Source organism: Myodes glareolus, chromosome 21 (assembly GCF_982192425.1).
Source record: "Myodes glareolus chromosome 21, mMyoGla1.1, whole genome shotgun sequence".
Taxonomy (NCBI): Eukaryota; Metazoa; Chordata; class Mammalia; order Rodentia; family Cricetidae; genus Myodes; species Myodes glareolus.
In genome coordinates, this window is record NC_142046.1 from 3,976,344 (window position 1) to 4,047,788 (window position 71,445).

Genomic DNA, 71,445 nt, shown 5'->3' on the forward strand with positions numbered 1-71,445 from the left:
TTCAAAGGAAAGTGATTTTCTCTGAAAGGACAGCATTTAGAAAGTGAAGCAACACTCCATTCACTTCGCACAGAGAATTGAAGTGTTGGAACAGACTGCTTCTCTTTCAGAGAAACACATGTGAGTTTCTGTTGAAAGCTTGTAAGTAGCTTAAGGCACATTCAAGGGAAAGGGATTTTCTATAAAAGGACAGCATTTAGAAAGTGAAGCAACACTCCATTCACTTCGCACAGTGAATTGAAGTGTTGGAACAGACTGCTTCTCTTTCAGAGAAACGCATGTGAGTTTTTTGTGAATGCTTGAAAGTAGTTTAAGGCACTTTCAATGGAAAGTGATTTTCTTTGAAAGGACAGCATTTAGAAAGTGAGGCAACACTCCATTCACTTCGCACAGTGAATTGAAGTGTTGGAACAGACTGCTTCTCTTTCAGAGAAACGCATGTGAGTTTCTTCCTAATGCTTGCAAGTAGCTTAAGGCACTTTCAAAGGAAAGTGATTTTCTCTGAAAGGACAGCATTTAGAAAGTGAAGCAACACTCCATTCACTTCGCACAGTGAATTGAAGTGTTGGAACAGACTGCTTCTCTTTCAGAGAAACGCATTAGTGTTTCTTGTGAATGCTTTCAAGTAGCTTAAGGCACTTTCAAAGGAAAGTGATTTTCTCTGAAAGGACAGCATTTAGAAAGTGAGGCAACACTCCATTCACTTCGCACATTGAATTGAAGTGTTGGAACAGACTGCTTCTCTTTCAGAGAAACGCATGTGAGTTTCTGTTGAATGCTTCTAAGTAGCTTAAGGCACTTTCAAAGGAAAGTGATTTTCTCTGAAAGGACAGCATTTAGAAAGTGAGGCAACACTCCATTCACTTCGCACAGTGAATTGAAGTGTTGGAACAGACTGCTTCTCTTTCAGAGAAACGCATGTGAGTTTCTTCCTAATGCTTGCAAGTAGCTTAAGGTACTTTCAAAGGAAAGTGATTTTCTCTGAAAGAACAGCATTTAGAAAGTGAAGCAACACTCCATTCACTTCGCAAGAGAATTGAAGTGTTGGAACAGATTGCTTCTCTTTCAGAGAAACGCATGTGAGTTTCTTCCTAATGCATGCAAGTAGCATAAGGCACTTTCAAAGGAAAGTGATTTTCTCTGAAAGGACAGCATTTAGAAAGTGAAGCAACACTCCATTCACTTCGCACAGTGAATTGAAGTGTTGGAACAGACTGCTTCTCTTTCAGAGAAACGCATGTGAGTTTCTTCCTAATGCTTGCAAGTAGCTTAAGGCACTTTCAAAGGAAAGTGATTTTCTCTGAAAGAACAGCATTTAGAAAGTGAAGCAACACTCCATTCACTTCGCAAGAGAATTGAAGTGTTGGAACAGATTGCTTCTCTTTCAGAGAAATGCATGTGAGTTTCTGTTGAATGCTTGTAAGTAGCTTAAGGCACATTCAAAGGAAAGGGATTTTCTCTGAAAGGACAGCATTTAGAAAGTGAAGCAACACTCCATTCACTTCGCACAGTGAATTGAAGTGTTGGAACAGACTGCTTCTCTTTCAGAGAAACGCATGTGTGTTTCCTATGAATGCTAGAAAGTAGCTTAAGGCACTTTCAAAGGAAAGTGATTTTCTCTGAAAGGACAGCATTTAGAAAGTGAAGCAACACTCCATTCACTTCGCACAGTGAATTGAAGTGTTGGAACAGATTGCTTCTCTTTCAGAGAAATGCATGTGAGTTTCTGTTGAATGCTTGTAAGTAGCTCAAGGCTCTTTCAAAGGAAAGTGATGTTCTCTGAAAGGACAGCATTTAGAAAGTAAAGCAACACTCCATTCCCTTCGCGCAATGAATTGAAGTGTTGGAACAGACTGCTTCTCTTTCATAGAAACGCATTAGTGTTTCTTGTGAATGCTTGCAAGTAGCTTAAGACACTTTCAAAGGAAAGTGATTTTCTCTGAAAGGACAGCATTTAGAAAGTGAAGCAACACTCCATTCACTTCGCAAGAGAATTGAAGTGTTGGAACAGATTGCTTCTCTTTCAGAGAAATGCATGTGAGTTTCTTCCTAATGCTTGCAAGTAGCTGAAGGCACTTTCAAAGGAAAGTGATATTTTCTGAAAGGACAGCATTTAGAAAGTGAAGCAACACTCCATTCACTTCGCAAGAGAATTGAAGTGTTGGAACAGATTGCTTCACTTTCAGAGAAATGCATGTGAGTTTCTGTTGAATGCTTGTAAGTAGCTTAAGGCACATTCAAAGGAAAGGGATTTTCTCTGAAAGGACAGCATTTAGAAAGTATAGCAACACTCCATTCCCTTCGCGCAATGAATTGAAGTGTTGGAACAGACTGCTTCTCTTTCATAGAAACGCATGTGAGTTTCTTGTGAATGCTTGTAAGTAGCTTAGGGCACTTTCAAACGAAAGTGATTTTCTCTGAAAGGACAGCATTTAGAAAGTGAAGCAACACTCCATTCACTTCGCACAGAGAATTGAAGTGTTGGAACAGACTGCTTCTCTTTCAGAGAAACGCATGTGAGTTTTTTGTGAATGCTTGAAAGTAGTTTAAGGCACTTTCAATGGAAAGTGATTTTCTTTGAAAGGACAGCATTTAGAAAGTGAGGCAACACTCCATTCACTTCGCACAGTGAATTGAAGTGTTGGAACAGACTGCTTCTCTTTCAGAGAAACGCATGTGAGTTTCTTCCTAATGCTTGCAAGTAGCTTAAGGCACTTTCAAAGGAAAGTGATTTTCTCTGAAAGGACAGCATTTAGAAAGTGAAGCAACACTCCATTCACTTCGCACAGTGAATTGAAGTGTTGGAACAGACTGCTTCTCTTTCAGAGAAACGCATTAGTGTTTCTTGTGAATGCTTTCAAGTAGCTTAAGGCACTTTCAAAGGAAAGTGATTTTCTCTGAAAGGACAGCATTTAGAAAGTGAGGCAACACTCCATTCACTTCGCACATTGAATTGAAGTGTTGGAACAGACTGCTTCTCTTTCAGAGAAACGCATGTGAGTTTCTGTTGAATGCTTGTAAGTAGCTTAAGGCACTTTCAAAGGAAAGTGATTTTCTCTGAAAGGACAGCATTTAGAAAGTGAGGCAACACTCCATTCACTTCGCACAGTGAATTGAAGTGTTGGAACAGACTGCTTCTCTTTCAGAGAAACGCATGTGAGTTTCTTCCTAATGCTTGCAAGTAGCTTAAGGTACTTTCAAAGGAAAGTGATTTTCTCTGAAAGAACAGCATTTAGAAAGTGAAGCAACACTCCATTCACTTCGCAAGAGAATTGAAGTGTTGGAACAGATTGCTTCTCTTTCAGAGAAACGCATGTGAGTTTCTTCCTAATGCATGCAAGTAGCATAAGGCACTTTCAAAGGAAAGTGATTTTCTCTGAAAGGACAGCATTTAGAAAGTGAAGCAACACTCCATTCACTTCGCACAGTGAATTGAAGTGTTGGAACAGACTGCTTCTCTTTCAGAGAAACGCATGTGAGTTTCTTCCTAATGCTTGCAAGTAGCTTAAGGCACTTTCAAAGGAAAGTGATTTTCTCTGAAAGAACAGCATTTAGAAAGTGAAGCAACACTCCATTCACTTCGCAAGAGAATTGAAGTGTTGGAACAGATTGCTTCTCTTTCAGAGAAATGCATGTGAGTTTCTGTTGAATGCTTGTAAGTAGCTTAAGGCACATTCAAAGGAAAGGGATTTTCTCTGAAAGGACAGCATTTAGAAAGTGAAGCAACACTCCATTCACTTCGCACAGTGAATTGAAGTGTTGGAACAGACTGCTTCTCTTTCAGAGAAACGCATGTGTGTTTCCTATGAATGCTAGAAAGTAGCTTAAGGCACTTTCAAAGGAAAGTGATTTTCTCTGAAAGGACAGCATTTAGAAAGTGAAGCAACACTCCATTCACTTCGCACAGTGAATTGAAGTGTTGGAACAGATTGCTTCTCTTTCAGAGAAATGCATGTGAGTTTCTGTTGAATGCTTGTAAGTAGCTCAAGGCTCTTTCAAAGGAAAGTGATGTTCTCTGAAAGGACAGCATTTAGAAAGTAAAGCAACACTCCATTCCCTTCGCGCAATGAATTGAAGTGTTGGAACAGACTGCTTCTCTTTCATAGAAACGCATTAGTGTTTCTTGTGAATGCTTGCAAGTAGCTTAAGGCACTTTCAAAGGAAAGTGATTTTCTCTGAAAGGACAGCATTTAGAAAGTGAAGCAACACTCCATTCACTTCGCAAGAGAATTGAAGTGTTGGAACAGATTGCTTCTCTTTCAGAGAAATGCATGTGAGTTTCTTCCTAATGCTTGCAAGTAGCTTAAGGCACTTTCAAAGGAAAGTGATATTTTCTGAAAGGACAGCATTTAGAAAGTGAAGCAACACTCCATTCACTTCGCAAGAGAATTGAAGTGTTGGAACAGATTGCTTCACTTTCAGAGAAATGCATGTGAGTTTCTGTTGAATGCTTGTAAGTAGCTTAAGGCACATTCAAAGGAAAGGGATTTTCTCTGAAAGGACAGCATTTAGAAAGTATAGCAACACTCCATTCCCTTCGCGCAATGAATTGAAGTGTTGGAACAGACTGCTTCTCTTTCATAGAAACGCATGTGAGTTTCTTGTGAATGCTTGTAAGTAGCTTAGGGCACTTTCAAACGAAAGTGATTTTCTCTGAAAGGACAGCATTTAGAAAGTGAAGCAACACTCCATTCACTTCGCACATTGAATTGAAGTGTTGGAACAGACTGCTTCTCTTTCAGAGAAACGCATGTGAGTTTCTGTTGAATGCTTGTAAGTAGCTCAAGGCACTTTCAAAGAAAAGTGATTTTCTCTGAAAGGACAGCATTTAGAAAGTGAGGCAACACTCCATTCACTTCACACAGTGAATTGAAGTGTTGGAACAGATTGCTTCTCTTTCAGAGAAACGCATGTGAGTTTCTTCCTAATGCTTGCAAGTAGCTTAAGGCACTTTCAAAAAAAGTGATTTTCTTTGAAAGGACAGCATTTAGAAAGTGAAGCAACACTCCATTCACTTCGCACAGTGAATTGAAGTGTTGGAACAGACTACTTCTCTTTCAGAGAAACGCATATGAGTTTCTTCCTAATGCTTGCAAGTAGCTTAAGGCACTTTCAAGGGAAAGTGATTTTCTCTGAAAGGACAGCATTTAGAAAGTGAAGCAACACTCCCTTCATTTCGAACAGTGAATTGAAGTGTTGGAGCAGATTGCTTCTCTTTCAGAGAAACGCATGTGAGTTTCTGGTGAATGCTTGTAAGTAGCTTAAGGCACTTTCAAAGGAAAGTGATTTTCTCTGAAAGGACAGCATTTAGAAAGTGAAGCAACACTCCATTCACTTCGCACAGTGAATTGAAGTGTTGGAACAGACTGCTTCTCTTTCAGAGAAATGCATGTGAGTTTCTGTTGAATGCTTGTAAGTAGCTTAAGGCATTTTCAAAGGAAAGTGATTTTCTCTGAAAGGACAGCATTTAGAAAGTGAAGCAACACTCCATTCACTTCGCAAGTGAATTGAAGTGTTGGAACAGACTGCTTCTCTTTAAGAGAAACGCGTGTGAGTTTTTTGTGAATGATTGCAAGTTGCTCAAGGCACTTTCAAAGGAAAGTGATGTTCTCTGATAGGACAGCATTTAGAAAGTGAAGAAACACTCCATTCACTTCGCACAGTGAATTGAAGTGTTGGAACAGACTGCTTCTCCTTCATAGAAATGCATTAGTGTTTCTTGTGAATGCTTGCAAGTTGCTTAAGGCACTTTCAAAGGAAAGTGATTTTCTCTGAAAGGACAGCATTTAGAAAGTGAAGCAACACTCCTTTCCCTTCGTGCAGTGAATTGAAGTGTTGGAACAGAGTGCTTCTCTTTCAGAGAAACGCATGTGAGTTTTTTTGAATGCTTAAAAGTAGTTTAAGGCACTTTCAATGGAAAGTGATTTTCTCTGAAAGGACAGAATTTAGAAAGTCAAGCAACACTCCATTCACTTCGCACAGTGAATTGAAGTGTTGGAACAGACTGCTTCTCTTTCAGATAAACGCATGTGTGTTTCTGGTGAATGCTTGTAAGTAGCTTAAGGCACTTTCAAAGGAAAGTGATTTTCTCTGAAAAGACAGCATTTAGAAAGTGAAGCAACACTCCATTCACTTCGCACAGAGAATTGAAGTGTTGGAACAGATTGCTTCTCCTTCAGAGAAATGCATGTGAGTTTCTGTTGAATGCTTGTAAGTAGCTTAAGGCACATTCAAAGGAAAGGGATTTTCTCTAAAAGGACAGCATTTAGAAAGTGAAGCAACACTCCATTCACTTCGCACAGTGAATTGAAGTGTTGGAACAGACTGCTTCTCTTTCAGAGAAACGCATGTGAGTTTTTTGTGAATGCTTGAAAGTAGTTTAAGGCACTTTCAATGGACAGTGATTTTCTCTGAAAGGACAGCATTTAGAAAGTGAGGCAACACTCCATTCACTTCGCACAGTGAATTGAAGTGTTGGAACAGACTGCTTCTCTTTCAGAGAAACGCATGTGAGTTTCTGGTGAATGCTTGTAAGTAGCTTAAGGCACATTCAAAGGAAAGGGATTTTCTCTGAAAGGACAGCATTTAGAAAGTGAAGCAACACTCCATTCACTTCACACAGTGAATTGAAGTGTAGGAACAGAGTGCTTCTCTTTCATATAAACGCATTAGTGTTTCTTGTGAATGTTTGCAAGTTGCTTAAGGCACTTTCAAAGTAAAGTGATTTTCTCTGAAAGGACATAATGTAGAAACTGAAGCAACACTCCATTCACTTCGCACAGTGAATTGAAGTGTTGGAACAGACTGCTTCTCTTTCAGAGTAATGCATGTGAGTTTCTGTTGAATGCTTGTAAGTAGCTTAAGGCACTTTCAAAGGAAAGTGATTTTCTCTGAGAGGACAGCATTTAGAAAGTGAAGCAACACTCCATTCACTTCGCAAATTGAATTGAAGTGTTGGAACAGACTGCTTCTCTTTCAGAGAAACGCATGTGAGTTTCTGTTGAATTCTTGTAAGTAGCTTAAGGCACTTTCAAAGGAAAGTGATTTTCTCTGAAAGGACAACATTTAGAAAGTGAGGCAACACTCCATTCACTTCACACAGTGAATTGATGTGTTGGAACAGATTGCTTCTCGTTCAGAGAAACACATGTGAGTTTCTTCCTAATGCTTGCAAGTAGCTTAAGGCACTTTCAAAGGAAAGTGATTTTCTCTGAAAGGACAGCATTTAAAAAGTGAAGCAACACTCCATTCACTTTGCACAGTGAATTGAAGTGTTGGAACAGACTGCTTCTCTTCCAGAGAAACGCATATGAGTTTCTTCCTAATGCTTGCTAGTAGCTTAAGGCACTTTCAAAGGAAAGTGTTTTTCTCTGAAAGGACAGCATTTAGAAAGTGAAGCAACACTCCATTCATTTCGAACAGTGAATTGAAGTGTTGGAACAGACTGCTTCTCTTTCAGAGAAACGCATGTGAGTTTCTGGTGAATGCTTGTAAGTAGCTTAAGGCACTTTCAAAGGAAAGTGATTTTCTCTGAAAGGACAGCATTTAGAAAGTGAAGCAACACTCCATTCACTTCGCACAGTGAATTGAAGTGTTGGAACAGACTGCTTCTCTTTCAGAGAAACGCATGTGAGTTTCTTGTGAATGCTTGCAAGTTGCTTAAGGTACTTTCAAAGGAAAGTGATTTTCTCTGAAAGGACAGCATTTAGAAACTGAAGCAACACTCCATTCACTTCACACAGTGAATTGAAGTGTAGGAACAGAGTGCTTCTCTTTCATATAAACGCATTAGTGTTTCTTGTGAATGTTTGCAAGTTGCTTAAGGCACTTTCAAAGTAAAGTGATTTTCTCTGAAAGGACATAATGTAGAAAGTGAAGCAACACTCCATTCACTTCGCACAGTGAATTGAAGTGTTGGAACAGACTGCTTCTCTTTCAGAGTAATGCATGTGAGTTTCTGTTGAATGCTTGTAAGTAGCTTAAGGCACTTTCAAAGGAAAGTGATTTTCTCTGAGAGGACAGCATTTAGAAAGTGAAGCAACACTCCATTCACTTCGCAAATTGAATTGAAGTGTTGGAACAGACTGCTTCTCTTTCAGAGAAACGCATGTGAGTTTCTGTTGAATTCTTGTAAGTAGCTTAAGTCACTTTCAAAGGAAAGTGATTTTCTCTGAAAGGACAACATTTAGAAAGTGAGGCAACACTCCATTCACTTCACACAGTGAATTGATGTGTTGGAACAGATTGCTTCTCGTTCAGAGAAACACATGTGAGTTTCTTCCTAATGCTTGCAAGTAGCTTAAGGCACTTTCAAAGGAAAGTGATTTTCTCTGAAAGGACAGCATTTAAAAAGTGAAGCAACACTCCATTCACTTCGCACAGTGAATTGAAGTGTTGGAACAGACTGCTTCTCTTCCAGAGAAACGCATATGAGTTTCTTCCTAATGCTTGCTAGTAGCTTAAGGCACTTTCAAAGGAAAGTGTTTTTCTCTGAAAGGACAGCATTTAGAAAGTGAAGCAACACTCCATTCATTTCGAACAGTGAATTGAAGTGTTGGAACAGACTGCTTCTCTTTCAGAGAAACGCATGTGAGTTTCTGGTGAATGCTTGTAAGTAGCTTAAGGCACTTTCAAAGGAAAGTGATTTTCTCTGAAAGGATAGCATTTAGAAAGTGAAGCAACACTCCATTCACTTCGCACAGTGAATTGAAGTGTTGGAACAGACTGCTTCTCTTTCACAGAAACGCATGTGAGTTTCTTGTGAATGCTTGCAAGTTGCTTAAGGCACTTTCAAAGGAAAGTGATTTTCTATGAAAGGACAGCATTTAGAAACTGAAGCAACACTCCATTCACTTCGCACAGTGAATTGAAGTGTTGGAACAGACTGCTTCTCTTTTATAGAAACGCATGTGAGTTTTTTGTGAATGCTTGAAAGTAGTTTAAGGCACTTTCAAAGGAAAGTGATTTTCTCTGAAAGGACAGCATTTAGAAAGTGAAGCAACACTCCATTCACTTCACACAGTGAATTGAAGTGTTGGAACAGAGTGCTTCTCTTTCATATAAACGCATTAGTGTTTCTTGTGAATGTTTGCAAGTTGCTTAAGGCACTTTCAAAGTAAAGTGATTTTCTCTGTAAGGACATAATGTAGAAAGTGAAGCAACACTCCAATCACTTCGCACAGTGAATTGAAATGTTGGAACAGACTGCTTCTCTTTCAGAGTAATGCATGTGAGTTTCTGTTGAATGCTTGTAAGTAGCTTAAGGCACTTTCAAAGGAAAGTGATTTTCTCTGAGAGGACAGCATTTAGAAAGTGAAGCAACACTCCATTCACTTCGCAAATTGAATTGAAGTGTTGGAACAGACTGCTTCTCTTTCAGAGAAACGCATGTGAGTTTCTGTTGAATTCTTGTAAGTAGCTTAAGGCACTTTCAAAGGAAAGTGATTTTCTCTGAAAGGACAACATTTAGAAAGTGAGGCAACACTCCATTCACTTCACACAGTGAATTGATGTGTTGGAACAGATTGCTTCTCGTTCAGAGAAACACATGTGAGTTTCTTCCTAATGCTTGCAAGTAGCTTAAGGCACTTTCAAAGGAAAGTGTTTTTCTCTGAAAGGACAGCATTTAGAAAGTGAAGCAACACTCCATTCATTTCGAACAGTGAATTGAAGTGTTGGAACAGACTGCTTCTCTTTCAGAGAAACGCATGTGAGTTTCTGGTGAATGCTTGTAAGTAGCTTAAGGCACTTTCAAAGGAAAGTGATTTTCTCTGAAAGGACAGCATTTAGAAAGTGAAGCAACACTCCATTCACTTCGCACAGTGAATTGAAGTGTTGGAACAGACTGCTTCTCTTTCAGAGAAACGCATGTGAGTTTCTTGTGAATGCTTGCAAGTTGCTTAAGGCACTTTCAAAGGAAAGTGATTTTCTCTGAAAGGACAGCATTTAGAAACTGAAGCAACACTCCGTTCACTTCGCACAGTGAATTGAAGTGTTGGAACAGACTGCTTCTCTTTAAGAGAAATGCATGTGAGTTTTTTGTGAATGCTTGAAAGTAGTTTAAGGCACTTTCAAAGGAAAGTGATTTTCTCTGAAAGGACTGCATTTAGAAAGTGAAGCAACACTCCATTCACTTCGCACAGTGAATTGAAGTGTTGGAACAGACTGCTTCTCTTTCAGAGAAACGCATTAGTGTTTCTTGTGAATGCTTGCAAGTTGCTTAAGGCACTTTCAAAGGAAAGTGATTTTCTCTGAAAGGACAGCATTTAGAAAGTGAAGCAACACTCCATTCCCTTCGTGCAGTGAATTGAAGTGTTGGAACAGAATGCTTCTCTTTCATAGAAACGCATTAGTGTTTCTTGTGAATGCTTGCAAGTTGCTTAAGGCACTTTCAAAGGAAAGTGATTTTCTCTGAAAGGACAGCATTTAGAAAGTGAAGCAACACTCCATTCACTTCGCACAGTGAGTTGAAATGTTGGAACAGACTGCTTCTCTTTCAGAGAAACGCATGTGTGTTTCCTGTGAATGCTAGAAAGTAGCTTCAGGCACTTTCAAAGGAAAGTGATTTTTCTGAAAGGACAGCATTTAGAAAGTGAAGTAACATTCCATTCACTTCGCACAGTGAATTGAAGTGTTGGAACCGAATGCTTCTCTTTCAGAGAAATGCATGTGAGTTTCTGTTGAATGCTTGTAAGTAGCTCAAGGCTCTTTCAAAGGAAAGTGATTTTCTCTGAACGGACAGCATTTAGAAAGTAAAGCAACACTCCATTCCCTTCGCGCAATGAATTGAAGTGTTGGAACAGACTGCTTCTCTTTCATAGAAACGCATTAGTGTTTCTTGTGAATGCTTGCAAGTAGCTTAAGGCACTTTCAAAGGAAAGTGATTTTCTCTGAAAGGACAGCATTTAGAAAGTGAAGCAACACTCCATTCACTTCGCACAGAGAATTGAAGTGTTGGAACAGATTGCTTCTCTTTCAGAGAAATGCATGTGAGTTTCTGTTGAATGCTTGTAAGTAGCTTAAGGCACATTCAAAGGAAAGGGATTTTCTCTAAAAGGACAGCATTTAGAAAGTGAAGCAACACTCCATTCACTTCGCACAGTGAATTGAAGTGTTGGAACAGACTGCTTCTCTTTCAGAGAAACGCATGTGAGTTTTTTGTGAATGCTTGAAAGTAGTTTAAGGCACTTTCAATGGAAAGTGATTTTCTCTGAAAGGACAGCATTTACAAAGTGAGGCAACACTCCATTCACTTCGCACAGTGAACTGAAGTGTTGGAACAGACTGCTTCTCCTTCAGAGAAACGCATGTGAGTTTCTTCCAAATGCTTGCTAGGAGCTTAAGGCACTTTCAAAGGAAAGTGATTTTCTCTGAAATGACAGCATTTAGAAAGTGAGGCAACACTCCATTCACTTCGCACAGTGAATTGAAGTGTTGGAACAGATTGCTCCTCTTTCAGAGAAATGCATGTGAGTTTCTGTTGAATGCTTGTAAGTAGCTTAAGGCACATTCAAAGGAAAGGGATTTTCTCAGAAAGGACAGCATTTAGAAAGTGAAGCAACACTCCATTCACTTCACACAGTGAATTGAAGTGTTGGAACAGACTGCTTCTCTTTCAGAGAAACGCATGTGAGTTTCTGGTGAATGCTTGTAAGTAGCTTAAGGAACTTTCAAAGGAAAGTGATTTTCTCTGAAAGGACAGCATTTAGAAAGTGAAGCAACACTCCATTCCCTTCGCGCAATTAATTGAAGTGTTGGAACAGACTGCTTCTCTTTCAGAGAAACGCATTAGTGTTTCTTGTGAATGCTTGCAAGTAGCTTAAGGCACTTTCAAAGGAAAGTGATTTTCTCTGAAAGGACAGCATTTAGAAAGTGAAGCAACACTCGATTCACTTCGCACATTGAATTGAAGTGTTTGAACAGACTGCTTCTCTTTCAGAGAAACGCATGTGAATTTCTGTTGAATGCTTGTAAGTAGCTTAAGGCATTTTCAAAGGAAAGTGATTTTCTCCGAAAGGACTGCATTTAGAAAGTGAAGCAACACTCCATTCACTTCGCACAGTGAATTGAAGTGTTGGAACAGACTGCTTCTCTTTCAGAGAAACGCATGTGAGTTTCTGTTGAATGCTTGTAAGTAGCTTAAGGCACTTTCAAAGGAAAGTGATTTTCTCTGAAAGGACTGCATTTAGAAAGTGAGGCAACACTCCATTCACTTCACACAGTGAATTGAAGTGTTGGAACAGATTGCTTCCCTTTCAGAGAAACGCATGTGAGTTTCTTCCTAATGCTTGCAAGTAGCTTAAGGCACTTTCTAAGGAAAGTGATTTTCTCTGAAAGGACAGCATTTAGAAAGTGAAGCAACACTCCATTCACTTCGCACAGTGAATTGAAGTATTGGAACAGACTGCTTCTCTTTCAGAGAAACGCATGTGAGTTTCTGGTGAATGCTTGTAAGTTGCTTAAGGCACTTTCAAAGGAAAGTGATTTTCTCTGAAAGGACAGCATTCAGAAAAGGAAGCAACACTCCATTCATTTCGAACAGTGAATTGAAGTGTTGGAACAAACTGCTTCTCTTTCAGAGAAACACATGTGAGTTTCTGGTGAATGCTTGTAAGTAGCTTAAGGCACTTTCAAAGGAAAGTGATTTTCTCTGAAAGTAGAGCATTTAGAAAGTGAAGCAACACTCCATTCACTTCGCACAGTGAATTGAAGTGTTGGAACAGACTGCTTCGCTTTCAGAGAAACGCATGTGAGTTTCTGTTGAATGCTTGTAAGTAGCTTAAGGCACTTTCAAAGGAAAGTGATTTTCTCTGAAAGGACAGCATTTAGAAAGTGAAGCAACACTCCATTCACTTCGCACAGTGAATTGAAGTGTTGGAACAGACTGCTTCTCTTTAAGAGAAACGCATGTGAGTTTTTTGTGAATGCTTGAAAGTAGTTTAAGGCACTTTCAAAGGAAAGTGATTTTCTCTGAAAGGACAGAATTTAGAAAGTGAAGCAACACTCCATTCACTTCGCACAGTGAATTGAAGTGTTGGAACAGACTGCTTCTCTTTCAGAGAAACGCATGTGAGTTTCTGGTGAATGCTTGTAAGTAGCTTAAGGCACTTTCAATGTGAAGTGATTTTCTCTGAAAGGACAGCATTTAGAAAGTGAAGCAACACTCCATTCCCTTCGTGCAGTGAATTGAAGTGTTGGAACAGAATGCTTCTCTTTCATAGAAACGCATTAGTGTTTCTTGTGAATGCTTGCATGTTGCTTAAGGCACTTTCAAATGAAAGTGATTTTCTCTGAAAGGACAGCATTTAGAAAGTGAAGCAACACTCCATTCACTTCGCACAGTGAGTTGAAGTGTTGGAACAGACTGCTTCTCTTTCAGAGAAACGCATGTGTGTTTCCTGTGAATGCTAGAAAGTAGCTTCAGGCACTTTCAAAGGAAAGTGATTTTTCTGAAAGGACAGCATTTAGAAAGTGAAGTAACACTCCATTCACTTCGCACAGTGAATTGAAGTGTTGGAACCGACTGCTTCTCTTTCAGAGAAATGCATGTGAGTTTCTGTTGAATGCTTGTAAGTAGCTCAAGGCTCTTTCAAAGGAAAGTGATTTTCTCTGAACGGACAGCATTTAGAAAGTAAAACAACACTCCATTCCCTTCGCGCAATGAATTGAAGTGTTGGAACAGACTGCTTCTCTTTCATAGAAACGCATTAGTGTTTCTTGTGAATGCTTGCAAGTAGCTTAAGGCACTTTCAAAGGAAAGTGATTTTCTCTGAAAGGACAGCATTTAGAAAGTGAAGCAACACTCCATTCACTTCGCACAGAGAATTGAAGTGTTGGAACAGATTGCTTCCCTTTCAGAGAAATGCATGTGAGTTTCTGTTGAATGCTTGTAAGTAGCTTAAGGCACATTCAAAGGAAAGGGATTTTCTCTAAAAGGACAGCATTTAGAAAGTGAAGCAACACTCCATTCACTTCGCACAGTGAATTGAAGTGTTGGAACAGACTGCTTCTCTTTCAGAGAAACGCATGTGAGTTTTTTGTGAATGCTTGAAAGTAGTTTAAGGCACTTTCAATGGAAAGTGATTTTCTCTGAAAGGACAGCATTTAGAAAGTGAGGCAACACTCCATTCACTTCGCACAGTGAACTGAAGTGTTGGAACAGACTGCTTCTCTTTCAGAGAAACGCATGTGAGTTTCTTCCAAATGCTTACTAGTAGCTTAAGGCACTTTCAAAGGAAAGTGATTTTCTCTGAAAGGACAGCATTTAGAAAGTGAGGCAACACTCCATTCACTTCGCAAAGTGAATTGAAGTGTTGGAACAGATTGCTCCTCTTTCAGAGAAATGCATGTGAGTTTCTGTTGAATGCTTGTAAGTAGCTTAAGGCACATTCAAAGGAAAGGGATTTTCTCTGAAAGGACAGCATTTAGAAAGTGAAGCAACACTCCATTCACTTCACACAGTGAATTGAAGTGTTGGAACTGACTGCTTCTCTTTCAGAGAAACGCATTTGAGTTTCTGGTGAATGCTTGTAAGTAGCTTAAGGCACTTTCAAAGAAAGTGATTTTCTCTGAAAGGACAGCATTTAGAAAGTGAAGCAACACTCCATTCCCTTCGCGCAATTAATTGAAGTGTTGGAACAGACTGCTTCTCTTTCATAGAAACGCATTAGTGTTTCTTGTGAATGCTTGCAAGTAGCTTAAGGCACTTTCAAAGGAAAGTGATTTTCTCTGAAAGGACAGCATTTAGAAAGTGAAGCAACACTCCATTCACTTCGCAGAGTGAATTGAAGTGTTGGAACAGACTGCTTCTCTTTCAGAGAAACGCATGTGAGTTTCTGTTGAATGCTTGTAAGTAGCTTAAGGCACTTTCAAAGGAAAGTGATTTTCTCTGAAAGGACTGCATTTAGAAAGTGAGGCAACACTCCATTCACTTCACACAGTGAATTGAAGTGTTGGAACAGATTGCTTCCCTTTCAGAGAAACGCATGTGAGTTTCTTCCTAATGCTTGCAAGTAGCTTAAGGCACTTTCTAAGGAAAGTGATTTTCTCTGAAAGGACAGCATTTAGAAAGTGAAGCAACACTCCATTCACTTCGCACAGTGAATTGAAGTATTGGAACAGACTGCTTCTCTTTCAGAGAAACGCATGTGAGTTTCTGGTGAATGCTTGTAAGTTGCTTAAGGCACTTTCAAAGGAAAGTGATTTTCTCTGAAAGGACAGCATTCAGAAAAGGAGGCAACACTCCATTCATTTCGAACAGTGAATTGAAGTGTTGGAACAAACTGCTTCTCTTTCAGAGAAACACATGTGAGTTTCTGGTGAATGCTTGTAAGTAGCTTAAGGCACTTTCAAAGGAAAGTGATTTTCTCTGAAAGTAGAGCATTTAGAAAGTGAAGCAACACTCCATTCACTTCGCACAGTGAATTGAAGTGTTGGAACAGACTGCTTCGCTTTCAGAGAAACGCATGTGAGTTTCTGTTGAATGCTTGTAAGTAGCTTAAGGCACTTTCAAAGGAAAGTGATTTTCTCTGAAAGGACAGCATTTAGAAAGTGAAGCAACACTCCATTCACTTCGCACAGTGAATTGAAGTGTTGGAACAGACTGCTTCTCTTTAAGAGAAACGCATGTGAGTTTTTTGTGAATGCTTGAAAGTAGTTTAAGGCACTTTCAAAGGAAAGTGATTTTCTCTGAAAGGACAGAATTTAGAAAGTGAAGCAACACTCCATTCACTTCGCACAGTGAATTGAAGTGTTGGAACAGACTGCTTCTCTTTCAGAGAAACGCATGTGAGTTTCTGGTGAATGCTTGTAAGTAGCTTAAGGCACTTTCAATGTGAAGTGATTTTCTCTGAAAGGACAGCATTTAGAAAGTGAAGCAACACTCCATTCCCTTCGTGCAGTGAATTGAAGTGTTGGAACAGAATGCTTCTCTTTCATAGAAACGCATTAGTGTTTCTTGTGAATGCTTGCATGTTGCTTAAGGCACTTTCAAATGAAAGTGATTTTCTCTGAAAGGACAGCATTTAGAAAGTGAAGCAACACTCCATTCACTTCGCACAGTGAGTTGAAGTGTTGGAACAGACTGCTTCTCTTTCAGAGAAACGCATGTGTGTTTCCTGTGAATGCTAGAAAGTAGCTTCAGGCACTTTCAAAGGAAAGTGATTTTCTCTGAAAGGACAGCATTTAGAAAGTGAAGCAACACTCCATTCACTTCGCACAGTGAATTGAAGTGTTGGAACCGACTGCTTCTCTTTCAGAGAAATGCATGTGAGTTTCTGTTGAATGCTTGTAAGTAGCTCAAGGCTCTTTCAAAGGAAAGTGATTTTCTCTGAACGGACAGCATTTAGAAAGTAAAACAACACTCCATTCCCTTCGCGCAATGAATTGAAGTGTTGGAACAGACTGCTTCTCTTTCATAGAAACGCATTAGTGTTTCTTGTGAATGCTTGCAAGTAGCTTAAGGCACTTTCAAAGGAAAGTGATTTTCTCTGAAAGGACAGCATTTAGAAAGTGAAGCAACACTCCATTCACTTCGCACAGAGAATTGAAGTGTTGGAACAGATTGCTTCCCTTTCAGAGAAATGCATGTGAGTTTCTGTTGAATGCTTGTAAGTAGCTTAAGGCACATTCAAAGGAAAGGGATTTTCTCTAAAAGGACAGCATTTAGAAAGTGAAGCAACACTCCATTCACTTCGCACAGTGAATTGAAGTGTTGGAACAGACTGCTTCTCTTTCAGAGAAACGCATGTGAGTTTTTTGTGAATGCTTGAAAGTAGTTTAAGGCACTTTCAATGGAAAGTGATTTTCTCTGAAAGGACAGCATTTAGAAAGTGAGGCAACACTCCATTCACTTCGCACAGTGAACTGAAGTGTTGGAACAGACTGCTTCTCTTTCAGAGAAACGCATGTGAGTTTCTTCCAAATGCTTACTAGTAGCTTAAGGCACTTTCAAAGGAAAGTGATTTTCTCTGAAAGGACAGCATTTAGAAAGTGAGGCAACACTCCATTCACTTCGCAAAGTGAATTGAAGTGTTGGAACAGATTGCTCCTCTTTCAGAGAAATGCATGTGAGTTTCTGTTGAATGCTTGTAAGTAGCTTAAGGCACATTCAAAGGAAAGGGATTTTCTCTGAAAGGACAGCATTTAGAAAGTGAAGCAACACTCCATTCACTTCACACAGTGAATTGAAGTGTTGGAACTGACTGCTTCTCTTTCAGAGAAACGCATTTGAGTTTCTGGTGAATGCTTGTAAGTAGCTTAAGGCACTTTCAAAGAAAGTGATTTTCTCTGAAAGGACAGCATTTAGAAAGTGAAGCAACACTCCATTCCCTTCGCGCAATTAATTGAAGTGTTGGAACAGACTGCTTCTCTTTCATAGAAACGCATTAGTGTTTCTTGTGAATGCTTGCAAGTAGCTTAAGGCACTTTCAAAGGAAAGTGATTTTCTCTGAAAGGACAGCATTTAGAAAGTGAAGCAACACTCCATTCACTTCGCACAGTGAATTGAAGTGTTGGAACAGACTGCTTCTCTTTCAGAGAAACGCATGTGAGTTTCTGTTGAATGCTTGTAAGTAGCTTAAGGCACTTTCAAAGGAAAGTGATTTTCTCTGAAAGGACTGCATTTAGAAAGTGAGGCAACACTCCATTCACTTCACACAGTGAATTGAAGTGTTGGAACAGATTGCTTCCCTTTCAGAGAAACGCATGTGAGTTTCTTCCTAATGCTTGCAAGTAGCTTAAGGCACTTTCTAAGGAAAGTGATTTTCTCTGAAAGGACAGCATTTAGAAAGTGAAGCAACACTCCATTCACTTCGCACAGTGAATTGAAGTGTTGGAACAGACTGCTTCTCTTTCAGAGAAACGCATGTGAGTTTCTTCCTAATGCTTGCAAGTAGCTTAAGGCACTTTCAAAGGAAAGTGATTTTCTCTGAAAGGACAGCATTCAGAAAAGGAAGCAACACTCCATTCATTTCGAACAGTGAATTGAAGTATTGGAACAAACTGCTTCTCTTTCAGAGAAACGCATGTGAGTTTCTGGTGAATGCTTGTAAGTAGCTTAAGGCACTTTCAAAGGAAAGTGATTTTCTCTGAAAGTAGAGCATTAAGAAAGTGAAGCAACACTCCATTCACTTCGCACAGTGAATTGAAGTGTTGGAACAGACTGCTTCCCTTTCAGAGAAACGCATGTGAGTTTCTGTTGAATGCTTGTAAGTAGCTTAAGGCACTTTCAAAGGAAAGTGATTTTCTCTGAAAGGACAGCATTTAGAAACTGAAGCAACACTCCATTCACTTCACAGAGTGAATTGAAGTATTGGAACAGACTGCTTCTCTTTCAGAGAAACGCATGTGAATTTCTGGTGAATGCTTGTAAGTAGCTTAAGGCACTTTCAAAGGAAAGTGATTTTCTCTGAAAGGACAGCATTTAGAAAGTGAAGCAACACTCCATTCACTTCACACAGTGAATTGAAGTGTTGGAACAGACTGCTTCTCTTTCAGAGAAACGCATGTGAGTTTCTTGTGAATGCTTGCATGTTGCTTAAGGCACTTTCAAAGGAAAGTGATTTTCTCTGAAAGGACAGCATTTAGAAACTGAAGCAACACTCCATTCACTTCGCACAGTGAATTGAAGTGCTGGAACAGACTGCTTCTCTTTCAGAGAAACGCATGTGAGTTTCTGGTGAATGCTTGTAAGTAGCTTAAGGCACTTTTAAAGGAAAGTGATTTTCTCTGAAAGGACAGCATTTAGAAAGTGAAGCAACACTCCATTCCCTTCGTGCAGTCAATTGAAGTGTTGGAACCGAGTGCTTCTCTTTCATAGAAACTCATTAGTGTTTCTTGTGAATGCTTGCAAGTTGCTTAAGGCACTTTCAAAGGAAAGTGATTTTCTCTGAAAGGACAGCATTTAAAAAGTGAAGCAACACTCCATTCACTTCGCACAGTGAATTGAAGTGTTGGAACAGACTGCTTCTCTTTCAGAGAAACGCATATGAGTTTCTTCCTAATGCTTGCAAGTAGCTTAAGGCACTTTCAAAGGAAAGTGATTTTCTCTGAAAGGACAGCATTTAGAAAGTGAAGTAACATTCCATTCACTTCGCACAGTGAATTGAAGTGTTGGAACAGACTGCTTCTCTTTCAGAGAAATGCATGTGAGTTTCTGTTGAATGCTTGTAAGTAGCTCAAGGCTCTTTCAAAGGAAAGTGATTTTCTCTGAACGGACAGCATTTAGAAAGTAAAGCAACACTCCATTCCCTTCGCGCAATGAATTGAAGTGTTGGAACAGACTGCTTCTCTTTCATAGAAACGCATTAGTGTTTCTTGTGAATGCTTGCAAGTAGCTTAAGGCACTTTCAAAGGAAAGTGATTTTCTCTGAAAGGACAGCATTTAGAAAGTGAAGCAACACTCCATTCACTTCACAGAGTGAATTGAAGTATTGGAACAGACTGCTTCTCTTTCAGAGAAACGCATGTGAATTTCTGAGAATGCTTGTAAGTAGCTTAAGGCACTTTCAAAGGAAAGTGATTTTCTCTGAAAGGACAGCATTTAGAAAGTGAAGCAACACTCCATTCACTTCGCTCAGTGAATTGAAGTGTTGGAACACACTGCTTCTCTTTCAGAGAAACGCATGTGAGTTTCTTGTGAATGCTTGCATGTTGCTTAAGGCACTTTCAAAGGAAAGTGATTTTCTCTGAAAGGACAGCATTTAGAAACTGAAGCAACACTCCATTCACTTCGCACAGTGAATTGAAGTGCTGGAACAGACTGCTTCTCTTTAAGAGAAACGCATGTGAGTTTTTTGTGAATGCTTGAAAGTAGTTTAAGGCCCTTTAAAGGAAAGTGATTTTCTGTGAAAGGACAGAATTTAGAAAGTGAAGCAACACTCCATTCACTTCGCAAAGTGAATTGAAGTGTTGGAACAGAGTGCTTCTCTTTCATAGAAACTCATTAGTGTTTCTTGTGAATGCTTGCAAGTTGCTTAAGGCACTTTCAAAGGAAAGTGATTTTCTCTGAAAGGACAGCATTTAAAAACTGAAGCAACACTCCATTCACTTCGCACAGTGAATTGAAGTGTTGGAACAGACTGCTTCTCTTTCAGAGAAACGCATATGAGTTTCTTCCTAATGCTTGCAAGTAGCTTAAGGCACTTTCTAAGGAAAGTGATTTTCTCTGAAAGGACAGCATTTAGAAAGTGAAGCAACACTCCATTCACTTCGCACAGTGAATTGAAGTATTGGAACAGACTGCTTCTCTTTCAGAGAAAGGCATGTGAGTTTCTGGTGAATGCTTGTAAGTAGCTTAAGGCACTTTCAAAGGAAAGTGATTTTCTCTGAAAGGACAGCATTCAGAAAAGGAAGCAACACTCCATTCATTTCGAACAGTGAATTGAAGTGTTGGAACAAACTGCTTCTCTTTCAGAGAAACACATGTGAGTTTCTGGTGAATGCTTGTAAGTAGCTTAAGGCACTTTCAAAGGAAAGTGATTTTCTCTGAAAGTAGAGCATTTAGAAAGTGAAGCAACACTCCATTCACTTCGCACAGTGAATTGAAGTGTTGGAACAGACTGCTTCTCTTTCAGAGAAACGCATGTGAGTTTCTGTTGAATGCTTGTAAGTAGCTTAAGGCACTTTCAAAGGAAAGTGATTTTCTCTGAAAGGACAGCATTTAGAAAGTGAAGCAACACTCCATTCACTTCGCACAGTGAGTTGAAGTGTTGGAACAGACTGCTTCTCTTTCAGAGAAACGCATGTGTGTTTCCTGTGAATGCTAGAAAGTAGCTTCAGGCACTTTCAAAGGAAAGTGATTTTTCTGAAAGGACAGCATTTAGAAAGTGAAGTAACACTCCATTCACTTCGCACAGTGAATTGAAGTGTTGGAACCGACTGCTTCTCTTTCAGAGAAATGCATGTGAGTTTCTGTTGAATGCTTGTAAGTAGCTCAAGGCTCTTTCAAAGGAAAGTGATTTTCTCTGAACGGACAGCATTTAGAAAGTAAAACAACACTCCATTCCCTTCGCGCAATGAATTGAAGTGTTGGAACAGACTGCTTCTCTTTCATAGAAACGCATTAGTGTTTCTTGTGAATGCTTGCAAGTAGCTTAAGGCACTTTCAAAGGAAAGTGATTTTCTCTGAAAGGACAGCATTTAGAAAGTGAAGCAACACTCCATTCACTTCGCACAGAGAATTGAAGTGTTGGAACAGATTGCTTCCCTTTCAGAGAAATGCATGTGAGTTTCTGTTGAATGCTTGTAAGTAGCTTAAGGCACATTCAAAGGAAAGGGATTTTCTCTAAAAGGACAGCATTTAGAAAGTGAAGCAACACTCCATTCACTTCGCACAGTGAATTGAAGTGTTGGAACAGACTGCTTCTCTTTCAGAGAAACGCATGTGAGTTTTTTGTGAATGCTTGAAAGTAGTTTAAGGCACTTTCAATGGAAAGTGATTTTCTCTGAAAGGACAGCATTTAGAAAGTGAGGCAACACTCCATTCACTTCGCACAGTGAACTGAAGTGTTGGAACAGACTGCTTCTCTTTCAGAGAAACGCATGTGAGTTTCTTCCAAATGCTTACTAGTAGCTTAAGGGACTTTCAAAGGAAAGTGATTTTCTCTGAAAGGACAGCATTTAGAAAGTGAGGCAACACTCCATTCACTTCGCAAAGTGAATTGAAGTGTTGGAACAGATTGCTCCTCTTTCAGAGAAATGCATGTGAGTTTCTGTTGAATGCTTGTAAGTAGCTTAAGGCACATTCAAAGGAAAGGGATTTTCTCTGAAAGGACAGCATTTAGAAAGTGAAGCAACACTCCATTCACTTCACACAGTGAATTGAAGTGTTGGAACTGACTGCTTCTCTTTCAGAGAAACGCATTTGAGTTTCTGGTGAATGCTTGTAAGTAGCTTAAGGCACTTTCAAAGAAAGTGATTTTCTCTGAAAGGACAGCATTTAGAAAGTGAAGCAACACTCCATTCCCTTCGCGCAATTAATTGAAGTGTTGGAACAGACTGCTTCTCTTTCATAGAAATGCATTAGTGTTTCTTGTGAATGCTTGCAAGTAGCTTAAGGCACTTTCAAAGGAAAGTGATTTTCTCTGAAAGGACAGCATTTAGAAAGTGAAGCAACACTCCATTCACTTCGCACAGTGAATTGAAGTGTTGGAACAGACTGCTTCTCTTTCAGAGAAACGCATGTGAGTTTCTGTTGAATGCTTGTAAGTAGCTTAAGGCACTTTCAAAGGAAAGTGATTTTCTCTGAAAGGACTGCATTTAGAAAGTGAGGCAACACTCCATTCACTTCACACAGTGAATTGAAGTGTTGGAACAGATTGCTTCCATTTCAGAGAAACGCATGTGAGTTTCTTCCTAATGCTTGCAAGTAGCTTAAGGCACTTTCTAAGGAAAGTGATTTTCTCTGAAAGGACAGCATTTAGAAAGTGAAGCAACACTCCATTCACTTCGCACAGTGAATTGAAGTGTTGGAACAAACTGCTTCTCTTTCAGAGAAACGCATGTGAGTTTCTTCCTAATGCTTGCAAGTAGCTTAAGGCACTTTCAAAGGAAAGTGATTTTCTCTGAAAGGACAGCATTCAGAAAAGGAAGCAACACTCCATTCATTTCGAACAGTGAATTGAAGTGTTGGAACAAACTGCTTCTCTTTCAGAGAAACGCATGTCAGTTTCTGGTGAATGCTTGTAAATAGCTTAAGGCACTTTCAAAGGAAAGTGATTTTCTCTGAAAGTAGAGCATTAAGAAAGTGAAGCAACACTCCATTCACTTCGCACAGTGAATTGAAGTGTTGGAACAGACTGCTTCCCTTTCAGAGAAACGCATGTGAGTTTCTGTTGAATGCTTGTAAGTAGCTTAAGGCACTTTCAAAGGAAAGTGATTTTCTCTGAAAGGACAGCATTTAGAAACTGAAGCAACACTCCATTCACTTCACAGAGTGAATTGAAGTATTGGAACAGACTGCTTCTCTTTCAGAGAAACGCATGTGAATTTCTGGTGAATGCTTGTAAGTAGCTTAAGGCACTTTCAAAGGAAAGTGATTTTCTCTGAAAGGACAGCATTTAGAAAGTGAGGCAACACTCCATTTACTTCGCACAGTGAATTGAAGTGTTGGAACAGACTGCTTCTCTTTCAGAGAAACACATGTGAGTTTCTTCCTAATGCTTGCAAGTAGCTTAAGGCACTTTCAAAGGAAAGTGATTTTCTCTGAAAGAACAGCATTTAGAAAGTGAAGCAACACTCCATTCACTTCGCAAGAGAATTGAAGTGTTGGAACAGATTGCTTCTCTTTCAGAGAAATGCATGTGAGTTTCTGTTGAATGCTTGTAAGTAGCTTAAGGCACATTCAAAGGAAAGGGATTTTCTCTGAAAGGACAGCATTTAGAAAGTGAAGCAACACTCCATTCACTTCACACAGTGAATTGAAGTGTTGGAACAGACTGCTTCTCTTTCAGAGAAATGCATGTGAGTTTCTGTTGAATGCTTGTAAGTAGCTTAAGGCACTTTCAAAGGAAAGTGATTTTCTCTGAAAGGACAGCATTTAGAATGTGAAGCAACACTCCATTCACTTCGCACAGTGAATTGAAGTGTTGGAACAGACTGCTTCTCTTTCAGAGAAACGCATGTGAGTTTCTGGTGAATGCTTGCAAGTAGCTTAAGGCACTTTCAAAGGAAAGTGATTTTATCTGAAAGGACAGCATTTAGAAAGTGAAGCAACACTCCATTCACTTCGCACAGTGAATTGAAGTGTTGGAACAGACTGCTTCTCTTTCAGAGAAACGCATGTGAATTTCTTGTGAATGCTTGCAAGTTGCTTAAGGCACTTTCAAAGGAAAGTGATTTTCTCTGAAAGTAGAGCATTTAGAAAGTGAAGCAACACTCGATTCACTTTGCACAGTGAATTGAAGTGTTGGAATCGACTGCTTCTCTTTCAGAGAAACGCATGTGAGTTTTTTTGAATGCTTGAAAGTAGTTTAAGGCACTTTCAATGGAAAGTGATTTTCTCTGAAAGGACAGCATTTAGAAAGTAAAGCAACACTCCATTCCCTTCGCGCAATGAATTGAAGTGTTGGAACAGACTGCTTCTCTTTCAGAGAAACGCATTAGTGTTTCTTGTGAATGCTTGCAAGTAGCTTAAGGCACTTTCAAAGAAAGTGATTTTCTCTGAAAGGACAGCATTTAGAAAGTGAAGCAACACTCCATTCACTTCGCACAGAGAATTGAAGTGTTGGAACAGATTGCTTCTCTTTCAGAGAAATGCATGTGAGTTTCTGTTGAATGCTTGTAAGTAGCTTAAGGCACATTCAAAGGAAAGGGATTTTCTCTAAAAGGACAGCATTTAGAACTTGAAGCAACACTCCATTCACTTCGCACAGTGAATTGAAGTGTTGGAACAGATTGCTTCTCTTTCAGAGAAATGCATGTGAGTTTCTGTTGAATGCTTGTAAGTAGCTTAAGGCAATTTCAAAGGAAAGTGATTTTCTCTGAAAGGACAGCATTTAGAAAGTGAAGCAACACTCCATTCACTTCGCACAGTGAATTGAAATGTTGGAACAGACTGCTTCTCTTTAAGAGAAACGCATGTGAGTTTCTGTTGAATGCTTGTAAGTAGCTTAAGGCACTTTCAAAGGAAAGTGATTTTCTCTGAAAGGACAGCATTTAGAAAGTGAAGCAACACTCCATTCCCTTCCTGCAGTGAATTGAAGTGTTGGAACAGAGTGCTTCTCTTCCATATCAACGCATTAGTGTTTCTTGTGAATGCTTGCAAGTTGCTTAAGGCACTTTCAAAGGAAAGTGATTTTCTCTGAAAGGACAGCATTTAGAAAGTGAAGCAACACTCCATTCACTTCGCACAGAGAATTGAAGTGTTGGAACAGACTGCTTCTCTTACAGAGAAACACATGTGAGTTTCTGTTGAAAGCTTGTAAGTAGCTTAAGGCACATTCAAAGGAAAGGGTTTTTCTCTAATAGGACAGCATTTAGAAAGTGAAGCAACACTCCATTCACTTCGCACAGTGAATTGAAGTGTTGGAACAGACTGCTTCTCTTTCAGAGAAACGCATGTGAGTTTTTTGTGAATGCTTGAAAGTAGTTTAAGGCACTTTCAATGGAAAGTGATTTTCTCTGAAAGGACAGCATTTAGAAAGTGAGGCAACACTCCATTCACTTCGCACAGTGAATTGAAGTGTTGGAACAGACTGCTTCTCTTTCAGAGAAATGCATGTGAGTTTCTGTTGAATGCTTGTAAGTAGCTTAAGGCACTTTCAAAGGAAAGTGATTTTCTCTGAAAGGACAGCATTTAGAAAGTGAAGCAACACTCCATTCGCTTCGCCCAGTTAATTGAAGTGTTGGAACAGACTGCTTCTCTTTCAGAGAAATGCATGTGAGTTTCTGTTGAATGCTTGTAAGTAGCTTAAGGCACTTTCAAAGGAAAGTGATTTTCTCTGAAAGGACAGCATTTAGAAAGTGAAGCAACACTCCATTCACTTCGCAGAGTGAATTGAAGTATTGGAACAGACTGCTTCTCTTTCAGAGAAACGCATGTGAGTTTCTGGTGAATGCTTGTAAGTAGCTTAAGGCACTTTCAAAGGAAAGTGATTTTCTCTGAAAGGACAGCATTTAGAAAGCAAAGCAACACTCCATTCACTTCGCAAGAGAATTGAAGTGTTGGAACAGATTGCTTCTCTTTCAGAGAAATGCATGTGAGTTTCTGTTGAATGCTTGTAAGTAGCTTAAGGCACATTCAAAGGAAAGGGATTTTCTCTGAAAGGACAGCATTTAGAAAGTGAAGCAACACTCCATTCACTTCACACAGTGAATTGAAGTGTTGGAACAGACTGCTTCTCTTTCAGAGAAATGCATGTGAGTTTCTGTTGAATGCTTGTAAGTAGCTTAAGGCACTTTCAAAGGAAAGTGATTTTCTCTGAAAGGACAGCATTTAGAAAGTGAAGCAACACTCCATTCACTTCGCACAGTGAATTGAAGTGTTGGAACAGACTGCTTCTCTTTCAGAGAAACGCATGTGAGTTTCTGGTGAATGCTTGCAAGTAGCTTAAGGCACTTTCAAAGGAAAGTGATTTTATCTGAAAGGACAGCATTTAGAAAGTGAAGCAACACTCCATTCACTTCGCACAGTGAATTGAAGTGTTGGAACAGACTGCTTCTCTTTCAGAGAAACGCATGTGAATTTCTTGTGAATGCTTGCAAGTTGCTTAAGGCACTTTCAAAGGAAAGTGATTTTCTCTGAAAGTAGAGCATTTAGAAAGTGAAGCAACACTCGATTCACTTTGCACAGTGAATTGAAGTGTTGGAATCGACTGCTTCTCTTTCAGAGAAACGCATGTGAGTTTTTTTGAATGCTTGAAAGTAGTTTAAGGCACTTTCAATGGAAAGTGATTTTCTCTGAAAGGACAGCATTTAGAAAGTAAAGCAACACTCCATTCCCTTCGCGCAATGAATTGAAGTGTTGGAACAGACTGCTTCTCTTTCATAGAAACGCATTAGTGTTTCTTGTGAATGCTTGCAAGTAGCTTAAGGCACTTTCAAAGAAAGTGATTTTCTCTGAAAGGACAGCATTTAGAAAGTGAAGCAACACTCCATTCACTTCGCACAGAGAATTGAAGTGTTGGAACAGATTGCTTCTCTTTCAGAGAAATGCATGTGAGTTTCTGTTGAATGCTTGTAAGTAGCTTAAGGCACATTCAAAGGAAAGGGATTTTCTCTAAAAGGACAGCATTTAGAACTTGAAGCAACACTCCATTCACTTCGCACAGTGAATTGAAGTGTTGGAACAGACTGCTTCTCTTTCAGAGAAACGCATGTGAGTTTTTTGTGAATGCTTGAAAGTAGTTTAAGGCACTTTCAAAGGAAAGTGATTTTCTCTGAAAGGACAGCATTTAGAAAGTGAGGCAACACTCCATTCACTTCGCACAGTGAATTGAAGTGTTGGAACAGACTGCTTCTCTTTCAGAGAAATGCATGTGAGTTTCTGTTGAATGCTTGTAAGTAGCTTAAGGCAATTTCAAAGGAAAGTGATTTTCTCTGAAAGGACAGCATTTAGAAAGTGAAGCAACACTCCATTCACTTCGCACAGTGAATTGAAATGTTGGAACAGACTGCTTCTCTTTAAGAGAAACGCATGTGAGTTTCTGTTGAATGCTTGTAAGTAGCTTAAGGCACTTTCAAAGGAAAGTGATTTTCTCTGAAAGGACAGCATTTAGAAAGTGAAGCAACACTCCATTCCCTTCGTGCAGTGAATTGAAGTGTTGGAACAGAGTGCTTCTCTTCCATATCAACGCATTAGTGTTTCTTGTGAATGCTTGCAAGTTGCTTAAGGCACTTTCAAAGGAAAGTGATTTTCTCTGAAAGGACAGCATTTAGAAAGTGAAGCAACACTCCATTCACTTCGCACAGAGAATTGAAGTGTTGGAACAGACTGCTTCTCTTACAGAGAAACACATGTGAGTTTCTGTTGATAGCTTGTAAGTAGCTTAAGGCACATTCAAAGGAAAGGGTTTTTCTCTAAAAGGACAGCATTTAGAAAGTGAAGCAACACTCCATTCACTTCGCACAGTGAATTGAAGTGTTGGAACAGACTGCTTCTCTTTCAGAGAAACGCATGTGAGTTTTTTGTGAATGCTTGAAAGTAGTTTAAGGCACTTTCAATGGAAAGTGATTTTCTCTGAAAGGACAGCATTTAGAAAGTGAGGCAACACTCCATTCACTTCGCACAGTGAATTGAAGTGTTGGAACAGACTGCTTCTCTTTCAGAGAAATGCATGTGAGTTTCTGTTGAATGCTTGTAAGTAGCTTAAGGCACTTTCAAAGGAAAGTGATTTTCTCTGAAAGGACAGCATTTAGAAAGTGAAGCAACACTCCATTCGCTTCGCCCAGTTAATTGAAGTGTTGGAACAGACTGCTTCTCTTTCAGAGAAATGCATGTGAGTTTCTGTTGAATGCTTGTAAGTAGCTTAAGGCACTTTCAAAGGAAAGTGATTTTCTCTGAAAGGACAGCATTTAGAAAGTGAAGCAACACTCCATTCACTTCGCAGAGTGAATTGAAGTATTGGAACAGACTGCTTCTCTTTCAGAGAAACGCATGTGAGTTTCTGGTGAATGCTTGTAAGTAGCTTAAGGCACTTTCAAAGGAAAGTGATTTTCTCTGAAAGGACAGCATTTAGAAAGCAAAGCAAAACTCCATTCACTTCGCACAGTGAATTGAAGTGTTGGAACAGACTGCTTCTCTTTCAGAGAAACGCATGTGAGTTTCTTGTGAATGCTTGCAAGTTGCTTAAGGCACTTTCAAAGGAAAGTGATTTTCTCTGAAAGGACAGCATTTAGAAAGTGAAGCAACACTCCATTCACTTCGCACAGTGAATTGAAGTGTTGGAACAGACTGCTTCTCTTTCAGAGAAATGCATGTGAGTTTCTGTTGAATGCTTGTAAGTAGCTTAAGGCATTTTCAAAGGAAAGTGATTTTCTCTGAAAGGACAGCATTTAGAAAGTGAAGCAACACTCCATTCACTTCGCACAGTGAATTGAAGTGTTGGAACAGACTGCTTCTCTTTCAGAGAAACGCATGTGAGTTTCTGGTGAATGCTTGTAAGTAGCTTAAGGCACTTTCAAAGGAAAGTGATTTTCTCTGAAAGGACAGCATTTAGAAAGTGAAGGAACACTCCATTCCCTTCGTGCAGTGAATTGAAGTGTTGGAACAGAGTGCTTCTCTTCCATAGAAACGCATTAGTGTTTCTTGTGAATGCTTGCAAGTTGCTTAAGGCACTTTCAAAGGAAAGTGATTTTCTCTGAAAAGACAGCATTTAGAAAGTGAAGCAACACTCCATTCACTTGGAACAGAGAATTGAAGTGTTGGAACAGACTTCTTCTCTTTCAGAGAAACACATGTGAGTTTCTGATGAAAGCTTGTAAGTAGCTTAAGGCACATTCAAAGGAAAGGGTTTTTCTCTAAAAGGACAGCATTTAGAAAGTGAAGCAACACTCCATTCACTTCGCACAGTGAATTGAAGTGTTGGAACAGACTGCTTCTCTTTCAGAGAAACGCATGTGAGTTTTTTGTGAATGCTTGAAAGTAGTTTAAGGCACTTTCAATGGAAAGTGATTTTCTCTGAAAGGACAGCATTTAGAAAGTGAGGCAAGACTCCATTCACTTCACACAGTGAATTGAAGTGTTGGAACAGACTGCTTCTCTTTCAGAGAAACGCATGTGAGTTTCTTCCTAATGCTTGCAAGTAGCTTAAGGCACTTTCAAAGGAAAGTGATTTTCTCTGAAAGGACAGCATTTAGAAAGTGAAGCAACACTCCATTCACTTCGCACAGTGAATTGAAGTGTTGGAACAGACTGCTTCTCTTTCAGAGAAACGCATGTGAGTTTCTTCCTAATGCTTGCAAGTAGCTTAAGGCACTTTCAAAGGAAAGTGATTTTCTCTGAAAGAACAGCATTTAGAAAGTGAAGCAACACTCCATTCACTTCGCAAGAGAATTGAAATGTTGGAACAGATTGCTTCTCTTTCAGAGAAATGCATGTGAGTTTCTGTTGAATGCTTGTAAGTAGCTTAAGGCACATTCAAAGGAAAGGGATTTTCTCTGAATGGACAGCATTTAGAAAGTGAAGCAACACTCCATTCACTTCGCACAGTGAATTGAAGTGTTGGAACAGACTGCTTCTCTTTCAGAGAAACGCATGTGTGTTTCCTATGAATGCTAGAAAGTAGCTTAAGGCACTTTCAAAGGAAAGTGATTTTCTCTGAAAGGACAGCATTTAGAAAGTGAAGCAACACTCCATTCACTTCGCACATTGAATTGAAGTGTTGGAACAGACTGCTTCTCTTTCAGAGAAACGCATGTGAGTTTCTATTGAATGCTTGTAAGTAGCTTAAGGCACTTTCAAAGGAAAGTGATTTTCTCTGAAAGGACTGCATTTAGAAAGTGAGGCAACACTCCATTCACTTCACACAGTGAATTGAAGTGTTGGAACAGATTGCTTCTCTTTCAGAGAAACGCATGTGAGTTTCGTCCTAATGCTTGCAAGTAGCTTAAGGCACTTTCAAAGGAAAGTGATTTTCTCTGAAAGGACAGCATTTAGAAAGTGAAGCAACACTCCATTGACTTCGCACAGTGAATTGAAGTGTTGGAACAGACTGCTTCTCTTTCAGAGAAACGCATGTTAGTTTCCTCCTAATGCTTGCAAGTAGCTTTAGGCACTTTCAAAGGAAAGTGATTTTCTCTGAAAGGACAGCATTTAGAAAGTGAAGCAACACTCCATTCACTTAGCACAGAGAATTGAAGTGTTGGAACAGATTGCTTCTCTTTCAGAGAAATGCATGTGAGTTTCTGTTGAATGCTTGTAAGTAGCTTAAGGCACATTCAAAGGAAAGGGATTTTCTCTAAAAGGACAGCATTTAGAAAGTGAAGCAACACTCCATTCACTTCGCACAGTGAATTGAAGTGTTGGAACAGACTGCTTCTCTTTCAGAAAAACGCATGTGAGTTTTTTGTGAGCTTGAAAGTAGTTAAAGGCACTTTCAGTAGAAAGTGATTTTCTCTGAAAGGACAGCATTTAGAAAGTGAGGCAACACTCCATTTACTTCGCACAGTGAATTGAAGTGTTGGAACAGACTGCTTCTCTTTCAGAGAAACACATGTGAGTTTCTTCCTAATGCTTGCAAGTAGCTTAAGGCACTTTCAAAGGAAAGTGATTTTCTCTGAAAGAACAGCATTTAGAAAGTGAAGCAACACTCCATTCACTTCGCAAGAGAATTGAAGTGTTGGAACAGATTGCTTCTCTTTCAGAGAAATGCATGTGAGTTTCTGTTGAATGCTTGTAAGTAGCTTAAGGCACATTCAAAGGAAAGGGATTTTCTCTGAAAGGACAGCATTTAGAAAGTGAAGCAACACTCCATTCACTTCACACAGTGAATTGAAGTGTTGGAACAGACTGCTTCTCTTTCAGAGAAATGCATGTGAGTTTCTGTTGAATGCTTGTAAGTAGCTTAAGGCACTTTCAAAGGAAAGTGATTTTCTCTGAAAGGACAGCATTTAGAAAGTGAAGCAACACTCCATTCACTTCGCACAGTGAATTGAAGTGTTGGAACAGACTGCTTCTCTTTCAGAGAAACGCATGTGAGTTTCTGGTGAATGCTTGTAAGTAGCTTAAGGCACTTTCAAAGGAAAGTGATTTTCTCTGAAAGGACAGCATTTAGAAAGTGAAGCAACACTCCATTCACTTCGCACAGTGAATTGAAGTGTTGGAACAGACTGCTTCTCTTTCAGAGAAATGCATGTGAGTTTCTGTTGAATGCTTGTAAGTAGCTTAAGGCATTTTCAAAGGAAAGTGATTTTCTCTGAAAGGACAGCATTTAGAAAGTGAAGCAACACTCCATTCACTTCGCACAGTGAATTGAAGTGTTGGAACAGACTGCTTCTCTTTCAGAGAAACGCATGTGAGTTTCTGGTGAATGCTTGCAAGTAGCTTAAGGCACTTTCAAAGGAAAGTGATTTTATCTGAAAGGACAGCATTTAGAAAGTGAAGCAACACTCCATTCACTTCGCACAGTGAATTGAAGTGTTGGAACAGACTGCTTCTCTTTCAGAGAAACGCATGTGAATTTCTTGTGAATGCTTGCAAGTTGCTTAAGGCACTTTCAAAGGAAAGTGATTTTCTCTGAAAGTAGAGCATTTAGAAAGTGAAGCAACACTCGATTCACTTTGCACAGTGAATTGAAGTGTTGGAATCGACTGCTTCTCTTTCAGAGAAACGCATGTGAGTTTTTTTGAATGCTTGAAAGTAGTTTAAGGCACTTTCAATGGAAAGTGATTTTCTCTGAAAGGACAGCATTTAGAAAGTAAAGCAACACTCCATTCCCTTCGCGCAATGAATTGAAGTGTTGGAACAGACTGCTTCTCTTTCAGAGAAACGCATTAGTGTTTCTTGTGAATGCTTGCAAGTAGCTTAAGGCACTTTCAAAGAAAGTGATTTTCTCTGAAAGGACAGCATTTAGAAAGTGAAGCAACACTCCATTCACTTCGCACAGAGAATTGAAGTGTTGGAACAGATTGCTTCTCTTTCAGAGAAATGCATGTGAGTTTCTGTTGAATGCTTGTAAGTAGCTTAAGGCACATTCAAAGGAAAGGGATTTTCTCTAAAAGGACAGCATTTAGAACTTGAAGCAACACTCCATTCACTTCGCACAGTGAATTGAAGTGTTGGAACAGACTGCTTCTCTTTCAGAGAAACGCATGTGAGTTTTTTGTGAATGCTTGAAAGTAGTTTAAGGCACTTTCAAAGGAAAGTGATTTTCTCTGAAAGGACAGCATTTAGAAAGTGAGGCAACACTCCATTCACTTCGCACAGTGAATTGAAGTGTTGGAACAGACTGCTTCTCTTTCAGAGAAATGCATGTGAGTTTCTGTTGAATGCTTGTAAGTAGCTTAAGGCAATTTCAAAGGAAAGTGATTTTCTCTGAAAGGACAGCATTTAGAAAGTGAAGCAACACTCCATTCACTTCGCACAGTGAATTGAAATGTTGGAACAGACTGCTTCTCTTTAAGAGAAACGCATGTGAGTTTCTGTTGAATGCTTGTAAGTAGCTTAAGGCACTTTCAAAGGAAAGTGATTTTCTCTGAAAGGACAGCATTTAGAAAGTGAAGCAACACTCCATTCCCTTCCTGCAGTGAATTGAAGTGTTGGAACAGAGTGCTTCTCTTCCATATCAACGCATTAGTGTTTCTTGTGAATGCTTGCAAGTTGCTTAAGGCACTTTCAAAGGAAAGTGATTTTCTCTGAAAGGACAGCATTTAGAAAGTGAAGCAACACTCCATTCACTTCGCACAGAGAATTGAAGTGTTGGAACAGACTGCTTCTCTTACAGAGAAACACATGTGAGTTTCTGTTGAAAGCTTGTAAGTAGCTTAAGGCACATTCAAAGGAAAGGGTTTTTCTCTAATAGGACAGCATTTAGAAAGTGAAGCAACACTCCATTCACTTCGCACAGTGAATTGAAGTGTTGGAACAGACTGCTTCTCTTTCAGAGAAACGCATGTGAGTTTTTTGTGAATGCTTGAAAGTAGTTTAAGGCACTTTCAATGGAAAGTGATTTTCTCTGAAAGGACAGCATTTAGAAAGTGAGGCAACACTCCATTCACTTCGCACAGTGAATTGAAGTGTTGGAACAGACTGCTTCTCTTTCAGAGAAATGCATGTGAGTTTCTGTTGAATGCTTGTAAGTAGCTTAAGGCACTTTCAAAGGAAAGTGATTTTCTCTGAAAGGACAGCATTTAGAAAGTGAAGCAACACTCCATTCGCTTCGCCCAGTTAATTGAAGTGTTGGAACAGACTGCTTCTCTTTCAGAGAAATGCATGTGAGTTTCTGTTGAATGCTTGTAAGTAGCTTAAGGCACTTTCAAAGGAAAGTGATTTTCTCTGAAAGGACAGCATTTAGAAAGTGAAGCAACACTCCATTCACTTCGCAGAGTGAATTGAAGTATTGGAACAGACTGCTTCTCTTTCAGAGAAACGCATGTGAGTTTCTGGTGAATGCTTGTAAGTAGCTTAAGGCACTTTCAAAGGAAAGTGATTTTCTCTGAAAGGACAGCATTTAGAAAGCAAAGCAACACTCCATTCACTTCGCAAGAGAATTGAAGTGTTGGAACAGATTGCTTCTCTTTCAGAGAAATGCATGTGAGTTTCTGTTGAATGCTTGTAAGTAGCTTAAGGCACATTCAAAGGAAAGGGATTTTCTCTGAAAGGACAGCATTTAGAAAGTGAAGCAACACTCCATTCACTTCACACAGTGAATTGAAGTGTTGGAACAGACTGCTTCTCTTTCAGAGAAATGCATGTGAGTTTCTGTTGAATGCTTGTAAGTAGCTTAAGGCACGTTCAAAGGAAAGTGATTTTCTCTGAAAGGACAGCATTTAGAAAGTGAAGCAACACTCCATTCACTTCGCACAGTGAATTGAAGTGTTGGAACAGACTGCTTCTCTTTCAGAGAAACGCATGTGAGTTTCTGGTGAATGCTTGCAAGTAGCTTAAGGCACTTTCAAAGGAAAGTGATTTTATCTGAAAGGACAGCATTTAGAAAGTGAAGCAACACTCCATTCACTTCGCACAGTGAATTGAAGTGTTGGAACAGACTGCTTCTCTTTCAGAGAAAGGCATGTGAATTTCTTGTGAATGCTTGCAAGTTGCTTAAGGCACTTTCAAAGGAAAGTGATTTTCTCTGAAAGGACAGCATTTAGAAAGTGAAGCAACACTCCATTCACTTCGCACAGAGAATTGAAGTGTTGGAACAGACTGCTTCTCTTACAGAGAAACACATGTGAGTTTCTGTTGAAAGCTTGTAAGTAGCTTAAGGCACATTCAAAGGAAAGGGTTTTTCTCTAAAAGGACAGCATTTAGAAAGTGAAGCAACACTCCATTCACTTCGCACAGTGAATTGAAGTGTTGGAACAGACTGCTTCTCTTTCAGAGAAACGCATGTGAGTTTTTTGTGAATGCTTGAAAGTAGTTTAAGGCACTTTCAATGGAAAGTGATTTTCTCTGAAAGGACAGCATTTAGAAAGTGAGGCAACACTCCATTCACTTCGCACAGTGAATTGAAGTGTTGGAACAGACTGCTTCTCTTTCAGAGAAATGCATGTGAGTTTCTGTTGAATGCTTGTAAGTAGCTTAAGGCACTTTCAAAGGAAAGTGATTTTCGCTGAAAGGACAGCATTTAGAAAGTGAAGCAACACTCCATTCGCTTCGCCCAGTTAATTGAAGTGTTGGAACAGACTGCTTCTCTTTCAGAGAAATGCATGTGAGTTTCTGTTGAATGCTTGTAAGTAGCTTAAGGCACTTTCAAAGGAAAGTGATTTTCTCTGAAAGGACAGCATTTAGAAAGTGAAGCAACACTCCATTCACTTCGCAGAGTGAATTGAAGTATTGGAACAGACTGCTTCTCTTTCAGAGAAACGCATGTGAGTTTCTGGTGAATGCTTGTAAGTAGCTTAAGGCACTTTCAAAGGAAAGTGATTTTCTCTGAAAGGACAGCATTTAGAAAGCAAAGCAACACTCCATTCACTTCGCACAGTGAATTGAAGTGTTGGAACAGACTGCTTCTCTTTCAGAGAAACGCATGTGAGTTTCTTGTGAATGCTTGCAAGTTGCTTAAGGCACTTTCAAAGGAAAGTGATTTTCTCTGAAAGGACAGCATTTAGAAAGTGAAGCAACACTCCATTCACTTCGCACAGTGAATTGAAGTGTTGGAACAGACTGCTTCTCTTTCAGAGAAATGCATGTGAGTTTCTGTTGAATGCTTGTAAGTAGCTTAAGGCATTTTCAAAGGAAAGTGATTTTCTCTGAAAGGACAGCATTTAGAAAGTGAAGCAACACTCCATTCACTTCGCACAGTGAATTGAAGTGTTGGAACAGACTGCTTCTCTTTCAGAGAAACGCATGTGAGTTTCTGGTGAATGCTTGTAAGTAGCTTAAGGCACTTTCAAAGGAAAGTGATTTTCTCTGAAAGGACAGCATTTAGAAAGTGAAGCAACACTCCATTCCCTTCGTGCAGTGAATTGAAGTGTTGGAACAGAGTGCTTCTCTTCCATAGAAACGCATTAGTGTTTCTTGTGAATGCTTGCAAGTTGCTTAAGGCACTTTCAAAGGAAAGTGATTTTCTCTGAAAAGACAGCATTTAGAAAGTGAAGCAACACTCCATTCACTTGGAACAGAGAATTGAAGTGTTGGAACAGACTTCTTCTCTTTCAGAGAAACACATGTGAGTTTCTGATGAAAGCTTGTAAGTAGCTTAAGGCACATTCAAAGGAAAGGGTTTTTCTCTAAAAGGACAGCATTTAGAAAGTGAAGCAACACTCCATTCACTTCGCACAGTGAATTGAAGTGTTGGAACAGACTGCTTCTCTTTCAGAGAAACGCATGTGAGTTTTTTGTGAATGCTTGAAAGTAGTTTAAGGCACTTTCAATGGAAAGTGATTTTCTCTGAAAGGACAGCATTTAGAAAGTGAGGCAAGACTCCATTCACTTCACACAGTGAATTGAAGTGTTGGAACAGACTGCTTCTCTTTCAGAGAAACACATGTGAGTTTCTTCCTAATGCTTGCAAGTAGCTTAAGGCACTTTCAAAGGAAAGTGATTTTCTCTGAAAGGACAGCATTTAGAAAGTGAAGCAACACTCCATTCACTTCGCACAGTGAATTGAAGTGTTGGAACAGACTGCTTCTCTTTCAGAGAAACGCATGTGAGTTTCTTCCTAATGCTTGCAAGTAGCTTAAGGCACTTTCAAAGGAAAGTGATTTTCTCTGAAAGAACAGCATTTAGAAAGTGAAGCAACACTCCATTCACTTCGCAAGAGAATTGAAATGTTGGAACAGATTGCTTCTCTTTCAGAGAAATGCATGTGAGTTTCTGTTGAATGCTTGTAAGTAGCTTAAGGCACATTCAAAGGAAAGGGATTTTCTCTGAAAGGACAGCATTTAGAAAGTGAAGCAACACTCCATTCACTTCGCACAGTGAATTGAAGTGTTGGAACAGACTGCTTCTCTTTCAGAGAAACGCATGTGTGTTTCCTATGAATGCTAGAAAGTAGCTTAAGGCACTTTCAAAGGAAAGTGATTTTCTCTGAAAGGACAGCATTTAGAAAGTGAAGTAACATTCCATTCACTTCGCACAGTGAATTGAAGTGTTGGAACCGACTGCTTCTCTTTCAGAGAAATGCATGTGAGTTTCTGTTGAATGCTTGTAAGTAGCTCAAGGCTCTTTCAAAGGAAAGTGATTTTCTCTGAAAGGAAAGCATTTAGAAAGTAAAGCAACACTTCATTCCCTTTGCGCAATGAATTGAAGTGTTGGAACAGACTGCTTCTCTTTCAGAGAAACACATGTGAGTTTCTTCCTAATGCTTGCAAGTAGCTTAAGGCACTTTCAAGGGAAAGTGATTTTCTCTGAAAGGACAGCATTTAGAAAGTGAGGCAACACTCCATTCACTTCGCACAGTGAATTGAAGTGTTGGAACAGATTGCTTCTCTTTCAGAGAAATGCATGTGAGTTTCTGTTGAATGCTTGTAAGTAGCTTAAGGCACATTCAAAGGAAAGGGGTTTTCTCTGAAAGGACAGCATTTAGAAAGTGAAGCAACACTCCATTCACTTCACACAGTGAATTGAAGTGTTGGAACTGACTGCTTCTCTTTCAGAGAAATGCATGTGAGTTTCCGTTGAATGCTTGTAAGTAGCTCAAGGCTCTTTCAAAGGAAAGTGATGTTCTCTGAAAGGACAACATTTAGAAAGTAACGTAACACTCCATTCCCTTCGCGCAATGAATTGAAGTGTTGGAACAGACTGCTTCTCTTTCATAGAAACGCATTAGTGTTTCTTGTGAATGCTTGCAAGTTGCTTAAGGCACTTTCAAAGGAAAGTGATTTTCTCTGAAAGGACAGCATTTAGAAAGTGAAGCAACACTCCATTCACTTCGCACATTGAATTGAAGTGTTGGAACAGACTGCTTCTCTTTCAGAGAAACGCATGTGAGTTTCTATTGAATGCTTGTAAGTAGCTTAAGGCACTTTCAAAGGAAAGTGATTTTCTCTGAAAGGACTGCATTTAGAAAGTGAGGCAACACTCCATTCACTTCACACAGTGAATTGAAGTGTTGGAACAGATTGCTTCTCTTTCAGAGAAACGCATGTGAGTTTCGTCCTAATGCTTGCAAGTAGCTTAAGGCACTTTCAAAGGAAAGTGATTTTCTCTGAAAGGACAGCATTTAGAAAGTGAAGCAACACTCCATTGACTTCGCACAGTGAATTGAAGTGTTGGAACAGACTGCTTCTCTTTCAGAGAAACGCATGTTAGTTTCCTCCTAATGCTTGCAAGTAGCTTAAGGCACTTTCAAAGGAAAGTGATTTTCTCTGAAAGGACAGCATTTAGAAAGTGAAGCAACACTCCATTCACTTAGCACAGAGAATTGAAGTGTTGGAACAGATTGCTTCTCTTTCAGAGAAATGCATGTGAGTTTCTGTTGAATGCTTGTAAGTAGCTTAAGGCACATTCAAAGGAAAGGGATTTTCTCTAAAAGGACAGCATTTAGAAAGTGAAGCAACACTCCATTCACTTCGCACAGTGAATTGAAGTGTTGGAACAGACTGCTTCTCTTTCAGAAAAACGCATGTGAGTTTTTTGTGAGCTTGAAAGTAGTTAAAGGCACTTTCAGTAGAAAGTGATTTTCTCTGAAAGGACAGCATTTAGAAAGTGAGGCAACACTCCATTTACTTCGCACAGTGAATTGAAGTGTTGGAACAGACTGCTTCTCTTTCAGAGAAACACATGTGAGTTTCTTCCTAATGCTTGCAAGTAGCTTAAGGCACTTTCAAAGGTAAGTGATTTTCTCTGAAAGAACAGCATTTAGAAAGTGAAGCAACACTCCATTCACTTCGCAAGAGAATTGAAGTGTTGGAACAGATTGCTTCTCTTTCAGAGAAATGCATGTGAGTTTCTGTTGAATGCTTGTAAGTAGCTTAAGGCACATTCAAAGGAAAGGGATTTTCTCTGAAAGGACAGCATTTAGAAAGTGAAGCAACACTCCATTCACTTCACACAGTGAATTGAAGTGTTGGAACAGACTGCTTCTCTTTCAGAGAAATGCATGTGAGTTTCTGTTGAATGCTTGTAAGTAGCTTAAGGCACTTTCAAAGGAAAGTGATTTTCTCTGAAAGGACAGCATTTAGAAAGTGAAGCAACACTCCATTCACTTCGCACAGTGAATTGAAGTGTTGGAACAGACTGCTTCTCTTTCAGAGAAACGCATGTGAGTTTCTGGTGAATGCTTGTAAGTAGCTTAAGGCACTTTCAAAGGAAAGTGATTTTCTCTGAAAGGACAGCATTTAGAAAGTGAAGCAACACTCCATTCACTTCGCACAGTGAATTGAAGTGTTGGAACAGACTGCTTCTCTTTCAGAGAAATGCATGTGAGTTTCTGTTGAATGCTTGTAAGTAGCTTAAGGCATTTTCAAAGGAAAGTGATTTTCTCTGAAAGGACAGCATTTAGAAAGTGAAGCAACACTCCATTCACTTCGCACAGTGAATTGAAGTATTGGAACAGACTGCTTCTCTTTCAGAGAAACGAATGTGAGTTTCTGGTGAATGCTTGTAAGTAGCTTAAGGCACTTTCAAAGGAAAGTGATTTTCTCTGAAAGGACAGCATTTAGAAAGTGAAGCAACACTCCATTCACTTCGCACAGTGAATTGAAGTGTTGGAACAGACTGCTTCTCTTTCAGAGAAACGCATGTGAGTTTCTTGTGAATGCTTGCAAGTTGCTTAAGGCACTTTCAAAGGAAAGTGATTTTCTCTGAAAGGACAGCATTTAGAAAGTGAAGCAACACTCGATTCACTTTGCACAGTGAATTGAAGTGTTGGAATCGACTGCTTCTCTTTCAGAGAAACGCATGTGAGTTTTTTTGAATGCTTGAAAGTAGTTTAAGGCACTTTCAATGGAAAGTGATTTTCTCTGAAAGGACAGCATTTAGAAAGTAAAGCAACACTCCATTCCCTTCGCGCAATGAATTGAAGTGTTGGAACAGACTGCTTCTCTTTCATAGAAACGCATTAGTGTTTCTTGTGAATGCTTGCAAGTAGCTTAAGGCACTTTCAAAGAAAGTGATTTTCTCTGAAAGGACAGCATTTAGAAAGTGAAGCAACACTCCATTCACTTCGCACAGAGAATTGAAGTGTTGGAACAGATTGCTTCTCTTTCAGAGAAATGCATGTGAGTTTCTGTTGAATGCTTGTAAGTAGCTTAAGGCACATTCAAAGGAAAGGGATTTTCTCTAAAAGGACAGCATTTAGAACTTGAAGCAACACTCCATTCACTTCGCACAGTGAATTGAAGTGTTGGAACAGACTGCTTCTCTTTCAGAGAAACGCATGTGAGTTTTTTGTGAATGCTTGAAAGTAGTTTAAGGCACTTTCAAAGGAAAGTGATTTTCTCTGAAAGGACAGCATTTAGAAATTGAGGCAACACTCCATTCACTTCGCACAGTGAATTGAAGTGTTGGAACAGACTGCTTCTCTTTCAGAGAAATGCATGTGAGTTTCTGTTGAATGCTTGTAAGTAGCTTAAGGCAATTTCAAAGGAAAGTGATTTTCTCTGAAAGGACAGCATTTAGAAAGTGAAGCAACACTCCATTCACTTCGCACAGTGAATTGAAATGTTGGAACAGACTGCTTCTCTTTAAGAGAAACGCATGTGAGTTTCTGTTGAATGCTTGTAAGTAGCTTAAGGCACTTTCAAAGGAAAGTGATTTTCTCTGAAAGGACAGCATTTAGAAAGTGAAGCAACACTCCATTCCCTTCGTGCAGTGAATTGAAGTGTTGGAACAGAGTGCTTCTCTTCCATATCAACGCATTAGTGTTTCTTGTGAATGCTTGCAAGTTGCTTAAGGCACTTTCAAAGGAAAGTGATTTTCTCTGAAAGGACAGCATTTAGAAAGTGAAGCAACACTCCATTCACTTCGCAGAGAGAATTGAAGTGTTCGAACAGACTGCTTCTCTTACAGAGAAACACATGTGAGTTTCTGTTGAAAGCTTGTAAGTAGCTTAAGGCACATTCAAAGGAAAGGGATTTTCGATAAAAGGACAGCATTTAGAAAGTGAATCAACACTCCATTCACTTCGCACAGTGAATTGAAGTGTTGGAACAGACTGCTTCTCTTTCAGAGAAACGCATGTGAGTTTTTTGTGAATGCTTGAAAGTAGTTTAAGGCACTTTCAATGGAAAGTGATTTTCTCTGAAAGGACAGCATTTAGAAAGTGAGGCAACACTCCATTCACTTCGCACAGTGAATTGAAGTGTTGGAACAGACTGCTTCTCTTTCAGAGAAACGCATGTGAGTTTCTTCTTAATGCTTGCATGTAGCTTAAGCACTTTCAAAGGAAAGTGATTTTCTCTGAAAGGACAGCATTTAGAAAGTGAAGCAACACTCCATTCACTTCGCACAGTGAATTGAAGTGTTGGAACAGACTGCTTCTCTTTCAGAGAAACGCATTAGTGTTTCTTGTGAATGCTTGCAAGTAGCTTAAGGCACTTTCAAAGGAAAGTGATTTTCTCTGAAAGGACAGCATTTAGAAAGTGAAGCAACACTCCAATCACTTCGCAAGAGAATTGAAGTGTTGGAACAGATTGCTTCTCTTTCAGAGAAATGCATGTGAGTTTCTTCCTAATGCTTGCAAGTAGCTTAAGGCACTTTCAAAGGAAAGTGATATTTTCTGAAAGGACAGCATTTAGAAAGTGAAGCAACACTCCGTTCACTTCGCAAGAGAGTTGAAGTGTTGGAACAGATTGCTTCACTTTCAGAGAAATGCATGTGAGTTTCTGTTGAATGCTTGTAAGTAGCTTAAGGCACATTCAAAGGAAAGGGATTTTCTCTAAAAGGACAGCATTTAGAACTTGAAGCAACACTCCATTCACTTCGCACAGTGAATTGAAGTGTTGGAACAGACTGCTTCTCTTTCAGAGAAACGCATGTGAGTTTTTTGTGAATGCTTGAAAGTAGTTTAAGGCACTTTCAATGGAAAGTGATTTTCTCTGAAAGGACAGCATTTAGAAATTGAGGCAACACTCCATTCACTTCGCACAGTGAATTGAAGTGTTGGAACAGACTGCTTCTCTTTCAGAGAAATGCATGTGAGTTTCTGTTGAATGCTTGTAAGTAGCTTAAGGCAATTTCAAAGGAAAGTGATTTTCTCTGAAAGGACAGCATTTAGAAAGTGAAGCAACACTCCATTCACTTCGCACAGTGAATTGAAATGTTGGAACAGACTGCTTCTCTTTAAGAGAAACGCATGTGAGTTTCTGTTGAATGCTTGTAAGTAGCTTAAGGCACTTTCAAAGGAAAGTGATTTTCTCTGAAAGGACAGCATTTAGAAAGTGAAGCAACACTCCATTCCCTTCGTGCAGTGAATTGAAGTGTTGGAACAGAGTGCTTCTCTTCCATATCAACGCATTAGTGTTTCTTGTGAATGCTTGCAAGTTGCTTAAGGCACTTTCAAAGGAAAGTGATTTTCTCTGAAAGGACAGCATTTAGAAAGTGAAGCAACACTCCATTCACTTCGCACAGAGAATTGAAGTGTTGGAACAGACTGCTTCTCTTACAGAGAAACACATGTGAGTTTCTGTTGAAAGCTTGTAAGTAGCTTAAGGCACATTCAAAGGAAAGGGATTTTCGATAAAAGGACAGCATTTAGAAAGTGAATCAACACTCCATTCACTTCGCACAGTGAATTGAAGTGTTGGAACAGACTGCTTCTCTTTCAGAGAAACGCATGTGAGTTTTTTGTGAATGCTTGAAAGTAGTTTAAGGCACTTTCAATGGAAAGTGATTTTCTCTGAAAGGACAGCATTTAGAAAGTGAGGCAACACTCCATTCACTTCGCACAGTGAATTGAAGTGTTGGAACAGACTGCTTCTCTTTCAGAGAAACGCATTAGTGTTTCTTGTGAATGCTTTCAAGTAGCTTAAGGCACTTTCAAAGGAAAGTGATTTTCTCTGAAAGGACAGCATTTAGAAAGTGAGGCAACACTCCATTCACTTCGCAGATTGAATTGAAGTGTTGGAACAGACTGCTTCTCTTTCAGAGAAACGCATGTGAGTTTCTGTTGAATGCTTGTAAGTAGCTTAAGGCTCTTTCAAAGGAAAGTGATTTTCTCTGAAAGGACAGCATTTAGAAAGTGAGGGAACACTCCATTCACTTCACACAGTGAATTGAAGTGTTGGAACAGATTGCTTCTCTTTCAGAGAAACGCATGTGAGTTTCTTCCTAATGCATGCAAGTAGCATAAGGCACTTTCAAAGGAAAGTGATTTTCTCTGAAAGGACAGCATTTAGAAAGTTAAGCAACACTCCATTCACTTCGCACAGTGAATTGAAGTGTTGGGACAGACTGCTTCTCTTTCAGAGAAACGCATGTGAGTTTCTGGTGAATGCTTGTAAGTAGCTTAAGGCACTTTCAAAGGAAAGTGATTTTCTCTGAAAGGACAGCATTTAGAAAGCAAAGCAACACTCCATTCACTTCGCACAGTGAATTGAAGTGTTGGAACAGACTGCTTCTCTTTCAGAGAAACGCATGTGAGTTTCTTGTGAATGCTTGCAAGTTGCTTAAGGCACTTTCAAAGGAAAGTGATTTTCTCTGAAAGGACAGCATTTAGAAAGTGAAGCAACACTCCATTCACTTCGCACAGTGAATTGAAGTGTTTCAACAGACTGCTTCTCTTTAAGAGAAACGCATGTGAGTTTTTTGTGAATGCTTGAAAGTAGTTTAAGGCACTTTCAAAGGAAAGTGATTTTATCTGAAAGGACAGAATTTAGAAAGTGAAGCAACACTCCATTCACTTCGCACACTGAATTGAAGTGTTGGAACAGACTGCTTCTCTTTCAGAGAAACGCATGTGAGTTTCTGGTGAATGCTTGTAAGTAGCTTAAGGCACTTACAAAGGAAAGTGATTTTCTCTGAAAGGACAGCATTTAGAAAGTGAAGCAACACTCCATTCCCTTCGTGCAGTGAATTGAAGTGTTGGAACAGAGTGCTTCTCTTCCATAGAAACGCATTAGTGTTTCTTGTGAATGCTTGCAAGTTGCTTAAGGCACTTTCAAAGGAAAGTGATTTTCTCTGAAAAGACAGCATTTAGAGAGTGAAGCAACACTCCATTCACTTGGAACAGAGAATTGAAGTGTTGGAACAGACTTCTTCTCTTTCAGAGAAACACATGTGAGTTTCTGATGAAAGCTTGTAAGTAGCTTAAGGCACATTCAAAGGAAAGGGTTTTTCTCTAAAAGGACAGCATTTAGAAAGTGAAGCAACACTCCATTCACTTCGCACAGTGAATTGAAGTGTTGGAACAGACTGCTTCTCTTTCAGAGAAACGCATGTGAGTTTTTTGTGAATGCTTGAAAGTAGTTTAAGGCACTTTCAATGGAAAGTGATTTTCTCTGAAAGGACAGCATTTAGAAAGTGAGGCAAGACTCCATTCACTTCACACAGTGAATTGAAGTGTTGGAACAGACTGCTTCTCTTTCAGAGAAACGCATGTGAGTTTCTTCCTAATGCTTGCAAGTAGCTTAAGGCACTTTCAAAGGAAAGTGATTTTCTCTGAAAGGACAGCATTTAGAAAGTGAAGCAACACTCCATTCACTTCGCACAGTGAATTGAAGTGTTGGAACAGACTGCTTCTCTTTCAGAGAAACGCATGTGAGTTTCTTCCTAATGCTTGCAAGTAGCTTAAGGCACTTTCAAAGGAAAGTGATTTTCTCTGAAAGGACAGCATTTAGAAAGTGAAGCAACACTCCATTCACTTCGCAAGAGAATTGAAGTGTTGGAACAGATTGCTTCTCTTTCAGAGAAATGCATGTGAGTTTCTGTTGAATGCTTGTAAGTAGCTTAAGGCACATTCAAAGGAAAGGGATTTTCTCTGAAAGGACAGCATTTAGAAAGTGAAGCAACACTCCATTCACTTCGCACAGTGAATTGAAGTGTTGGAACAGACTGCTTCTCTTTCAGAGAAACGCATGTGTGTTTCCTATGAATGCTAGAAAGTAGCTTAAGGCACTTTCAAAGGAAAGTGATTTTCTCTGAAAGGACAGCATTTAGAAAGTGAAGTAACATTCCATTCACTTCGCACAGTGAATTGAAGTGTTGGAACCGACTGCTTCTCTTTCAGAGAAATGCATGTGAGTTTCTGTTGAATGCTTATAAGTAGCTCAAGGCTCTTTCAAAGGAAAGTGATGTTCTCTGAAAGGACAGCATTTAGAAAGTAAAGCAACACTCTATTCCCTTCGCGCAATGAATTGAAGTGTTGGAACAGACTGCTTCTCTTTCATAGAAACGCATTAGTGTTTCTTGTGAATGCTTGCAAGTAGCTTAAGGCACTTTCAAAGGAAAGTGATTTTCTCTGAAAGGACAGCATTTAGAAAGTGAAGCAACACTCCATTCACTTCGCAAGAGAATTGAAGTGTTGGAACAGATTGCTTCTCTTTCAGAGAAATGCATGTGAGTTTCTTCCTAATGCTTGCAAGTAGCTTAAGGCACTTTCAAAGGAAAGTGATATTTTCTGAAAGGACAGCATTTAGAAAGTGAAGCAACACTCCGTTCACTTCGCAAGAGAATTGAAGTGTTGGAACAGATTGCTTCACTTTCAGAGAAATGCATGTGAGTTTCTGTTGAATGCTTGTAAGTAGCTTAAGGCACATTCAAATGAAAGGGATTTTCTCTGAAAGGACAGCATTTAGAAAGTGAAGCAACACTCCATTCACTTCACACAGTGAATTGAAGTGTTGGAACAGACTGCTTCTCTTTCAGAGAAATGCATGTGAGTTTCTGTTGAATGCTTGTAAGCAGCTCAAGGCTCCTTCAAAGGAAAGTGATGTTCTCTGAAAGGACAGCATTTAGAAAGTATAGCAACACTCCATTCCTTCGCGCAATGAATTGAAGTGTTGGAACAGACTGCTTCTCTTTCATAGAAACGCATGTGAGTTTCTTGTGAATGCTTGTAAGTAGCTTAGGGCACTTTCAAACGAAAGTGATTTTCTCTGAAAGGACAGCATTTAGAAAGTGAAGCAACACTCCATTCACTTCGCACATTGAATTGAAGTGTTGGAACAGACTGCTTCTCTTTCAGAGAAACGCATGTGAGTTTCTGTTGAATGCTTGTAAGTAGCTCAAGGCACTTTCAAAGGAAAGTGATTTTCTCTGAAAGGACAGCATTTAGAAAGTGAGGCAACACTCCATTCACTTCACACAGTGAATTGAAGTGTTGGAACAGATTGCTTCTCTTTCAGAGAAACGCATGTGAGTTTCTTCCTAATGCTTGCAAGTAGCTTAAGGCACTTTCAAAAAAAGTGATTTTCTCTGAAAGGACAGCATTTAGAAAGTGAAGCAACACTCCATTCATTTTGAACAGTGAATTGAAGTGTTGGAACAGACTGCTTCTCTTTCAGAGAAACGCATGTGAGTTTCTGGTGAATGCTTGTAAGTAGCTTAAGGCACTTTCAAAGGAAAGTGATTTTCTCTGAAAGGACAGCATTTAGAAAGTGAAGCAACACTCCATTCACTTCGCACAGAGAATTGAAGTGTTGGAACAGACTGCTTCTCTTTCAGAGAAACACATGTGAGTTTCTGTTGAAAGCTTGTAAGTAGCTTAAGGCACATTCAAGGGAAAGGGATTTTCTATAAAAGGACAGCATTTAGAAAGTGAAGCAACACTCCATTCACTTCGCACAGTGAATTGAAGTGTTGGAACAGACTGCTTCTCTTTCAGAGAAACGCATGTGTGTTTCCTATGAATGCTAGAAAGTAGCTTAAGGCACTTTCAAAGGAAAGTGATTTTCTCTGAAAGGACAGCATTTAGAAAGTGAAGTAACATTCCATTCACTTCGCACAGTGAATTGAAGTGTTGGAACCGACTGCTTCTCTTTCAGAGAAATGCATGTGAGTTTCTGTTGAATGCTTATAAGTAGCTCAAGGCTCTTTCAAAGGAAAGTGATGTTCTCTGAAAGGACAGCATTTAGAAAGTAAAGCAACACTCTATTCCCTTCGCGCAATGAATTGAAGTGTTGGAACAGACTGCTTCTCTTTCATAGAAACGCATTAGTGTTTCTTGTGAATGCTTGCAAGTAGCTTAAGGCACTTTCAAAGGAAAGTGATTTTCTCTGAAAGGACAGCATTTAGAAAGTGAAGCAACACTCCATTCACTTCGCAAGAGAATTGAAGTGTTGGAACAGATTGCTTCTCTTTCAGAGAAATGCATGTGAGTTTCTTCCTAATGCTTGCAAGTAGCTTAAGGCACTTTCAAAGGAAAGTGATATTTTCTGAAAGGACAGCATTTAGAAAGTGAAGCAACACTCCGTTCACTTCGCAAGAGAATTGAAGTGTTGGAACAGATTGCTTCACTTTCAGAGAAATGCATGTGAGTTTCTGTTGAATGCTTGTAAGTAGCTTAAGGCACATTCAAATGAAAGGGATTTTCTCTGAAAGGACAGCATTTAGAAAGTGAAGCAACACTCCATTCACTTCACACAGTGAATTGAAGTGTTGGAACAGACTGCTTCTCTTTCAGAGAAATGCATGTGAGTTTCTGTTGAATGCTTGTAAGCAGCTCAAGGCTCCTTCAAAGGAAAGTGATGTTCTCTGAAAGGACAGCATTTAGAAAGTATAGCAACACTCCATTCCTTCGCGCAATGAATTGAAGTGTTGGAACAGACTGCTTCTCTTTCATAGAAACGCATGTGAGTTTCTTGTGAATGCTTGTAAGTAGCTTAGGGCACTTTCAAACGAAAGTGATTTTCTCTGAAAGGACAGCATTTAGAAAGTGAAGCAACACTCCATTCACTTCGCACATTGAATTGAAGTGTTGGAACAGACTGCTTCTCTTTCAGAGAAACGCATGTGAGTTTCTGTTGAATGCTTGTAAGTAGCTCAAGGCACTTTCAAAGGAAAGTGATTTTCTCTGAAAGGACAGCATTTAGAAAGTGAGGCAACACTCCATTCACTTCACACAGTGAATTGAAGTGTTGGAACAGATTGCTTCTCTTTCAGAGAAACGCATGTGAGTTTCTTCCTAATGCTTGCAAGTAGCTTAAGGCACTTTCAAAAAAAGTGATTTTCTCTGAAAGGACAGCATTTAGAAAGTGAAGCAACACTCCATTCATTTCGAACAGTGAATTGAAGTGTTGGAACAGACTGCTTCTCTTTCAGAGAAACGCATGTGAGTTTCTGGTGAATGCTTGTAAGTAGCTTAAGGCACTTTCAAAGGAAAGTGATTTTCTCTGAAAGGACAGCATTTAGAAAGTGAAGCAACACTCCATTCACTTCGCACAGAGAATTGAAGTGTTGGAACAGACTGCTTCTCTTTCAGAGAAACACATGTGAGTTTCTGTTGAAAGCTTGTAAGTAGCTTAAGGCACATTCAAGGGAAAGGGATTTTCTATAAAAGGACAGCATTTAAAAAGTGAAGCAACACTCCATTCACTTCGCACAGTGAATTGAAGTGTTGGAACAGACTGCTTCTCTTTCAGAGAAACGCATGTGAGTTTTTTGTGAATGCTTGAAAGTAGTTTAAGGCACTTTCAATGGAAAGTGATTTTCTCTGAAAGGACAGCATTTAGAAAGTGAGGCAACACTCCATTCACTTCGCACAGTGAATTGAAGTGTTGGAACAGACTGCTTCTCTTTCAGAGAAACGCATGTGAGTTTCTTCCTAATGCTTGCAAGTAGCTTAAGGCACTTTCAAAGGAAAGTGATTTTCTCTGAAAGGACAGCATTTAGAAAGTGAAGCAACACTCCATTCACTTCGCACAGTGAATTGAAGTGTTGGAACAGACTGCTTCTCTTTCAGAGAAACGCATTAGTGTTTCTTGTGAATGCTTTCAAGTAGCTTAAGGCACTTTCAAAGGAAAGTGATTTTCTCTGAAAGGACAGCATTTAGAAAGTGAGGCAACACTCCATTCACTTCGCACATTGAATTGAAGTGTTGGAACAGACTGCTTCTCTTTCAGAGAAACGCATGTGAGTTTCTGTTGAATGCTTGTAAGTAGCTTAAGGCACTTTCAAAGGAAAGTGATTTTCTCTGAAAGGACAGCATTTAGAAAGTGAGGGAACACTCCATTCACTTCACACAGTGAATTGAAGTGTTGGAACAGATTGCTTCTCTTTCAGAGAAACGCATGTGAGTTTCTTCCTAATGCATGCAAGTAGCATAAGGCACTTTCAAAGGAAAGTGATTTTCTCTGAAAGGACAGCATTTAGAAAGTTAAGCAACACTCCATTCACTTCGCACAGTGAATTGAAGTGTTGGAACAGACTGCTTCTCTTTCAGAGAAACGCATGTGAGTTTCTGGTGAATGCTTGTAAGTAGCTTAAGGCACTTTCAAAGGAAAGTGATTTTCTCTGAAAGGACAGCATTTAGAAAGTGAAGCAACACTCCATTCACTTCGCCCAGTTAATTGAAGTGTTGGAACAGACTGCTTCTCTTTCAGAGAAATGCATGTGAGTTTCTGTTGAATGCTTGTAAGTAGCTTAAGGCACTTTCAAAGGAAAGTGATTTTCTCTGAAAGGACAGCATTTAGAAAGTGAAGCAACACTCCATTCACTTCGCAGAGTGAATTGAAGTATTGGAACAGACTGCTTCTCTTTCAGAGAAACGCATGTGAGTTTCTGGTGAATGCTTGTAAGTAGCTTAAGGCACTTTCAAAGGAAAGTGATTTTCTCTGAAAGGACAGCATTTAGAAAGCAAAGCAACACTCCATTCACTTCGCACAGTGAATTGAAGTGTTGGAACAGACTGCTTCTCTTTCAGAGAAACGCATGTGAGTTTCTTGTGAATGCTTGCAAGTTGCTTAAGGCACTTTCAAAGGAAAGTGATTTTCTCTGAAAGGACAGCATTTAGAAAGTGAAGCAACACTCCATTCACTTCGCACAGTGAATTGAAGTGTTTCAACAGACTGCTTCTCTTTAAGAGAAACGCATGTGAGTTTTTTGTGAATGCTTGAAAGTAGTTTAAGGAACTTTCAAAGGAAAGTGATTTTATCTGAAAGGACAGAATTTAGAAAGAGAAGCAACACTCCATTCACTTCGCACAGTGAATTGAAGTGTTGGAACAGACTGCTTCTCTTTCAGAGAAACGCATGTGAGTTTCTGGTGAATGCTTGTAAGTAGCTTAAGGCACTTTCAAAGGAAAGTGATTTTCTCTGAAAGGACAGCATTTAGAAAGTGAAGCAACACTCCATTCCCTTCGTGCAGTGAATTGAAGTGTTGGAACAGAGTGCTTCTCTTCCATAGAAACGCATTAGTGTTTCTTGTGAATGCTTGCAAGTTGCTTAAGGCACTTTCAAAGGAAAGTGATTTTCTCTGAAAAGACAGCATTTAGAAAGTGAAGCAACACTCCATTCACTTGGAACAGAGAATTGAAGTGTTGGAACAGACTTCTTCTCTTTCAGAGAAACACATGTGAGTTTCTGATGAAAGCTTGTAAGTAGCTTAAGGCACATTCAAAGGAAAGGGTTTTTCTCTAAAAGGACAGCATTTAGAAAGTGAAGCAACACTCCATTCACTTCGCACAGTGAATTGAAGTGTTGGAACAGACTGCTTCTCTTTCAGAGAAACGCATGTGAGTTTTTTGTGAATGCTTGAAATTAGTTTAAGGCACTTTCAATGGAAAGTGATTTTCTCTGAAAGGACAGCATTTAGAAAGTGAGGCAAGACTCCATTCACTTCACCCAGTGAATTGAAGTGTTGGAACAGACTGCTTCTCTTTCATAGAAACGCATGTGAGTTTCTTGTGAATGCTTGTAAGTAGCTTAGTGCACTTTCAAACGAAAGTGATTTTCTCTGAAAGGACAGCATTTAGAAAGTGAAGCAACACTCCATTCACTTCGCACATTGAATTGAAGTGTTGGAACAGACTGCTTCTCTTTCAGAGAAACGCATGTGAGTTTCTGTTGAATGCTTGTAAGTAGCTCAAGGCACTTTCAAAGAAAAGTGATTTTCTCTGAAAAGACAGCATTTAGAAAGTGAGGCAACACTCCATTCACTTCACACAGTGAATTGAAGTGTTGGAACAGATTGCTTCTCTTTCAGAGAAACGCATGTGAGTTTCTTCCTAATGCTTGCAAGTAGCTTAAGGCACTTTCAAAAAAAGTGATTTTCTCTGAAAGGACAGCATTTAGAAAGTGAAGCAACACTCCATTCACTTCGCACAGTGAATTGAAGTGTTGGAACAGACTACTTCTCTTTCAGAGAAACGCATATGAGTTTCTTCCTAATGCTTGCAAGTAGCTTAAGGCACTTTCAAAGGAAAGTGATTTTCTCTGAAAGGACAGCATTTAGAAAGTGAAGCAACACTCCATTCATTTCGAACAGTGAATTGAAGTGTTGGAACAGACTGCTTCTCTTTCAGAGAAACGCATGTGAGTTTCTGGTGAATGCTTGTAAGTAGCTTAAGGCACTTTCAAAGGAAAGTGATTTTCTCTGAAAGGACAGCATTTAGAAAGTGAAGCAACACTCCATTCACTTCGCACAGTGAATTGAAGTGTTGGAACAGACTGCTTCTCTTTCAGAGAAATGCATGTGAGTTTCTGTTGAATGCTTGTAAGTAGCTTAAGGCATTTTCAAAGGAAAGTGATTTTCTCTGAAAGGACAGCATTTAGAAAGTGAAGCAACACTCCATTCACTTCGCAAGTGAATTGAAATGTTGGAACAGACTGCTTCTCTTTAAGAGAAACGCGTGTGAGTTTTTTGTGAATGATTGCAAGTTGCTCAAGGTACTTTCAAAGGAAAGTGATGTTCTCTGATAGGACAGCATTTAGAAAGTGAAGAAACACTCCATTCACTTCGCACAGTGAATTGAAGTGTTGGAACAGACTGCTTCTCCTTCATAGAAATGCATTAGTGTTTCTTGTGAATGCTTGCAAGTTGCTTAAGGCACTTTCAAAGGAAAGTGATTTTCTCTGAAAGGACAGCATTTAGAAAGTGAAGCAACACTCCTTTCCCTTCGTGCAGTGAATTGAAGTGTTGGAACAGAGTGCTTCTCTTTCAGAGAAACGCATGTGAGTTTTTTTGAATGCTTGAAAGTAGTTTAAGGCACTTTCAATGGAAAGTGATTTTCTCTGAAAGGACAGAATTTAGAAAGTCAAGCAACACTCCATTCACTTCGCACAGTGAATTGAAGTGTTGGAACAGACTGCTTCTCTTTCAGAGAAACGCATGTGTGTTTCTGGTGAATGCTTGTAAGTAGCTTAAGGCACTTTCAAAGGAAAGTGATTTTCTCTGAAAGGACAGCATTTAGAAAGTGAAGCAACACTCCATTCCCTTCGTGCAGTGAATTGAAGTGTTGGAACAGAGTGCTTCTCTTTCATAGAAACGCATTAGTGTTTCTTGTGAATGCTTGCAAGTTGCTTAAGGCACTTTCAAAGGAAAGTGATTTTCTCTGAAAGGACAGCATTTAGAAAGTGAAGCAACACTCCATTCACTTTGTACAGTGAATTGAAATTTGGAACAGTCTGCTTCTCTTTCAGAGAAACGCATGTTAATTTTTTTGAATGCTTGAAATTAGTTTAAGGCACTTTCAATGGAAAGTGATTTTCTCTGTAAGGACAGAATTTAGAAAGTGAAGAAACACTCCATTCACTTCGCACAGTGAATTGAAGTGTTGGAACAGACTGCTTCTCTTTCAGAGAAACGCATGTGTGTTTCCTGTGAATGCTAGAAAGTAGCTTAAGGCACTTTCAAAGGAAAGTGATTTTCTCTGAAAGGACAGCATTTAGAAAGTGAAGTAACATTCCATTCACTTCGCACAGTGAATTGAAGTGTTGGAACCGACTGCTTCTCTTTCAGAGAAATGCATGTGAGTTTCTGTTGAATGCTTATAAGTAGCTCAAGGCTCTTTCAAAGGAAAGTGATTTTCTCTGAAAGGACAGCATTTAGAAAGTAATTCAACACTCCATTCCCTTCGCGCAATGAATTGAAGTGTTTGAATAGACTGCTTCTCTTTCATAGAAAGGCATTAGTGTATCTTGTGAATGCTTGAAAGTAGCTTAAGGCACTTTCAAAGGAAAGTGATTTTCTCTGAAAAGACAGCATTTAGAAAGTGAAGCAACACTCCATTCACTTCGCACAGAGAATTGAAGTGTTGGAACAGATTGCTTCTCTTTCAGAGAAATGCATGTGAGTTTCTGTTGAATGCTTGTAAGTAGCTTAAGGCACATTCAAAGGAAAGGGATTTTCTCTAAAAGGACAGCATTTAGAAAGTGAAGCAACACTCCATTACTTCGCACAGTGAATTGAAGTGTTGGAACAGACTGCTTCTCTTTCAGAGAAACGCATGTGAGTTTTTTGTGAATGCTTGAAAGTAGTTTAAGGCACTTTCAATGGACAGTGATTTTCTCTGAAAGGACAGCATTTAGAAAGTGAGGCAACACTCCATTCACTTCGCACAGTGAATTCAAGTGTTGGAACAGACTGCTTCTCTTTCAGAGAAACGCATGTGAGTTTCTGGTGAATGCTTGTAAGTAGCTTAAGGCACATTCAAAAGAAAGGGATTTTCTCTGAAAGGACAGCATTTAGAGAGTGAAGCAACACTCCATTCACTTCACACAGTGAATTGAAGTGTAGGAACAGAGTGCTTCTCTTTCATATAAACGCATTAGTGTTTCTTGTGAATGTTTGCAAGTTGCTTAAGGCACTTTCAAAGTAAAGTGATTTTCTCTGAAAGGACATAATGTAGAACCTGATGCAACACTCCATTCACTTCGCACAGTGAATTGAAGTGTTGGAACAGACTGCTTCTCTTTCAGAGTAATGCATGTGAGTTTCTGTTGAATGCTTGTAAGTAGCTTAAGGCACTTTCAAAGGAAAGTGATTTTCTCTGAGAGGACAGCATTTAGAAAGTGAAGCAACACTCCATTCATTTCGCAAATTGAATTGAAGTGTTGGAACAGACTGCTTCTCTTTCAGAGAAACGCATGTGAGTTTCTGTTGAATTCTTGTAAGTAGCTTAAGGCACTTTCAAAGGAAAGTGATTTTCTCTGAAAGGACAACATTTAGAAAGTGAGGCAACACTCCATTCACTTCACACAGTGAATTGATGTGTTGGAACAGATTGCTTCTCGTTCAGAGAAACACATGTGAGTTTCTTCCTAATGCTTGCAAGTAGCTTAAGGCACTTTCAAAGGAAAGTGATTTTCTCTGAAAGGACAGCATTTAAAAAGTGAAGCAACACTCCATTCACTTCGCACAGTGAATTGAAGTGTTGGAACAGACTGCTTCTCTTCCAGAGAAACGCATATGAGTTTCTTCCTAATGCTTGCTAGTAGCTTAAGGCACTTTCAAAGGATATGTTTTTCTCTGAAAGGACAGCATTTAGAAAGTGAAGCAACACTCCATTCATTTCGAACAGTGAATTGAAGTGTTGGAACAGACTGCTTCTCTTTCAGAGAAACGCATGTGAGTTTCTGGTGAATGCTTGTAAGTAGCTTAAGGCACTTTCAAAGGAAAGTGATTTTCTCTGAAAGGACAGCATTTAGAAAGTGAAGCAACACTCCATTCACTTCGCACAGTGAATTGAAGTGTTGGAACAGACTGCTTCTCTTTCAGAGAAACGCATGTGAGTTTCTTGTGAATGCTTGCAAGTTGCTTAAGGTACTTTCAAAGGAAAGTGATTTTCTCTGAAAGGACAGCATTTAGAAACTGAAGCAACACTCCATTCACTTCACACAGTGAATTGAAGTGTAGGAACAGAGTGCTTCTCTTTCATATAAACGCATTAGTGTTTCTTGTGAATGTTTGCAAGTTGCTTAAGGCACTTTCAAAGTAAAGTGATTTTCTCTGAAAGGACATAATGTAGAAAGTGAAGCAACACTCCATTCACTTTGCACAGTGAATTGAAGTGTTGGAACAGACTGCTTCTCTTTCAGAGTAATGCATGTGAGTTTCTGTTGAATGCTTGTAAGTAGCTTAAGGCACTTTCAAAGGAAAGTGATTTTCTCTGAGAGGACAGCATTTAGAAAGTGAAGCAACACTCCATTCACTTCGCAAATTGAATTGAAGTGTTGGAACAGACTGCTTCTCTTTCAGAGAAACGCATGTGAGTTTCTGTTGAATTCTTGTAAGTAGCTTAAGGCACTTTCAAAGGAAAGTGATTTTCTCTGAAAGGACAACATTTAGAAAGTGAGGCAACACTCCATTCACTTCACACAGTGAATTGATGTGTTGGAACAGATTGCTTCTCGTTCAGAGAAACACATGTGAGTTTCTTCCTAATGCTTGCAAGTAGCTTAAGGCACTTTCAAAGGAAAGTGATTTTCTCTGAAAGGACAGCATTTAAAAAGTGAAGCAACACTCCATTCACTTCGCACAGTGAATTGAAGTGTTGGAACAGACTGCTTCTCTTCCAGAGAAACGCATATGAGTTTCTTCCTAATGCTTGCTAGTAGCTTAAGGCACTTTCAAAGGAAAGTGTTTTTCTCTGAAAGGACAGCATTTAGAAAGTGAAGCAACACTCCATTCATTTCGAACAGTGAATTGAAGTGTTGGAACAGACTGCTTCTCTTTCAGAGAAACGCATGTGAGTTTCTGGTGAATGCTTGTAAGTAGCTTAAGGCACTTTCAAAGGAAAGTGATTTTCTCTGAAAGGACAGCATTTAGAAAGTGAAGCAACACTCCATTCACTTCGCACAGTGAATTGAAGTGTTGGAACAGACTGCTTCTCTTTCAGAGAAACGCATGTGAGTTTCTTGTGAATGCTTGCAAGTTGCTTAAGGCACTTTCAAAGGAAAGTGATTTTCTCTGAAAGGACAGCATTTAGAAACTGAAGCAACACTCCATTCACTTCGCACAGTGAATTGAAGTGTTGGAACAGACTGCTTCTCTTTAAGAGAAACGCATGTGAGTTTTTTGTGAATGCTTGAAAGTAGTTTAAGGCACTTTCAAAGGAAAGTGATTTTCTCTGAAAGGACAGCATTTAGAAAGTGAAGCAACACTCCATTCACTTCACACAGTGAATTGAAGTGTTGGAACAGAGTGCTTCTCTTTCATATAAACGCATTAGTGTTTCTTGTGAATGTTTGCAAGTTGCTTAAGGCACTTTCAAAGTAAAGTGATTTTCTCTGTAAGGACATAATGTAGAAAGTGAAGCAACACTCCAATCACTTCGCACAGTGAATTGAAGTGTTGGAACAGACTGCTTCTCTTTCAGAGTAATGCATGTGAGTTTCTGTTGAATGCTTGTAAGTAGCTTAAGGCACTTTCAAAGGAAAGTGATTTTCTCTGAGAGGACAGCATTTAGAAAGTGAAGCAACACTCCATTCACTTCGCAAATTGAATTGAAGTGTTGGAACAGACTGCTTCTCTTTCAGAGAAACGCATGTGAGTTTCTGTTGAATTCTTGTAAGTAGCTTAAGGCACTTTCAAAGGAAAGTGATTTTCTCTGAAAGGACAACATTTAGAAAGTGAGGCAACACTCCATTCACTTCACACAGTGAATTGATGTGTTGGAACAGATTGCTTCTCGTTCAGAGAAACACATGTGAGTTTCTTCCTAATGCTTGCAAGTAGCTTAAGGCACTTTCAAAGGAAAGTGTTTTTCTCTGAAAGGACAGCATTTAGAAAGTGAAGCAACACTCCATTCATTTCGAACAGTGAATTGAAGTGTTGGAACAGACTGCTTCTCTTTCAGAGAAACGCATGTGAGTTTCTGGTGAATGCTTGTAAGTAGCTTAAGGCACTTTCAAAGGAAAGTGATTTTCTCTGAAAGGACAGCATTTAGAAAGTGAAGCAACACTCCATTCACTTCGCACAGTGAATTGAAGTGTTGGAACAGACTGCTTCTCTTTCAGAGAAACGCATGTGAGTTTCTTGTGAATGCTTGCAAGTTGCTTAAGGCACTTTCAAAGGAAAGTGATTTTCTCTGAAAGGACAGCATTTAGAAACTGAAGCAACACTCCATTCACTTCGCACAGTGAATTGAAGTGTTGGAACAGACTGCTTCTCTTTAAGAGAAACGCATGTGAGTTTTTTGTGAATGCTTGAAAGTTGTTTAATTCACTTTCAAAGGAAAGTGATTTTCTCTGAAAGGACTGCATTTAGAAAGTGAAGCAACACTCCATTCACTTCGCACAGTGAATTGAAGTGTTGGAACAGACTGCTTCTCTTTCAGAGAAACGCATTAGTGTTTCTTGTGAATGCTTGCAAGTTGCTTAAGGCACTTTCAAAGGAAAGTGATTTTCTCTGAAAGGACAGCATTTAGAAAGTGAAGCAACACTCCATTCCCTTCGTGCAGTGAATTGAAGTGTTGGAACAGAATGCTTCTCTTTCATAGAAACGCATTAGTGTTTCTTGTGAATGCTTGCAAGTTGCTTAAGGCACTTTCAAAGGAAAGTGATTTTCTCTGAAAGGACAGCATTTAGAAAGTGAAGCAACACTCCATTCACTTCGCACAGTGAGTTGAAATGTTGGAACAGACTGCTTCTCTTTCAGAGAAACGCATGTGTGTTTCCTGTGAATGCTAGAAAGTAGCTTCAGGCACTTTCAAAGGAAAGTGATTTTTCTGAAAGGACAGCATTTAGAAAGTGAAGTAACATTCCATTCACTTCGCACAGTGAATTGAAGTGTTGGAACCGAATGCTTCTCTTTCAGAGAAATGCATGTGAGTTTCTGTTGAATGCTTGTAAGTAGCTCAAGGCTCTTTCAAAGGAAAGTGATTTTCTCTGAACGGACAGCATTTAGAAAGTAAAGCAACACTCCATTCCCTTCGCGCAATGAATTGAAGTGTTGGAACAGACTGCTTCTCTTTCATAGAAACGCATTAGTGTTTCTTGTGAATGCTTGCAAGTAGCTTAAGGCACTTTCAAAGGAAAGTGATTTTCTCTGAAAGGACAGCATTTAGAAAGTGAAGCAACACTCCATTCACTTCGCACAGAGAATTGAAGTGTTGGAACAGATTGCTTCTCTTTCAGAGAAATGCATGTGAGTTTCTGTTGAATGCTTGTAAGTAGCTTAAGGCACATTCAAAGGAAAGGGATTTTCTCTAAAAGGACAGCATTTAGAAAGTGAAGCAACACTCCATTCACTTCGCACAGTGAATTGAAGTGTTGGAACAGACTGCTTCTCTTTCAGAGAAACGCATGTGAGTTTTTTGTGAATGCTTGAAAGTAGTTTAAGGCACTTTCAATGGAAAGTGATTTTCTCTGAAAGGACAGCATTTACAAAGTGAGGCAACACTCCATTCACTTCGCACAGTGAACTGAAGTGTTGGAACAGACTGCTTCTCTTTCAGAGAAACGCATGAGAGTTTCTTCCAAATGCTTGCTAGGAGCTTAAGGCACTTTCAAAGGAAAGTGATTTTCTCTGAAATGACAGCATTTAGAAAGTGAGGCAACACTCCATTCACTTCGCACAGTGAATTGAAGTGTTGGAACAGATTGCTCCTCTTTCAGAGAAATGCATGTGAGTTTCTGTTGAATGCTTGTAAGTAGCTTAAGGCACATTCAAAGGAAAGGGATTTTCTCTGAAAGGACAGCATTTAGAAAGTGAAGCAACACTCCATTCACTTCAAACAGTGAATTGAAGTGTTGGAACAGACTGCTTCTCTTTCAGAGAAACGCATGTGAGTTTCTGGTGAATGCTTGTAAGTAGCTTAAGGCACTTTTAAAGGAAAGTGATTTTCTCTGAAAGGACAGCATTTAGAAAGTGAAGCAACACTCCATTCCCTTCGCGCAATTAATTGAAGTGTTGGAACAGACTGCTTCTCTTTCAGAGAAACGCATTAGTGTTTCTTGTGAATGCTTGCAAGTAGCTTAAGGCACTTTCAAAGGAAAGTGATTTTCTCTGAAAGGACAGCATTTAGAAAGTGAAGCAACACTCCATTCACTTCGCACATTGAATTGAAGTGTTGGAACAGACTGCTTCTCTTTCAGAGAAACGCATGTGAATTTCTGTTGAATGCTTGTAAGTAGCTTAAGGCACTTTCAAAGGAAAGTGATTTTCTCTGAAAGGACTGCATTTAGAAAGTGAGGCAACACTCCATTCACTTCACACAGTGAATTGAAGTGTTGGAACAGATTGCTTCCCTTTCAGAGAAACGCATGTGAGTTTCTTCCTAATGCTTGCAAGTAGCTTAAGGCACTTTCTAAGGAAAGTGATTTTCTCTGAAAGGACAGCATTTAGAAAGTGAAGCAACACTCCATTCACTTCGCACAGTGAATTGAAGTATTGGAACAGACTGCTTCTCTTTCAGAGAAACGCATGTGAGTTTCTGTTGAATGCTTGTAAGTAGCTTAAGGCACTTTCAAAGGAAAGTGATTTTCTCTGAAAGGACAGCATTCAGAAAAGGAAGCAACACTCCATTCATTTCGAACAGTGAATTGAAGTGTTGGAACAAACTGCTTCTCTTTCAGAAAAACACATGTGAGTTTCTGGTGAATGCTTGTAAGTAGCTTAAGGCACTTTCAAAGGAAAGTGATTTTCTCTGAAAGTAGAGCATTTAGAAAGTGAAGCAACACTCCATTCACTTCGCACAGTGAATTGAAGTGTTGGAACAGACTGCTTCTCTTTCAGAGAAACGCATGTGAGTTTCTGTTGAATGCTTGTAAGTAGCTTAAGGCACTTTCAAAGGAAAGTGATTTTCTCTGAAAGGACAGCATTTAGAAAGTGAAGCAACACTCCATTCACTTCGCACAGTGAATTGAAGTGTTGGAACAGACTGCTTCTCTTTAAGAGAAACGCATGTGAGTTTTTTGTGAATGCTTGAAAGTAGTTTAAGGCACTTTCAAAGGAAAGTGATTTTCTCTGAAAGGACAGAATTTAGAAAGTGAAGCAACACTCCATTCACTTCGCACAGTGAATTGAAGTGTTGGAACAGACTGCTTCTCTTTCAGAGAAACGCATGTGAGTTTCTGGTGAATGCTTGTAAGTAGCTTAAGGCACTTTCAATGTAAAGTGATTTTCTCTGAAAGGACAGCATTTAGAAAGTGAAGCAACACTCCATTCCCTTCGTGCCGTGAATTGAAGTGTTGGAACAGAATGCTTCTCTTTCATAGAAACGCATTAGTGTTTCTTGTGAATGCTTGCATGTTGCTTAAGGCACTTTCAAAGGAAAGTGATTTTCTCTGAAAGGACAGCATTTAGAAAGTGAAGCAACACTCCATTCACTTCGCACAATGAGTTGAAGTGTTGGAACAGACTGCTTCTCTTTCAGAGAAACGCATGTGTGTTTCCTGTGAATGCTAGAAAGTAGCTTCAGGCACTTTCAAAGGAAAGTGATTTTTCTGAAAGGACAGCATTTAGAAAGTGAAGTAACACTCCATTCACTTCGCACAGTGAATTGAAGTGTTGGAACCGACTGCTTCTCTTTCAGAGAAATGCATGTGAGTTTCTGTTGAATGCTTGTAAGTAGCTCAAGGCTCTTTCAAAGGAAAGTGATTTTCTCTGAACGGACAGCATTTAGAAAGTAAAACAACACTCCATTCCCTTCGCGCAATGAATTGAAGTGTTGGAACAGACTGCTTCTCTTTCATAGAAACGCATTAGTGTTTCTTGTGAATGCTTGCAAGTAGCTTAAGGCACTTTCAAAGGAAAGTGATTTTCTCTGAAAGGACAGCATTTAGAAAGTGAAGCAACACTCCATTCACTTCGCACAGAGAATTGAAGTGTTGGAACAGATTGCTTCCCTTTCAGAGAAATGCATGTGAGTTTCTGTTGAATGCTTGTAAGTAGCTTAAGGCACATTCAAAGGAAAGGGATTTTCTCTAAAAGGACAGCATTTAGAAAGTGAAGCAACACTCCATTCACTTCGCACAGTGAATTGAAGTGTTGGAACAGACTGCTTCTCTTTCAGAGAAACGCATGTGAGTTTTTTGTGAATGCTTGAAAGTAGTTTAAGGCACTTTCAATGGAAAGTGATTTTCTCTGAAAGGACAGCATTTAGAAAGTGAGGCAACACTCCATTCACTTCGCACAGTGAACTGAAGTGTTGGAACAGACTGCTTCTCTTTCAGAGAAACGCATGTGAGTTTCTTCCAAATGCTTACTAGTAGCTTAAGGCACTTTCAAAGGAAAGTGATTTTCTCTGAAAGGACAGCATTTAGAAAGTGAGGCAACACTCCATTCACTTCGCAAAGTGAATTGAAGTGTTGGAACAGATTGCTCCTCTTTCAGAGAAATGCATGTGAGTTTCTGTTGAATGCTTGTAAGTAGCTTAAGGCACATTCAAAGGAAAGGGATTTTCTCTGAAAGGACAGCATTTAGAAAGTGAAGCAACACTCCATTCACTTCACACAGTGAATTGAAGTGTTGGAACTGACTGCTTCTCTTTCAGAGAAACGCATTTGAGTTTCTGGTGAATGCTTGTAAGTAGCTTAAGGCACTTTCAAAAAAGTGATTTTCTCTGAAAGGACAGCATTTAGAAAGTGAAGCAACACTCCATTCCCTTCGCGCAATTAATTGAAGTGTTGGAACAGACTGCTTCTCTTTCATAGAAACGCATTAGTGTTTCTTGTGAATGCTTGCAAGTAGCTTAAGGCACTTTCAAAGGAAAGTGATTTTCTCTGAAAGGACAGCATTTAGAAAGTGAAGCAACACTCCATTCACTTCGCACAGTGAATTGAAGTGTTGGAACAGACTGCTTCTCTTTCAGAGAAACGCATGTGAGTTTCTGTTGAATGCTTGTAAGTAGCTTAAGGCACTTTCAAAGGAAAGTGATTTTCTCTGAAAGGACTGCATTTAGAAAGTGAGGCAACACTCCATTCACTTCACACAGTGAATTGAAGTGTTGGAACAGATTGCTTCCCTTTCAGAGAAACGCATGTGAGTTTCTTCCTAATGCTTGCAAGTAGCTTAAGGCACTTTCTAAGGAAAGTGATTTTCTCTGAAAGGACAGCATTTAGAAAGTGAAGCAACACTCCATTCACTTCGCACAGTGAATTGAAGTGTTGGAACAGACTGCTTCTCTTTCAGAGAAACGCATGTGAGTTTCTTCCTAATGCTTGCAAGTAGCTTAAGGCACTTTCAAAGGAAAGTGATTTTCTCTGAAAGGACAGCATTCAGAAAAGGAAGCAACACTCCATTCATTTCGAACAGTGAATTGAAGTGTTGGAACAAACTGCTTCTCTTTCAGAGAAACGCATGTGAGTTTCTGGTGAATGCTTGTAAGTAGCTTAAGGCACTTTCAAAGGAAAGTGATTTTCTCTGAAAGTAGAGCATTAAGAAAGTGAAGCAACACTCCATTCACTTCGCACAGTGAATTGAAGTGTTGGAACAGACTGCTTCCCTTTCAGAGAAACGCATGTGAGTTTCTGTTGAATGCTTGTAAGTAGCTTAAGGCACTTTCAAAGGAAAGTGATTTTCTCTGAAAGGACAGCATTTAGAAACTGAAGCAACACTCCATTCACTTCACAGAGTGAATTGAAGTATTGGAACAGACTGCTTCTCTTTCAGAGAAACGCATGTGAATTTCTGGTGAATGCTTGTAAGTAGCTTAAGGCACTTTCAAAGGAAAGTGATTTTCTCTGAAAGGACAGCATTTAGAAAGTGAAGCAACACTCCATTCACTTCACACAGTGAATTGAAGTGTTGGAACAGACTGCTTCTCTTTCAGAGAAACGCATGTGAGTTTCTTGTGAATGCTTGCATGTTGCTTAAGGCACTTTCAAAGGAAAGTGATTTTCTCTGAAAAGACAGCATTTAGAAACTGAAGCAACACTCCATTCACTTCGCACAGTGAATTGAAGTGCTGGAACAGACTGCTTCTCTTTCAGAGAAACGCATGTGAGTTTCTGGTGAATGCTTGTAAGTAGCTTAAGGCACTTTTAAAGGAAAGTGATTTTCTCTGAAAGGACAGCATTTAGAAAGTGAAGCAACACTCCATTCCCTTCGTGCAGTCAATTGAAGTGTTGGAACCGAGTGCTTCTCTTTCATAGAAACTCATTAGTGTTTCTTGTGAATGCTTGCAAGTTGCTTAAGGCACTTTCAAAGGAAAGTGATTTTCTCTGAAAGGACAGCATTTAAAAAGTGAAGCAACACTCCATTCACTTCGCACAGTGAATTGAAGTGTTGGAACATCCTGCTTCTCTTTCAGAGAAACGCATATGAGTTTCTTCCTAATGCTTGCAAGTAGCTTAAGGCACTTTCAAAGGAAAGTGATTTTCTCTGAAAGGACAGCATTTAGAAAGTGAAGTAACATTCCATTCACTTCGCACAGTGAATTGAAGTGTTGGAACAGACTGCTTCTCTTTCAGAGAAATGCATGTGAGTTTCTGTTGAATGCTTGTAAGTAGCTCAAGGCTCTTTCAAAGGAAAGTGATTTTCTCTGAACGGACAGCATTTAGAAAGTAAAGCAACACTCCATTCCCTTCGCGCAATGAATTGAAGTGTTGGAACAGACTGCTTCTCTTTCATAGAAACGCATTAGTGTTTCTTGTGAATGCTTGCAAGTAGCTTAAGGCACTTTCAAAGGAAAGTGATTTTCTCTGAAAGGACAGCATTTAGAAAGTGAAGCATCACTCCATTCACTTCACAGAGTGAATTGAAGTATTGGAACAGACTGCTTCTCTTTCAGAGAAACGCATGTGAATTTCTGAGAATGCTTGTAAGTAGCTTAAGGCACTTTCAAAGGAAAGTGATTTTCTCTGAAAGGACAGCATTTAGAAAGTGAAGCAACACTCCATTCACTTCGCACAGTGAATTGAAGTGTTGGAACACACTGCTTCTCTTTCAGAGAAACGCATGTGAGTTTCTTGTGAATGCTTGCATGTTGCTTAAGGCACTTTCAAAGGAAAGTGATTTTCTCTGAAAGGACAGCATTTAGAAACTGAAGCAACACTCCATTCACTTCGCACAGTGAATTGAAGTGCTGGAACAGACTGCTTCTCTTTAAGAGAAACGCATGTGAGTTTTTTGTGAATGCTTGAAAGTAGTTTAAGGAACTTTTAAAGGAAAGTGATTTTCTCTGAAAGGACAGAATTTAGAAAGTGAAGCAACACTCCATTCACTTCGCAAAGTGAATTGAAGTGTTTGAACAGAGTGCTTCTCTTTCATAGAAACTCATTAGTGTTTCTTGTGAATGCTTGCAAGTTGCTTAAGGCACTTTCAAAGGAAAGTGATTTTCTCTGAAAGGACAGCATTTAAAAACTGAAGCAACACTCCATTCACTTCGCACAGTGAATTGAAGTGTTGGAACAGACTGCTTCTCTTTCAGAGAAACGCATATGAGTTTCTTCCTAATGCTTGCAAGTAGCTTAAGGCACTTTCAAAGGAAAGTGATTTTCTCTGAAAGGACAGCATTTAGAAAGTGAAGCAACACTCCATTCATTTCGAACAGTGAATTGAAGTGTTGGAACAGACTGCTTCTCTTTCAGAGAAACGCATGTGAGTTTCTGGTGAATGCTTGTAAGTAGCTTAAGGCACTTTCAAAGGAAAGTGATTTTCTCTGAAAGGACAGCATTTAGAAAGTGAAGCAACACTCCATTAACTTCGCACAGTGAATTGAAGTGTTGGAACAGACTGCTTCTCTTTCAGAGAAACGCATGTGAGTTTCTGGTGAATGCTTGTAAGTAGCTTAAGGCACTTTCAATGGAAAGTGATTTTCTCTGAAAGGACAGCATTTAGAAAGTGAAGCAACACTCCATTCCCTTCGTGCAGTGAATTGAAGTGTTGGAACAGAATGCTTCTCTTTCATAGAAACGCATTAGTGTTTCTTGTGAATGCTTGCATGTTGCTTAAGGCACTTTCAAAGGAAAGTGATTTTCTCTGAAAGGACAGCATTTAGAAAGTGAAGCAACACTCCATTCACTTCGCACAGTGAGTTGAAGTGTTGGAACAGACTGCTTCTCTTTCAGAGAAATGCATGTGAGTTTCTGTTGAATGCTTGTAAGTAGCTCAAGGCTCTTTCAAAGGAAAGTGATTTTCTCTGAACGGACAGCATTTAGAAAGTAAAACAACACTCCATTCCCTTCGCGCAATGAATTGAAGTGTTGGAACAGACTGCTTCTCTTTCATAGAAACGCATTAGTGTTTCTTGTGAATGCTTGCAAGTAGCTTAAGGCACTTTCAAAGGAAAGTGATTTCCTCTGAAAGGACAGCATTTAGAAAGTGAAGCAACACTCCATTCACTTCGCACAGAGAATTGAAGTGTTGGAACAGATTGCTTCTCTTTCAGAGAAATGCATGTGAGTTTGTGTTGAATGCTTGTAAGTAGCTTAAGGCACATTCAAAGGAAAGGGATTTTCTCTAAAAGGACAGCATTTAGAAAGTGAAGCAACACTCCATTCACTTCGCACAGTGAATTGAAGTGTTGGAACAGACTGCTTCTCTTTCAGAGAAACGCATGTGAGTTTTTTGTGAATGCTTGAAAGTAGTTTAAGGCACATTCAATGGAAAGTGATTTTCTCTGAAAGGACAGCATTTAGAAAGTGAGGCAACACTCCATTCACTTCGCACAGTGAACTGAAGTGTTGGAACAGACTGCTTCTCTTTCAGAGAAAGGCATGTGAGTGTCTTCCAAATGCTTACTAGTAGCTTAAGGCACTTTCAAAGGAATGTGATTTTCTCTGAAAGGACAGCATTTAGAAAGTGAGGCAACACTCCATTCACTTCGCAAAGTGAATTGAAGTGTTGGAACAGATTGCTCCTCTTTCAGAGAAATGCATGTGAGTTTCTGTTTAATGCTTGTAAGTAGCTTAAGGCACATTCAAAGGAAAGGGATTTTCTCTGAAAGGACAGCATTTAGAAAGTGAAGCAACACTCCATTCACTTCACACAGTGAATTGAAGTGTTGGAACAGACTGCTTCTCTTTCAGAGAAACGCATGTGAGTTTCTGGTGAATGCTTGTAAGTAGCTTAAGGCACTTTCAAAGGAAAGTGATTTTCTCTGAAAGGACAGCATTTAGAAAGTGAAGCAACACTCCATTCCCTTCGCGCAATTAATTGAAGTGTTGGAACAGACTGCTTCTCTTTCATAGAAACGCATTAGTGTTTCTTGTGAATGCTTGCAAGCAGCTTAAGGCACTTTCAAAGGAAAGTGATTTTCTCTGAAAGGACAGCTTTTAGAAAGTGAAGCAACACTCCATTCACTTCGCACAGTGAATTGAAGTGTTGGAACAGACTGCTTCTCTTTCAGAGAAACGCATGTGAGTTTCTGTTGAATGCTTGTAAGTAGCTTAAGGCACTTTCAAAGGAAAGTGATTTTCTCTGAAAGGACTGCATTTAGAAAGTGAGGCAACACTCCATTCACTTCACACAGTGAATTGAAGTGTTGGAACAGATTGCTTCCCTTTCAGAGAAACGCATGTGAGTTTCTTCCTAATGCTTGCAAGTAGCTTAAGGCACTTTCTAAGGAAAGTGATTTTCTCTGAAAGGACAGCATTTAGAAAGTGAAGCAACACTCCATTCACTTTGCACAGTGAATTGAAGTGTTGGAACAGACTGCTTCTCTTTCAGAGAAACGCATGTGAGTTTCTTCCTAATGCTTGCAAGTAGCTTAAGGCACTTTCAAAGGAAAGTGATTTTCTCTGAAAGGACAGCATTTAGAAAGTGAAGCAACACTCCATTCATTTCGAACAGTGAATTGAAGTGTTGGAACAGACTGATTCTCTTTCAGAGAAACGCATGTGAGTTTCTGGTGAATGCTTGTAAGTAGCTTAAGGCACTTTCAAAGGAAAGTGATTTTCTCTGAAAGTAGAGCATTTAGAAAGTGAAGCAACACTCCATTCACTTCGCACCGATAATTGAAGTGTTGGAACAGACTGCTTCTCTTTCAGAGAAATGCATGTGAGTTTCTGTTGAATGCTTGTAAGTAGCTTGAGACACTTTCAAAGGAAAGTGATTTTCTCTGAAAGGACAGCATTTAGAAAGTGAAGCAACACTCCATTCACTTCACAGAGTGAATTGAAGTATTGGAACAGACTGCTTCTCTTTCAGAGAAACGCATGTGAATTTCTGGTGAATGCTTGTAAGTAGCTTAAGGCACTTTCAAAGGAAAGTGATTTTCTCTGAAAGGAAAGCATTTAGAAAGTGAAGCAACACTCCATTCACTTCACACAGTGAATTGAAGTGTTGGAACAGACTGCTTCTCTTTCAGAGAAACGCATGTGAGTTTCTTGTGAATGCTTGCATGTTGCTTAAGGCACTTTCAAAGGAAAGTGATTTTCTCTGAAAGGACAGCATTTAGAAACTGAAGCAACACTCCATTCACTTCCCACAGTGAATTGAAGTGCAGGAACAGACTGCTTCTCTTTCAGAGAAACGCATGTGAGTTTCTGGTGAATGCTTGTAAGTAGCTTAAGGCACTTTCAAAGGAAAGTGATTTTCTCTGAAAGGACAGCATTTAGAAAGTGAAGCAACACTCCATTCCCTTTGTGCAGTCAATTGAAGTGTTGGAACCGAGTGCTTCTCTTTCATAGAAACTCATTAGTGTTTCTTGTGAATGCTTGCAAGTTGCTTAAGGCACTTTCAAAGGAAAGTGATTTTCTCTGAAAGGACAGCATTTAAAAAGTGAAGCAACACTCCATTCACTTCGCACAGTGAATTGAAGTGTTGGAACAGACTGCTTCTCTTTCACAGAAACGCATATGAGTTTCTTCCTAATGCTTGCAAGTAGCTTAAGGCACTTTCAAAGGAAAGTGATTTTCTCTGAAAGGACAGCATTTAGAAAGTGAAGTAACATTCCATTCACTTCGCACAGTGAATTGAAGTGTTGGAACAGACTGCTTCTCTTTCAGAGAAATGCATGAGAGTTTCTGTTGAATGCTTGTAAGTAGCTCAAGGCTCTTTCAAAGGAAAGTGATTTTCTCTGAACGGACAGCATTTAGAAAGTAAAGCAACACTCCATTCCCTTCGCGCAATGAATTGAAGTGTTGGAACAGACTGCTTCTCTTTCATAGAAACGCATTAGTGTTTCTTGTGAATGCTTGCAAGTAGCTTAAGGCACTTTCAAAGGAAAGTGATTTTCTCTGAAAGGACAGCATTTAGAAAGTGAAGCAACACTCCATTCACTTCGCACAGAGAACTGAAGTGTTGGAACAGATTGCTTCTCATTCAGAGAAATGCATGTGAGTTTCTGTTGAATGCTTGTAAGTAGCTTAAGGCACATTCAAAGGAAAGGGATTTTCTCTAAAAGGACAGCATTTAGAAAGTGAAGCAACACTCCATTCACTTCGCACAGTGAATTGAAGTGTTGGAACAGACTGCTTCTCTTTCAGAGAAACGCATGTGAGTTTTTTGTGAATGCTTGAAAGTAGTTTAAGGCACTTTCAATGGAAAGTGATTTTCTCTGAAAGGACAGCATTTAGAAAGTGAGGCAACACTCCATTCACTTCGCACAGTGAACTGAAGTGTTGTAACAGACTGCTTCTCTTTCAGAGAAACGCATGTGAGTTTCTTCCAAATGCTTGCTAGTAGCTTAAGGCACTTTCAAAGGAAAGTGATTTTCTCTGAAAGGACAGCATTTAGAAAGTGAGGCAACACTCCATTCACTTCGCACAGTGAATTGAAGTGTTGGAACAGATTGCTCCTCTTTCAGAGAAATGCATGTGAGTTTCTGTTGAATGCTTGTGAGTAGCTTAAGGCACATTCAAAGGAAAGGGATTTTCTCTGAAAGGACAGCATTTAGAAAGTGAAGCAACACTCCATTCACTTTACACAGTGAATTGAAGTGTTGGAACAGACTGCTTCTCTTTCAGAGAAACGCATGTGAGTTTCTGGTGAATGCTTGTAAGTAGCTTAAGGCACTTTCAAAGGAAAGTGATTTTCTCTGAAAGGACAGTATTTAGAAAGTGAAGCAACACTCCATTCCCTTCGCGCAATTAATTGAAGTGTTGGAACAGACTGCTTCTCTTTCATAGAAACGCATTAGTGTTTGTTGTGAATGCTTGCAAGTAGCTTAAGGCACTTTCAAAGGAAAGTGATTTTCTCTGAAAGGACTGCATTTAGAAAGTGAGGCAACACTCCATTCACTTCACACAGTGAATTGAAGTGTTGGAACAGATTGCTTCCCTTTCAGAGAAACGCATGTGAGTTTCTTCCTAATGCTTGCAAGTAGCTTAAGGCACTTTCTAAGGAAAGTGATTTTCTCTGAAAGGACAGCATTTAGAAAGTGAAGCAACACTCCATTCACTTCGCACAGTGAATTGAAGTGTTGGAACAGACTGCTTCTCTTTCAGAGAAACACATGTGAGTTTCTTCTTAATGCTTGCAAGTAGCTTAAGGCACTTTCTAAGGAAAGTGATTTTCTCTGAAAGGACAGCATTTAGAAAGTGAAGCAACATTCCATTCATTTCGAACAGTGAATTGAAGTGTTGGAACAGACTGCTTCTCTTTCAGAGAAACGCATGTGAGTTTCTGGTGAATGCTTGTAAGTAGCTTAAGGCACTTTCAAAGGAGAGTGATTTTCTCTGAAAGTAGAGCATTTAGAAAGTGAGGCAACACTCCATTCACTTTGCACCGATAATTGAAGTGTTGGAACCGGCTGCTTTTCTTTCAGAGAAATGCATGTGAGTTTCTGTTGAATGCTTGTAAGTAGCTTAAGGCACTTTCAAAGGAAAGTGATTTTCACTGAAAGGACAGCATTTAGAAAGTGAAGCAACACTCCATTCACTTCACAGAGTGAATTGAAGTATTGGAACAGACTGCTTCTCTTTCAGAGAAACGCATGTGAATTTCTGGTGAATGCTTGTAAGTAGCTTAAGGCACTTTCAAAGGAAAGTGATTTTCTCTGAAAGGACAGCATTTAGAAAGTGAAGCAACACTCCATTCACTTCGCACAGTGAATTGAAGTGTTGGAACACACTGCTTCTCTTTCAGAGAAACGCATGTGAGTTTCTTGTGAATGCTTGCATGTTGCTTAAGGCACTTTCAAAGGAAAGTGATTTTCTCTGAAAGGACAGCATTTAGAAACTGAAGCAACACTCCAATCACTTCGCACAGTGAATTGAAGTGCTGGAACAGACTGCTTCTCTTTAAGAGAAACGCATGTGAGTTTTTTGTGAATGCTTGAAAGTAGTTGAAGGCACTTTCAAAGGAAAGTGATTTTCTCTGAAAGGACAGAATTTAGAAAGTGAAGCAACACTCCATTCACTTCGCAAAGTGAATTGAAGTGTTGGAACAGAGTGCTTCTCTTTCATAGAAACTCATTAGTGTTTCTTGTGAATGCTTGCAAGTTGCTTAAGGCACTTTCAAAGGAAAGTGATTTTCTCTGAAAGGACAGCATTTAAAAAGTGAAGCAACACTCCATTCACTTCGCACAGTGAATTGAAGTGTTGGAACAGACTGCTTTTCTTTCAGAGAAACGCATATGATTTTCTTCCTAATGCTTGCAAGTAGCTTAAGGCACTTTCAAAGGAAAGTGATTTTCTCTGAAAGGACAGCATTTAGAAAGTGAAGCAACACTCCATTCATTTCGAACAGTGAATTGAAGTGTTGGAACAGACTGCTTCTCTTTCAGAGAAACGCATGTGAGTTTCTGGTGAATGCTTGTAAGTAGCTTAAGGCACTTTCAAAGGAAAGTGATTTTCTCTGAAAGGACAGCATTTAGAAAGTGAAGCAACACTCCATTCACTTCGCACAGTGAATTGAAGTGTTGGAACAGACTGCTTCTCTTTCAGAGAAATTCATGTGAGTTTCTGTTGAATGCTTGTAAGTAGCTTAAGGCACTTTCAAAGGAAAGTGATTTTCTCTGAAAGGACAGCATTTAGAAAGTGAAGCAACACTCCATTCACTTCGCAAAGTGAATTGAAGTATTGGAACAGACTGCTTCTCTTTCAGAGAAACGCATGTGAGTTTCTGGTGAATGCTTGTAACTAGCTTAAGGCACTTTCAAAGGAAAGTGATTTTCTCTGAAAGGACAGCATTTAGAAAGTGAAGCAACACTCCATTCACTTCGCACAGTGAATTGAAGTGTTGGAACAGACTGCTTCTCTTTCAGATAAACGCATGTGAGTTTCTTGTGAATGCTTGCAAGTTGCTTAAGGCACTTTCAAAGGAAAGTGATTTTCTCTGAAAGGACAGCATTTAGAAACTGAAGCAACACTCCATTCACTTCGCACAGTGAATTGAAGTGTTGGAACAGACTGCTTCTCTTTAAGAGAAATGCATGTGAGTTTTTTGTGAATTTTTGAAAGTAGTTTAAGGCACTTTCAAAGGAAAGTGATTTTCTATGAAAGGACAGAATTTAGAAAGTGAAGCAACACTCCATTCACTTCGCACAGTGAATTGAAGTGTTGGAACAGACTGCTTCTCTTTCAGAGAAACGCATGTGAGTTTCTGGTGAATGCTTGTAAGTAGCTTAAGGCACTTTCAAAGGAAAGTGATTTTCTCTGAAAGGACAGCATTTAGAAAGTGACGCAACACTCCATTCCCTTCGTGCAGTGAATTGAAGTGTTGGAACAGAGTGCTTCTCTTTCATAGAAACGCAATAGTGTTTCTTGTGAATGCTTGCAAGTTGCTTAAGGCACATTCAAAGGAAAGTGATTTTCTCTAAAAGGACAGCATTTAGAAAGTGAAGCAACACTCCATTCACTTTGTACAGTGAATTGAAATGTTGGAACAGCCTGCTTCTCTTTCAGAGAAACGCATGTGAGTTTTTTTTGAATGCTTGAAAGTAGTTTAAGGCACTTTCAATGGAAAGTGATTTTCTCTGAAAGGACAGAATTTAGAAAGTGAAGCAACACTCCATTCACTTCACACAGTGAATTGAAGTGTTGGAACAGACTGCTTCTCTTTCAGAGAAACGCATGTGTGTTTCCTGTGAATGCTAGAAAGTAGCTTAAGGCACTTTCAAAGGAAAGTGATTTTTCTGAAAGGACAGCATTTAGAAAGTGAAGTAACATTCCATTCACTTCGCACAGTGAATTGAAGTGTTGGAACAGACTGCTTCTCTTTCAGAGAAATGCATGTGAGTTTCTGTTGAATGCTTGTAAGTA